Genomic DNA, 71,693 nt, shown 5'->3' with positions numbered 1-71,693 from the left:
CCTTCCCCTATCAGTCAAATATAGGCCACAACACGTTATTAGCATGCTTCTACCATTGCGCTTAGGAATTTGACGTGAAAGTTTTTTGCATCAAACCAGTTCACCAATATCATCCCACAATTAGTTTCTTTCAAAACAACGGCTTTTATCTCAATATTTTTGTAGGCTTGATAGCATGAACATTCACCATAATGCATGACCCAACTTTACGTTTTTTCGAATTTTAGATTCTACATAAATTGTGTATGCATTATATCCATAATTGTTGAATTATGTGAATTTGATATTGTCATGAATTGCATCAAATATATGTCTATGCATTAAATTATTTATATGAATATGCATTGAATTAATCTGAAATTGAAAAAAAAAATTTAAAATATGGATTAGGGTTTCGTTCTAAACCCCTCCATCGTGTGAGTCGTGGCTGCAAGCTACAAAGCCGTCGAGCCAATAGCCCTAGGCTTGCAACCTGTGTGGCTGAGCCGAGCCGTAAAAACCACGAAGCCGGAGTTATGGGCTCCTGGTTTGAAATCCAACGCCTTCCATGGCGTATTCTCCCTTATAGGTGGGCATGCAGCCGAATCCTGACCTTCAGTCCTCGTCCCAACGACCTGAAGATCGTCCCTCGATAGGTTTTTGACTGAGATTCGTTCGAATCTAACCAGTTTTTCTTCGAAATTCCGAGTTAATTTTTCTAGGTTTTCTAAACACATTGAGAGTCTTTACTCTCCGTTTACCTCTATGGATCACTATCGAACCCACGATTTTTTTTGCCATGATTGTTGCACCATGACACGATCGCCTGAAGCGATGGCGTTGGTCTCCTTCTTCGACGAGTTCACCCAACTAGCGCCGGGGTGTTTGGTTCAAACCCCAAGCCCACTTGGGCTTAGCCCATTCTTAGTGAGCACCAGCCCTTTGAGCTTTGAAGCTCTTCTCGGCCCAACACTGGCCCTCTTTGGCCATGTGTTCCCTTGTCTTGCACCATGGAGGATCATAGCCCGCGTGGCTATTATGGCTTCCATGTACCGCGACACACAAGATTGCATCCCCTTGGGTGTATATGTCCACGAAGCACCAGATCAGAGCTCGTTTGGGCCTCTGTCTTTGGGCTTACACCTGCAACCTATTTTTTGTGATGCTGTGCCTGCCTACATGCTAGGCTTATGCTTAGCCCAGCCCAGTTTTGGGCCTGGACCTCAAGGCACCAATTCACTCAGCTCATTCGTGGCCATGTTCCAAATTTTTGGGCCCCAATGTTAATTGCCTTTTTTTTTAGGTACTTTTGAGTTTTATAATTTTTCATCAACACTTTAAATTTGCCTCGAAGTCCAAATAATTAATTCAATTATAATTATAGACTTGAAGTTCTATTTGCATATTTTATTGTTGCATATTTCTGTATATATATTTGTGTTTGTGTGTAGGAACATATGAACCTGAAGTTCATAATTATTTCAAAACCTGAAGTTTCTAGAAACATGTCTTCTTTGAAAACCTAAAATTTTCCTTAAAAATATCACCCATGAAACCTGAAACTTTTTCATGTGGATTTAAACAAATACATGTCTATTAGAACCTAAATGTTCTACTCCTATGTGAATGGATTGATTTTTTTTTTTCTCCATTACATTAATCACATCTTGTCCATTTATTTTGTGATGGGAACATGTCGAATTTGAACAAACTCGACTTTACCACTTTGGAGGTCTCTAGAAAAAACTACATCAAGTAGATCCAAGAAGTTCCACCTCAATGCAAAGTATTTGCGTCCCGCCATTGAAGATGAGACGGATAACCCAATTGGCGAAGCTGAGGAAGTAACTACCATGATCTTCATCCAAAGACATATTCATGATGCACTGCAAACCGAGTACCTTGCTGAGAAGGATCCACGAGCACTCTGGGTCACTTTGGCTAATCGCTTTGATCACCAAAATGACATCTTCTTGCATGAAACAAGACATGACTAGTAGCATTTGCGCTTCTAAGATTTTAAGTCCGTGAATGAATATAATTCTGAAGTTTGTCGAATCTGATTACTTCTCAAGTTCTATAACGAGACCTTGACCAAAAAGGATCTACTGGAGAAGACCTATTCGACATTCTCTACTACTAATATTGTCATGTAGTAACAATATAAGGCTTAGAAGTTCACTAAGTTTTCGAATTTGATATCTATTTAATTTCTCGCTGAAAAGTAGAATCAGTTGTTGATGAAACATCATCAAGCTCGACCTACTGGGCGACTGATATGCCTGAATCACATTATAGCACAAATAAACGCCCAAAATGCCAAAATAGGCGTGGTAGGGGCAGCTAGAAGCCACCCCGTCAAGGTCAACATAGCCAAGGCCCATCTAAGGGAAGAAACCGACCCCAAAAGCGCCCTAACCTCTCTCCAAAGGCCCCAAACTTTAAGAATAAAGGCAAAACACCTGAAACCATGGATGCAGACGTGTTATCGCTATGGTTCAAAGGACCAATGGTCTCGTATTTGCCGATCTCCCCATAAGGTTGTAACTGAATATCATTCTCGTCGTAAGAAGTTTGAATCAAACTTTGTGCAAGTGGATGAACCGAAGAGTACCAAGATGGAGGTTTCTGACTTTCAAGATGCTATTACCCCTATGAAAGATTACAATCTTAGACATAAACTATTTTCTAGTTGAAATTTAGATAATGGGGCCGAATTCCACCTAGTGGCCGAAACCCCCCTCCTTTGTTTTTAGTTTAATTTTTTGAACAATTTTCCTTTATGTTTGGATTATTTGTTGGTGATTTTTTTTGGATATTAAAATTTTAATTAATTACCATCCTTGAATACTTAAATTATCTTGAATGGATATTTGTTTTTAGAACTTTTATGCATGTGACCGATTCAAATTAATTTTTATTATACGTATGACTAGTGGGAAAATTAGTTGTCTGACAGATAGTGTAACTACGCACATCGTTTTAGTGAACACATCTATTTCAATAACTTCATACCTAAGAATGCACCTCTGACAACTCTCTCAAGCCCATCCAACCTGATTGAAAGGATACCATAAGGCACGTATAATGTTGTCCAATGGTACAATTTTGACCATTGATGAAGCACTCTATTCTCCATGTTCCGGAAGAACGTTGTTGAGTTTCAAAGACATTAGAGAAAATAATTACCACACTGAAACCTATGTAGAAAATGGAGTTGAATTTTTGTGCATAACTTCCTACGAATATGGCCAGAAAACGTATTCTAGAGAAGATGGAGCATATCCTAAGTGGTCTGTCTACTACGACCATACACTCTATAGAAAGCCATTATGTGGTGGACCCTACCTCTAGGACCACGCACAAAATTACACTTTCGCATGATCATTTGGGACACCTTGGATGAATAAAGATACACAGTATGTTAAAATCATCACACGGGCATTCACTAACCCGAAGTTTAGGTTTGATTCAAGGAATCGCACATCAAACGTGCTCCATAGGAAATCCTATTATTAAGCCTTCTTATGACAAGATTCGATCAAATCCCTTTATTTTTCTACAAATGATTCAGGGGGACATTTGTGGACTAATTCACCCTCCTTGCAGACCATTTAGATATTTTATGGTTTTGGTTGATGCTTCCACATGTTGGTCACACGTGTGTTTGTTCTCCACAATGAACGCTACATTTTCCAAACTGTTGGCTCAAGTTATCAAGCTCAAGGCTCACCACCCTTATTATCCGATCAAATCTATTTGATTGGATAATGCTGGAGAATTCACATTTAAAACCTTTAATGACTATTGCATGTCGGTTGGGTTGAAGTTGAGCATCCAGTACCCTATGTTCAAACCCAAAACGGCCTGGCAGAGGCATTCATTAAGCACTTACAAATGATTGTTGACATACCCTGACTCGGAATGTCCACCTGGACTCCGAATTGAGCTGTGCCGATTGACACTCGAAGGGTGATGAAGCCATACAATGTAGTGATGTGAAAAATGTGAATAAATTTAAACATAAAAGTGCCTAAATATAAGAGTGCGCTTGTAAGCGGGAATGAACTCATTTCACACGTGATGTCAGAGTATAAGTAAAGTACAATAAAGTAGGATGAAAATTATACCATCGAAGGTAACACCTATACCAAGATTTGCCAAGAATCCTCGTCGTCCACATGAAAGCTCAACGCTAAAACCTGGAGGGGCGAAAAACAATCGAATTAACAGTAAAAAATAAAAATAAAAATAAAAAACGAAATTATAGGTGAGATAAGCTGTAAAAATATTGACAAAAAGAAGTATGAAAATAGTGTGTAAATCACCAAATTACTTCTGTTAATTTTCTTAGGAAATTAATTAACGTACATATGTGAACGACAAAAGTAAAAACTGGAAGAAGAGTGAATTAAAGCAGATAAATGGGTGGCTTTGTGTTCAAACTCTTTGCTTTTAAAAATTTAGAATAGAAATATCGTTTGTATTCAAAAGTCGGGCAAGTCACATATTGTTTATAACTCAGTTAGTTAAGATTGTTTATCTTGCACTCGAGATCTTGTTTTCATTTTTTTTTTCACTACAATACAAAGGGGTTTTTATCACAAATAGTCCATGAAATTGACCCTCACCATCAAGATGGTCCCTGAAATTGAAAATCAATCAATGTAGTCTCTGAAAATAGGTGTCACAAATCAATGTGATCATTCTGTCACAATTTTATTAAAAACTCCGTTAAGTGCTGATGTGGCACATAAATGGGTCCCATAAATCTTTTTTGTCTCACAAATGGTCATTGAAATTGACTCGCGACATCAAAATGGTCCTTGAAATTGACCTATGACATCAAGTGGTCCCTGAAATTGAAAATCGCTCAATGTAGTCTTGCAAGTAAGTATCCTCAACGTAGTCATTCCGTCACAATTCTATCAAAAATTCTATTATGTGCTGATGTGACACATCAATGGGTCACACAAGTCTAATTAAATTTTAAAAATTACAAATTGGTTTAATAATTCAATAGTTAATAAAAAGTTGTGAACCCAAAAACCCAATCCTTTGATACCAATCCACATTCCTCTACCTCCTTTGCTGTCTATTATCCAAAAAAAAAAAAAAAATCCCAATACATTCATCTTTACACACTTCGATGCCCTTAACCGAATTGAACTTGGATCGAGATCACCTTTGGTGACGGCTTGGCTGATTGGCAATGACTTTTGGGACATCACTGTTAACATTTAGGCAATCAATATCCTCACAACCTTAATCTTGGAGAGCTTATTCGACGGCTTCCTTGGTGGTCTGGTGGCTCAAAGAATGGCGAGGTTTGCCTTGAGATAATGAAGTTATAATTGAGGTGCGTCTATTGTTGATTGAAAACTATTTCCAAACCCCATCTTAGGCCTTGGTTAAGCCTTGTGCTTTGAGAATTTATGGAATGGATCTCTCTTCGAAATAGGTCCTACCATAAGAAAAAAATTCCATTGTGCAAAAAGGTATTTAGACAACTTTTTAAATTAATTATTAAACCCACATCAACACATAACAATTTTTTTTTATTTTATAGAATTGTGGCGGAATGATCATATTAATTTGCAACACCTATTTTCAAAGACTACTTTCATCGATTTTCAATTTTATGGATCATCTTGATAATGTGGGTCAATTTCAAGGACTATCTTGATTGTGTGAGTCAATTTCAGGGATTATTTGTGATAAAAACCCTTAAATCTTGTGGGGCCTATTTATGTGCCACATCAGCACTTAAAGGAATTTTTAACAGAATTGTGACGGAATGACACATTGATTTGTGACACCTATTTTCACTTCAGAAACTACATTTATTGATTTTCCATTTCAGAGATCATTTTGATGGTGAGAATCAATTTCATGAATCATTTGTGATAAAAATCCAGTAAAAAAAATGGCGCAACTCAAAAGCAAATAAAAAAATATTAGTTAAAATAGTCAATAAAAACTGTTCTAATCCTAGTTTCCCAAAAAAAAAAAAAAAAAAAGAAAAAGAAAAAGAAAGATAACTTGATATAGATCCAATTTTGTGAGCCATAAGTAGAATTAGTCCACTTCATTGAAATAGGTCCAATAATTGAGATTCCATGTATGTTTATTTGTGGTTTGTACCATATTTACCCTTTAAGCTTACGAATTGTAGTAAATACACAAAATTTCTTAATTATGAGATAATTTGTGGTTTAACTAATCCCTTAATTGTAGGATTAGTTATAGCCATATAATCACCTCAACCCCCAGTCCATTCATCCCTCCTTTTTTCCTTCTTCCAAACAATTCCCTTTATCAATCCTCATCTTTTTTTGTCTCTTCTTTTCATGGGTGATATTTTTGTGTTCTTCCCTCCAAATTCGTTCCTTTAATAGAGATATATTATATCATATTTATATTTTTATGTTCTGCCATGTAGGTTCCCAACATTTTTCTTCCAATACAATAGGTAATTTATTTTTGTTTTGCAGGTAGATTATATCTGCTTTGTAGGTATAAAGCATTTTCTTCCTATACAATGGGTTGGTAGTTACTAGATTATATCGGTTTTGTTTTCTTCATAAATAGTAGGTAGTTACTAGATAATATTTTAGTTTGAGTATTTAAATATTCAAAACTTAAAAACTAAATAAATACTAAAAAATTAAAAAATTTAAATATTTTTATCTGAAAGGGCAAAATTGATATCAAAATATGTAATTGGATAACTGAACTTGGTTCCAAAAACTACCTAAGTTTTTGAACCTAGATCCAAAAGCCCAAAAAAAAAAAAAAAAAAAATCTGTGCTAATCCCGGATTTAGGGTTTAGAGACGTGGCCACGTATTTAACGATAATTGCGGAGTGAAGCTTTTGACGGTGGCAAAGTACCACGCACGCACCTCACAGTTGATCAGATCGGTTTTGACTAGAGAAAAAATACCGCTGGGCACGACTCCTTGTTCCTCGTATCTTTTGTTGAAAAATGCTACAAAGATTTTAAAGTATGATTTTTTTATGAATTCTTAATCATTTTAAGTTTTTAGTACAATTTTTATGTCAATATTATAAAATATTATGTTAAAATCGTGAGATAGGAAGAGTTCACGAAAAATATCACTATAAAAAGTCTCCGTGGCATTTTTTTTGTTTTGGCTGCCGGCCTCTCCCTGGAGAAATTTTTCCAAGTACCGGGTACACATGACACCTGGTGTTCCCTCACCTATTAGCATTTAGTTTTATTTATGTATTGAAAAATAAGATTGAAGGATATCCAAGATGTCAAATGCTAATAGGTGGGGAACACCAGGTGTCATGTGTACCCGGCACTTGGAAAAATTTCTCCTCTCCCTGACTAGTGAGGATGTACAGCAATGGTGGCCACGTTCGACTACTTGATTAGCCTTAATGTCGCGTACATCCCGTGATCTTATCCAAACAAATTAATGTTAGAGCAAATCATAATTATGATGTTCTACCACAAATTCAGTTCAAGTAACTCATGTACTTGTGTAGTAAAAATCGGTTCAAATTAGGATGTTATCAGTTAATTCTTCTCCTTCTTCTTCTTCTTCTTCTTTTTTCTTTTTTTTTTCTTTATTCTTTTTTTTTTCTTTTTTTTTTTTGATTTGTTTGGTGTGTGGAGCTTGTCATTTGGTATGCTACTCTATTTGTTTTTTTTTTTACATGCAATCTTTTATACTAACATCATCGATGGAGCTATAGGAAGAGAAATTTGAATTTGAGTGTAAAAATATAATTGCATTGCTCTAGTTAATTTTGCAAAGCTTAAATTTGCGTTATTCTACTTGTTTATATTCTCGTCTTGGGATTTTATTTACTAGTAGAGCTTTGATCTTTGTAGTCACAAGAGTACGCAATAATCCCACACCCAATAATTTTCACATAATTTTGCTCACGAATCATGTGTTTCATTTTATAATTTAATAAATTTATGTCCACTGTGAAAGTTCATTTTTCAAGGTAATTTGATAACCATTTCATATTCAGTTTTTAGCTTGTAAATATCTTCTTCTTTTTTAAAATGAAAGTTTATTTGATAACTACTTTCAATTTTTGTATTTAAAAAATAAAAACTGAAAACAAAAAAAAATAAAAAAGTGAAAAATCAATGTCAAACTTTGAAAAGTCAATGAAGTAGTTTCAGTTTCATTTTTTTTACAATAATTTAATCAAATTGCATTTTTATTAAACCTTTATCCATCTTTAATTTGTGGTTCAATTTACTTAAGAATGGGTTCCAGACAAACAAACACAAGCTTTATTAATAATAATCATATTATTGAAAGTTGAGGAGTCACATCAATACATCATGCAATTTAGGAGCATGGAGATTGCAAAGAATGAGACACCAACACCAAGTACTAACCAATGCGCAACGGCGGAGAACTTTCACAATATATGCCAAATATAATGTGATCTTTGACACTATTAATTATAAATCTGTCGAAGTCAATTGGGCAAGAATTGATGGACATGGATCCTCTTTGGATTCATTGGTCATAATCCATCAAATCACATTATTTAGGCCATTAAAATTTAATCCAATGGTTACAAAGAGGGATTAATTTTAAAAGTTATAATAACTTTAGTTGTTGGATTAAATTTCAATAACCCGGATGATGTGACTTGGTGGATTAGGACCAATGGATCCGAAGAGGATCTATGTCCAGAATTGATGTCTTCTTACGACATAATAGTATTCCTCTTTATTTGTAAGTGAAATACCTTATGTTTGAATCTCTGGCGAATTTCAATACCAACTTAGGTTGCATATTGTGTGGCTTAACCAAACTTTCACTCCCCTTAGTGTAATAGTATATCGATGTACTAAAAAAACATGCATATTAGGTTTTACTTTAAACATTCAATCTAAGTTACCTAAGTAAGCTGGATTGAATTGAGCTCTTAAAAGGAATGAATATTGGATTCAAATACCCGAAATAGGGTTCTTTATATTTGAGCATTGCTTGTAAAGGAGATTTTTTTCTCACAAAACCAGTCACATAACGAAGATGTGTGAATAGTTAGTGTTCAACCAGTTGATATGTGTAAAGTTGGCTGACTTTTTTATTAAGTTGAAAGTCTTACTATGAGCCCAACAAATGCATGCAAGAAAATTACTTGTGATTATTTAACGAGATAATCTTATGTGCAGTTATATGATCTGAATGATGCATACTATGTTTTGTATACACTGTAATATATATTTGGTTACTATAGTACTTATTATCAAATTAGGAATCTAGACGACATAATATTAAGACAAGAATCAACATAATCAATCTTATAAAACAAGATATATCTCTCTATATATATTTTGTTCGATGTGATCAATATCCCGAACGTCTTCTTGCGTGATAGTTTTATGTTACTTGCACTAAACATTGAAGGTACTTCAAAAAATGGAACTTAGAGAAGGGATAAAACTCTCTCATGGTCAATAATCCAACAACTGCATGTATTTCTTGGAAATGATTAGTTTAACAATCTCTCTGTCGGTGGAGAAAAGACATTAGAGTGCACAAAAAGTAAATCGTACCAGTTGCACTTGCATTAGTGGGAAATGAGTGATCTCGTGTCTCTGCTGGTTTATTCACGGAAGAAAATTCTGGAGCTCTCGTACCCTGTTGGACCAATCATTCTCCTTCCACAAACACACCGACATTAAGGTGGGATACATCGTTCATATATTTCCGCGAATACTGAAGAGACTATCTATTTAAATTCAATTTTGTAAATCATATATTGTAATTATTGATGAGTGAATCATAATTTAAATGTTAATTAACATGTTTATTTTCTAGTGATAACTCATCACATGATTTATAAATTTTATCGATAAAATTGATATGTCTAGCATTATCAAGGTATCTCCTCTATTCTAACCATCTTTTACATTTTTTTTAACTTTATAATACTATTGTTTTTAATTTGTTATAGGAAAATTTTAGTATGTGTGGGATTATTCTTGCTCAATTATTCTATATTTGGTCAGGCCTGGCGGTGCAAAGGATGCTTTTGATTGAGCCACAAAAGCAAAGACAAAAATATTAGGTATTTTATGCCCTCATGCCTTGCTTTTTGGTGATTGGTGAGAGAAGGAAAAGAGTCAAAAAAAAAAAAGAAAAAAAAAAGTTTAAGGTATTCCTTTCACTTTCACTAACGCCCGTCCTTTGAAATTTGTACTTCTTTCCATGATGTGAGATTCATACTCTGAACAGGACCTCTCACGTGTAGCGAATTTTCAAGTCTTACATGTGGACACAAACGGGGTGACGTGAAGCATGTGTGGCCCTTGTGCTTCACACGTGAGACAACTTGCTTAATTTGATACCATGAAGAAAATTAAGGTTCCATCATAAAATAAATTAACAATATGAGAAGTAGTTAAACTACTTGTAAACGCATGTAAGTTACTTTTTTTATCAGATGTGAAATTTATACTCCCAACACATTTACTAAATCTTAAAACATTGATCCAAATACAATGAATGAAACGGTTGGAATATGATAGAGTAGAATGGAATTGTAAGCTTTTTACAAAGAGAATAACTCCACATTATATCACTGACAAAGATGGAACCCTTTGTTAGGGTAAAGATAAATTGAACAAGGCATATCCAAAAGCTAGATTGATTTGTTAGTTCTTTTTTTTTTTTTTTTTTTTTTTTTTTTTTGTGGTACAATGGAGGGCAAAGCCCGGCAACAAAACAAGGAAAATCAGGCAAGAACAGCCCTAGGAAGGGCCCTGCCAATAGAATCAGAAACTAGAACATTACTAACAGTGGTAGGAGGAGAAACAAAAACATGAAGGCCTAGGGATAGCCCATGACCCAAGTCAGCCATGTGATCGGCTGAGGCATTCATTTCTCTATATATATGAGTGACTTCACATCTCCAATTTTTTCCGATGGCTTCTTTGCAGTCAATAATGAGATTGAAGAGAGGGTGCGAATCCAGAATAGGTTTTTGGATCAAATTAACAGCATCCCAAGAATCACATTCAAGGATCACATCCCTGCATCCCTCATCCCAAGCTATAGAAAGGCCCATGAAAACACCCCAAAGCTCAGCTTCCATGATGGTTCCTCTGCCCAAATTAGCAGCAAATCCCTTAATCCAATCCCCTTCAGAATTGCGAATCAAACCTCCAGCACTTATGTGCCTAAATGGGTCATTACAACTCCCATCTGTATTGATTTTATATCTACCAATTGACGGGTGGATCCAATGGATTGAGATGATTTGTCTAGGAGGCTTACTAGAAGAACACTTGTTGGCATCATACCAATCCCTTGCAAATTGAAAAATGAACTTCTGGGGTGAGACAGGCGGTTGTTGACCATCGTTGAAGACAAGATTGTTCCTCCCTTTCCAGCAATACCAGAGAGTTGAAGCAAAGATAAGGTTCCAGGGTAAGCCATGTATGGTAGAACAGTGTGTCCTAAGGTTTATGGCCATCCAACTCTGGAAATCAAGAGCAAAGGAATGGGCAACTTCAGGAGGGATTCCAACACCATTCCAAAGGAAAGGGGACTGCCTACAAGACCTGAAAATATGATCCATTGACTCCTCAATATTAGGGCAGATTGGACAACACGGGTTATTAGTAAACCCTCTTCTAGCTCTCTGCACATTGGTGAGAATTTTCCCATGACCAATAGTCCAAAGAAAAGTCACTAATTTGGGTGGGAGCTTGAGTTTCCAAATGAAATTCCATTTCCAAGGAATGATATCATCATCGCCAAAGAGAGAGAGATAAGCAGTTTTCACTGAGAAGGTTCCAGAATTGGTGAGGCTCCAAATTACCTTATCTTCCCTATGATTCGCAATTCCAACATGTAAACTGAAAATATGTTCCACAATATCGGGGGGAAGGCAGGAGTATAACAATTCTACATTCCAACCATCATCAGTAAGGAAATCATCAACAGACCATTCAAGCATGTCAGCTGAAAGAGGGATGGTAGCAAAATTTTCGAGTACGCCACTCTCAAGCCAGTTGTCTTTCCAAAAATGGATTTGGCTTCCAGATCCGACTCTCCATCTCATACCATTAGGAAGGATTTGGGCACCAAAGAGGATTCCACGCCAAGTATGAGAACAATTAGTGAACTTAGCAGAGCAAGCACCCACCATGTCGTAGTGTTTGAGATATTTTCCCTTCAAAACTTGTGCCCAGAGGCCCGAGTTTCTTTGCATAAGTTTCCAACCAGTTTTAGCAAGGAGGGCTTGGTTCATAGCATGGGTATCTTTCAAGCCTAAGCCACCCATAAATTTAGGCGTGGATACTGTCTCCCACTTAACAAGGTGAACCTTGGAATTATCCTCAGTGTGACCCCATAAGAAATTCCTGTTCAACTTATCAATTTTATCACAAATGGAAACTGGGAGACGAGTAGATTGCATTGAGTAGATTGGAATAGCTGAGGCAACTGATTGTAGGTAGACAAGCCTACCTGCCATAGAGAGAGTATTGCTCTTCCAAGCAGAAAGTCGACGTTGAACTTTTTCCACAATGTATCCATACGTCTCTTTAGTGACTCTAGAATGCAGTAACGGAACACCCAAGTAGTGACCTAAATCAGAAGTGAGAGGAGAACCACAGATGTTGGCAATTTCAATAGCCTTACTTCGAGAGATATTAGGAGAGCAGTAGATACATGATTTATCAAAATTCACCTGTTGACCAGACACGGCACAAAAAATATCAAGGCAATCCTTCAATAATCTGGCTTGAGTTGAGGAGGCTTCCGCAAACAAAATAAGATCATCCGCAAAAAAGAGATGAGAGACAGGAGGCCAAAAACTACCAGTCTTTGCTCAATAATTTAAAAGATAAAGTCTCGTCCAGATAACATTGTTCTGTTGCGAAGAAAATACCCAGATTGCATGCCTACCACTATCAGCGGAGAATGTATGCCGGTCAAGTAGGAGAAAGTTTTGTTCTAGATCACGGCATGGATTAGTTTGACCAAGATATAGAGTACTGAGTGATTTGTATGTGGTCGGACGGTTACGTGGTTCAAATGTTTGGGCATAAGAATTTTCGTAAAAAATAAAAGAATGTGTTCATTAAGAATATAATATTTACATAAAATTTGTTAATTTGATTATTAGAATCGTTGATGTTTGTAATTTTTTTATTTTTTACATTAGAGATAGAAAGAAAGTATAAAGAAGAAAGAAGGAATTCAGAAGGATGACGAAAGGCGATTTAAGTTAAGGGAGCTAGGAGGGGCAAATGAAGGAAATGAAAAGGAAAACGAAAACAACCCTAAATTGTTCAATTTTTTTTTTATTTTTGACTAACATTTCGTATGTCATCCATGAGAGGAAATAAAGTCAGGCTAAAGTGGGCTATAACCCAGGACAAAGTTTGAAAAATTAAGAAATTAATATCAATTTGTAGACCTTCCAAACCATTTTACATAGATTGGCCCAGCCTACTAAGAAGAAATTAGCCTGCCCACCACTCAAGTTCTCCCCTAATTGAAGCCAGTCAGCCACCTCTCTATGCTTAATAAGTTGAAGCTTTCTTGTTAAAAAGGAAAGAAGGAAATTTACTTAGACCCTTGTAGGAAAAAAAAATATTAGCCCTCCCTTACAAAAATTTCTAGCTCTGCCTTGATCCTCCGGTGGAAATTACGTTCACGGCTTCATTTTCACATAGTATTCCTTTTTATTATACACTTAAAACGAAATGGTTATCCAACCAACGGTTGATTGGTTTTGTTTCTTAAATTTGTTCGTGGAACTCGCCTGCCATGCACATAAGCACCACATGTCTGTGTCATTTTTGCTTCTTGTTGTTATCGCATGGATTTAATCGATTCCCCCAGAATGTGTCTCCGAGTGTCACATGCCTAAAGTTCAACTTTTTTTTTTAAAGTCTTTATCTAGTTCTCCAAGATCACTTACTCCCTTATCCTCCAAATATTCGAAAGCAGCCAAATCCCCAATGCCCAATTCGCAGGGAAACATGCATATATGCTTGGGACCATATTCGCTTACATTATTCCTCAATTCATTGCCTGTAAGGCTGTCATACGGATAAGCATATAGCTTCGCGGATAGAGACTTGTTTGCCCTCATAAGTTGGATAGAGACTTATTTGCCCTCACATAAAGAATTTAACACTATGTTCGCCTATTTATAATATCACAGTTGCATAATTAAACGATTTTTTATTTGAGTTGATTCTATTGATCTTTTAATCATACTAGGGGTGCAAGTTGGAATAGGTTTCTGATTTCCAAGAGTAAAATTTCTGAATCCGAATACTTTCTGAAAAGTTGGAACAAAAATCGAAATGCATTTAGTAATTCTGATAATTCCATATTTCTGATCCAAATTTTTTCAAAGAGTTCCAAACTTTATTTAGAAAAATAAAACTATTCCAAAATATTCTAATTTCTTATAGTTATTTACTTAAATATTTAAGTTATCAACTTTTATATTTTATTGCTAGCTTTGAATATATTTTGTTAATTGTTTTATATTACACATACTTATGTATATTAAAACGGATAACCATATTAGTATAACACAAAATTACTTGTATCTATACATAAACATATACTAAATATTTAGAAAGAACAATAAATTACATGTACAAAAATACGAGAGTATTCAAAAACTTGTAAAATATGTGAATTTTTGAATTATGTTATGAAATTTCCTAGATTACTTCGACTCCCAAAATTCCAAATTAAAAAATTGTGTTCAAATCAGAAAATTGAAACGTGGTCGTAGCATGTAAGATGATCAGTTTCAATTATGAGAAATTTTGTTGAGTAAGGCCTAAATGAGTGGTTACGTCATACTATGTTACTAGTTAGTAAATGGTTAGTGTTTGAGCAGTCATGAGTACACCAAATTGTTGAATATTGAACAAATGCCATTATCTACCATCATCTACAATAAGTTAACATAAATATGCTACTATATGGCATTAACATCAATGCCAGAACCATACAGCTATACATGCACCACCGTCTCTATCAGCACCATATATCACCTTTCACAACTAGTTCCTCACCAATATTATCACTCTGTCATTAGGACCACCATGGCTAGCACCAGCACTCAACGACCACACTGGTGCCTACTTGCCTGCATCTTCCGCCACTAGTAACTGCCACCATTGTTGTCCTGGCCCTCTTCATAGCATCGTAGCAACTATCGTCGTAATTTCGTAGTTCACACCGTATCTACGTATCTGGTAACCTTCACTATACCACCATTTCTTGCATCATCATCAACTCACCGTTCGAGGTTTAACCTTTCATTTGTATCAAACAAAAATTTTACAAATATGATGGGGTTTCGTGATTTCATCCTCTTATTTTGTTTTGGGCCGTTAAAGGCCATCAACTATCATAATATATATATATATATATATATATATATATATATATATATTTTTTCTCGGATTTAACTTGTAGCTCACTTTTTTAAAGCATTCACTCAAGAGACTTGTAGGTTATACATACACCCCGAGCTCTCGAGTTTGATTTCACCCTCCCGAAGATCATTTGTGTTCATACTAGTTTGATTTCCCCCTCCCCAACATCATTTTCCAGGATTTAACTTTATAGTTCACTTGTTTAAAGCATTCACCCAAGAAACTTGTAGGTTATACATGCGCATGAAGTCTCGAGTTTGATCTCACCCTCCCGAACATCGTTTGTAACCATACTAGTTCGATTTCCCCCTCCCCAACATCATTTTCTTCTCGGATTTAACATATAGCTCACTTGTTTAAAGCATTCACCCAAAAGATTTGTAGGTTATACATGCACCTGAAGTCTCGAGTTTAATTTCACCCTCCCGAACATCATTTGTGTAATCCTCCCGAACATCATTTGTATCCAACATGAGTTCGATTTCCCCCTCCCCAACATCATTTGTATCCAACAAAAAGAAATATGTGTGGCACAAATTTAGAGGTGTTATAGTTCGGTACCTTAGTAAGTATGATCATGAATAAAGTAAAAAAAAATCCCACACCGATCATTTTACAAAGAAGGTTTTTGAATAAAGGCAGATGCCACCAATCTTGGCCTTATAAACTCCAAATATGCTGGTGGACAACATGAAGAAAACACAAACATCTCATCATACAAGCCAGCTTAAACAGCAGATGTCATTGCACAAGTGCTTATTAATGTAATAAAAACAATCAAACTATCAAGCGACAAGGTTCGAAGAACCTCCTGCAAGGGCCGTGATTGGGGCCGCTGTGATTTGGGCCTCGGCCACCTGGAGCAGGCCAGCTGCCACTCTCCTCGTCATATCCTCGACCGACACCTTCACTACATCCCTCCTCATGCCAATGTCAGCAGCATACCTACTAGCACAGTAGACTCCAATGGCAGTTGCGGCCATCCCATAAACATTGGTTGTGACAAGACGCAATGGCGTGGACAAAACAGCTGCAAGAGGTCCCCCTATGATGGATACTGCTTGGCCGCTTTGCCCGATTGTTCCTTGATCCAGAACAAGCAGTCCCGTTTTGCAGTAAATAGCAAAGTCTTCACAGTTGTTCTTGAACACGTTGTAGCAACCAAAGCCATTCTCAAACAGGTATTTTGCTCGATGGACCACAACATCGTCTGGGTCTGAGACTGCAAGGGTACAGGTTCCGCCGCGTGCTTTTGCAATAAAAAGAGCAGGGTTGACAGCATATTCAAAACGATACAAGATGCCACCTGCAAGAAAGCAGTTCAGGCATGAGGAGAGAACACCACTGCCCTCTTCCCGTGGAGTGCAAATTTGGCAGGGTTGTTGAGGTTGGGCTGGCCCTGAGCTAACCAAGAGAAGATCCAGCATTGTCCCCGTACCTACTTCTTGTCCACGTCTCGTAAAATGAATGACTGTGTCATTCCCAACATAGATGCCTGTCCTTTGCCATGCACAGGAAGGATATTTATCAAAAAACAGGTATAAAGAACACAGAACTAAGAAAACTGGTCATATTGTAACTGAGCGGTATCACAAAAAAGAGGCAATAGACGATTCCTAAACAGAACTATTTGGCTCCGAATGAGTCTCCCCCAGCCTTGAAAATGCAAATGGTACCTCTTCAGGATATTTACTTCTAAACGCACACAAAAGATTAACGAACCAACATATCATTGCTGCGAACAGAGAATAAGAGCGATGTCCTTGTTGTACAGAACCATTCATGACATTTCTTGAACTCAAATTAATTAACCAAGATTTAGGTCAATGTTATGAGGAACGATATCCCCTGGACATAAAACTCCAACAAGGAGAAACTAAGGATCGTCACTCATAATCAAGACAAAATTCTAGAGAGAGCACTATAACCTAAAATGCATAGCCTGCCGGCTCGCCCTCTTAGATAATTTATAACTTTACCCGCCTTTGATAACACCTTAAGAACACAAAAATTTTATTTCTTTATTTGTTCATTTTTTTGGGTTTGAAGCAACGCCATGCCAGTGCCATAGAGGCAGGTACTAAAATTTTGAGGTATTGAACACTATTAATGACTCTGGAGTAAAGAGATAAGAAAAGTATTGATGGTTGGAAAACATGTAGTTTAAAGTGGGTAATAATGCCACTCAAAAACAACCCTAACACAATTAGAGGGGCAGATAAAGATGCATAGCAATCGGGTCCGAGGGTGATAGACTGGAAGGAAACATTGTAAGGAGCTATAGACTCTAGTCACTAGAAAAAGAACTTGTTCAAAGACATCTCCACCTCCCACGGGGTAAACCACAGCTGCAATGTACCAAAGAAACCAAAGGCCACTGGGTTTATTAGGGCATGACTTAATAGCTCCCATGTAAACTACTACATAAGTCATCAGGCATGCACCTACTTCAGCCCATTAAGGAAAATCATATCGAGTAATAACATTCCTCATAATCGAGAAGCTGGTGGTTTCTTGGAAACGAAAGACAATACACGCTAGCTAACAATACGCTTGGCGCTACATCATAGCCATACTGGGGTAGATTATTGCAACCATATACGTATGAATCGAGGGCAATGAAGCACCGATTCCCGGGCTTTATTTATCGAATTACACTAAATAATTGTGGTTAGAACTCAAATGCCACATGATCAAATCATCATTTTCCAATAATCTTAATAAAAAAACTCATGGAGCTTAAAGTTCCCATCTTTGTCATAAAAACTTTAATCACATAAAAGTCCTTAAAATTTGGATAATCTTAATTCTTAATCCACCGATCATTGCCTCAGAAATCGAAAACAAGCAAGCTACTCTAACATCCAAACCATGTAATTTCCTAACCAAAAAGAGGAAATTTAAAACAAAAAATCAATGGAAAAAAAAATGGGAAGCGAGAGAACCGTGATGGGCATAGATATAAGCAGTCCTCCAAGAGTAGATGTGATCCCCTGGCTTCAAGCTCCCCTTATCCACCCTGCATCATTTCATTCCACAACACATACGCATTTCAATTCCCATTCCTTCAAATTTTCAAAACCCATAAAAAAAAAAATTAAAAAAAAAAATCCTGCTTTCCCAAAAAATAAAAAATAAAAAAGGAAGATCATACCTGTTGGAGAGCAGCCCCATTCTCTTCTGTTTGCTTTTTCTGTTCTTCTTCTTCTTCTTCCTTTGATTTCTGAGGAAAAGAGTTGAATTCTGGGGAATTTGATTCCTGGAGATTAAAGGGAAAAGTAAGGAGGGATAAAAAGCGACGGGGGTTCCTTCTCGTAAAAAGGAAACGGAAACGGAAGGGAATGCTTATTCATTAAGGTAATTGGGGGGTGGGGGGGGGAGGGGGACAGCTATGGCAGGATTTCCACGTGTCCGACGGGACAGCCTCCGCACAGTCTTCGTGTGCAATGCCGACAGAGGCCCGGATACTTGCCCTCGCTAGTGACTAGCCAGTGGCGATGGGCGAAGTTCATTGTTCGGCCCAAAAATCTTGTCTTTTTATCAACGGCCCAAAATCTTATTTGGTTAACACATTATCGTTTGATGCTTAGGAGAGCAAAGCTCGTTGTCTTATCAACAGCCCAAAATTGGTGAAACATCAATCTTTTTTTGTTCTCTAGACATCAGTTTTTTGACATTTACGTTGTTCCTGATCAAATTATACAATGTCATACAATCAGAAACTTTATTTGACATTATTTTACTAGATCGAGACGCAGGGTGATGCTAAATCCATTTTATACAAGTCCTTATAGATACAAAGACTATATTCTCCTACAGTTTCATTCTAAATGAGACTGATGGCAGTAGCTGAAACGGGTTAGCAGGTTGCGGATCATACTCATGGGCTACTCGTATAGTTCCAAGGGTAACTTGATACACTAAAACTCTCTCTTACATTGAGTTTGAAGCATGTAAGAGGGCTCCTCCAAGTTGGTTCTCAAAAAGGTTAGATATTTACTCTCTTGTTTTGGGCCGTTTAACCCTTTTATCTTAGGACCAATGTCATGTATTTCCTTAAGTTAGTCACATGGCCCAAAATCTCTCTCTAATTGGTTTACATGAAATGGATCCCTTTTTATAGTTCATTTAGATTACAAAACCAAGTTCTTTTAATTTAGAAATAGCGATACATGGATCCTTATATAAGGTAATCATTTTGACTCACTTATCAACACATTTTGACACACATATCAAATATCTAATTTTTCTTGATGGGGAAATTAGTATTTTCACATGGAAAAAATTGTAGCAATGATTCCTCAATTTTAACCCAATTGAAGCAATAGTATTTTAATTAAAAAATCGTGATTATTGATTCATTAACTCATCAAATTGTGTAACTATGGTCTTTTTCGTCAATTCCGTCAGAACTTCCGTCAAATGAGTCATGTTGGAACGATTATTGCTACAATTAGGTTAAAGTTGAGAGACCATTGCTCCAATTGAGTTAAGGTTGACGAACTTGTTCTCCAATTGGTTTAAAGTTGAGATGCTACAAATTTTCTCATTTCGTTTTCCATATTTGCCTCTTGACTCAGCCTCATGTGTGTAACACATGACTCATTTTAATGAAAGTTTTAACGGAGTTGACAAAAAAGACCATAACTGCACGTTTTGATGAGTTGAGGGACTGATGGTCACATATTCTTAGTTAAAGAAACATTACTTCAGTTAGGTTAAAGTTGAGAGACCACTACTACAATTGCCTCTCACACATAAGAAGCCAAATATATTGCATTTAAGAAAAGTTTCTTATTTTTTCCCCTTAACACTCGCCAATGAAACCCTAATTATTTTAAAAAGATTACATGGAAAAAAAATCGAAGTATGAACATATCATATGTTGGAAATTTTGAGTAGAATTTTATTGTCCCACATTGGTCACTACCAAAAGATTCACTCACTTTATAAGACTTTGTCCCTTATAGAAAGTGATTGGAGTGATGGACTATGGAGAATAAAATTGGGCTCAACTTTGGGTTTGGCCTTTGTGGTGTACTAATTAATTATCAAAAGATGGGCCTTGGGTCTTGGGGCTCTTGGGCTCGGGCTCTAATAATTATATTCTTTAATTAATTATTTTTAATTCATTTCAGATTTAATTAATTAATTATTTTTTACCAATAGACTCATCTTTTCAGATGAAGTCTGAAGTGTGGTGAAAGAACGCAGAGAGCAAATACCTCTCTAAGAAGATGTCTCCCAACAAATGCATCCCTTTTTCATACTTGTTGCGAACATGCATAATCCTATTATATATACATTCATATGCATGACATTTAGAATGCAAGAATACATAATTTTTCTTCTACAATCAAAAGCATTCTTACTGAGAGAACCATAAAGAAATTCGCCAGAAGTTAAGTTTTTCGATGTTGAAATTCTGACTTGATCGTTGAATCCTGGTAAAGCAAACGTCTGTAGAACTACAAACACTAAGTAGGGGCGAAATCTGTTTCAAGGACATTGTGGTACGCAAGCCTCGATCTTCAGTTTATCTGTTTAATATAATTTCGTTGTTCATACTCTATTAAGTTAGTTGTTTGCATTTATAATTCATTAGCATTTATAAATATATCATTGATTGTTGATATTTATCCAACAATCTTGAAACGGATAAATGGATCAACAATCTGTGAATATGAATGACACTATGTCGAAATACTCTGATAAGCCTGAGAAATTCAAGGGGCTAGATTTCAAGAGATGGCAACAAAAGATGATGTTTTTCCTGATAACCATGAATCTCGCTCATGTTGTCAAGGAAGAAGCTTCAAAGTCTAATGAGAATCCAATGACAAAAGTTTCTGTCATGGCAATTGAAGTTTGGAATCATTCTAAGTTTTGTTGCAGGAATTATATTCTAAGTAGTTTGAATGACAATCTCTATGATTATTCTCTATGCAAGACTGCAGAGGAGTTGTGGGAATCCCTGGAGAAAAAGTATAAGATTGATGATGCTCGTTCAAAGAAATTTGTTATTGGTAAGTTTCTCAAATACACTATGGTGGATTCAAAATCTATTGTCTCTCAGGTCAAAGTAATCCAAAAATTGATCTATGAACTACACTCCGAGGGATAGGAGATCAATGAGCATTTCCCAGTTAGGGCAATAATTGAGAAATTGCCAACTTCCTGGAATGACTTCAAAATTTATCTCAAGCACAAGTGTCGTGAGATGAATATGGAGGATTTGATTTTGAGGCTATGAGTGGAAGAAGACCACAAAAAGGCAGACCGTTCTAGTGGGTTTGCTGCCATTGAAGACAATGCGAATTATGTTGAGGGATGAAACGCCAAGGCCAAGAATAAGGCTCCGAAAACTAAGAAATTTGTACAATCTGCCCTTGCTCCTAAAGCGAAGAATCTGAAGAAGATTAAGGGCTCATGTTATGTGTATGGCAAATTTGGTCACAAGGCACGAGCTTATTATCATCACAAGGATGGAAATCATGCCAACGAAAACAACAACAACCATACTAATATGGCAATCACTGATGAAGAGTTGGCTGCTATTATGCCAAGGTTAACATGGTTTCGAATGTGAGTGAATGGCTGATGGATACTGGTGCTACCAAGCACATTTGCACTGACAGAAATTTGTTCACTGAATACCATCTTGTTGCTCCTAGAAAAAAACTGTATATGGGCAATTCTGCTTCATCTGCAGTGGAGGGGAAAAGCAAAGTGGTATTCAAATTCACATCTGGAAAGAGTCTCACCTTGCTGAATGTGTTGCATGTTCTTGAAATAAGGAGGAACTTGGTTTCTGGACCTATTATGATTGCTAGGGCTTTAAACTTGTATTTGAATCCAACAAATTTGTACTTACTAAGGGTGAGATGTTTGTTGGAAAGGGATATGTGGCTGATGGCCTCGTGAAACTCAATGTAATTGCCATTGATGATGCTAATAAAATAAATGCTTCTACTTATATTGTTGAGTCTTCTAATATTTGGCATGCTAAATTAGGACGCGTTAATTTTCGTTCCATGCAAAAAATGGTTAAATTAGAATTATTACCTAAATTCGAAATTGATTTTAATCATAAGTGTGAAACACGTATTGAATTGAAATTTGCTGGGAAGACTAGAAAGTCAATTTTGGAAAGATCAAATGAATTACTTGGTTTAATTCATAGTGATATTTGTGACTTTAAATCCACACCAACTCGTGGAGGAAAGAATATTATGTTACTTGTATTGATGATTGCAATAAGTATTGCTATCTTTATTTGATTCATAGCAAGGACGAAGCTTTGAATATGTTTAAGACATATAAAGCTGAAGTTGAAAATCAACTTGAGAGAAAAATCAAAGCACTTAGATCCGATAGAGGAGGTGAGTATGAGTCTACCTTCTCATATTTTTGTGCACAACATGGAATTATACATCAAACAACGGCTCCATACACACCACAACAAAATGGCGTTGTCGAAAGGAAAAATAGAACATTCAAGGATATGATTAATTCCATGTTAAATAGTTTGGGGCTTCCACACAGTTTGTGGGGTGAAACTTTACTTACTGCAAATACCTTTTTAAATAAGGTTCCTCAAAAGAAGATTGACGAGTCACCTTATGAACTATGGAAATGACATAAACCCACATATAAAACTCTCAAAGTGTGGGGTTGCTTAGCAAAAGTGCAAGTTCTGTTATCAAAAAGAACAAAACTAGGACCTATTGATTGTGCATTCATTGGATATGCAAACAATAGTGCTGCTTATAAGTTCCTTGTAGTAAAATCTTTGATTTTAGACATACATGGTAACACTATATTAGAATCGGCAGATAAAGAATTCTTTAAGGATCTATTTCCTTACAAAGAAAAGGACTTTGGTCCTAATAAAAGGAGGATTCATGATCTAAGTCATGATGAGGCCTCTTCTTCGAGTATCCAAGACAATCATGTGGAACCAAGAAGAGGAAAAAGAAACAAAGTTTCTAAAAACTTTGGACCAATTTCATTGCTTACTTGTCCGAGAATGAACCAGAACTTTTAAAGAAGCAATGTCTTATTCCAAGGCTCCTTTATGGAAGGAAGCAATTAAAAGTGAAATGGAATCCATTATGGAAAATAACACATGGGAATTGTTTGATTTACCTCCAATTGGTCATAAATGGATTTTCAAGAAGAAACTTAAGGCGGATGGAATCATGGACAAGTTCAAGGCACGCGTAGTTGCCAAAGGTTATCGCCAAAAGGAAGGGTTAGATTATTTCGACACTTATTTTCCAATTTCTTGCATAACGTCAATTAGGACGTTAATAACGATTGTGGCTGTGTACAACTTTGATATATATCAAATGGATGTAAAAACAACATTTTTAAATGGAGAACTTGATGAAGACATATACATGGAACAACCTAAAGGGTTCGTGCTTAAAGGACAAGAAAGCAAAGTGTGCAAATTAGTTAAGTCATTATATGAACTTAAACAAGCACCAAAACAATGGCATGAGAAATTTGATCATACTTTGTTGACACATGGGTTCAAAATAAATGAATTTGATAAATGTGTCTACATTAAGAGTAATGATAAAACTTGCATTATTGTCTACTTGTATGTGGATGATATGTTCATAATGAAAACTTATAAAGATGTAATAAACAAAACAAATAAAATGTCGAATTCAAGTTTTGACATGAAAGACTTAGGTCAAGCCGATGTCCTATTAGGAATTCAAATTAAGAGAAATAGTGAAGGGTATGTCTTTACACAATCCCATTATGTGGAAAAAATATTATGAAGGTTTGGTCAATTTGACTGCAAACCTGTTGCAACTCCTTTTGATGCTAGATGCAAGTTGGAGAAAAATAAAGGCAATGCTATATCTCAACTTGAATATTCTCAAGTAATTGGAAGTCTAATGTACTTGATGAATTCGACTAGGCCTGACTTAACTTATGCAGTATGTAGGCTTAGTAGATATACAAGTAATTCGGCACAAGAGCATTGTGATGCTTTAGTAAAAGTATTAAGGTATTTGAAAAATACACTTGACTACGAATTACTCTACACAAAGTATCCACCTATTGTACAAGGTTTCAGTGATGCTAATTGGATTTCTAACACTACATAATCCAAGTCGACAAGTGGATATGTTTTTACCATGAGAGGTGTAGCAATATCTTGGAAATCCTCTAAATGGAAATGTATAGCTCGTTCCACCATGGAGTCAGAGTTTATCACACTTGGCTAGAGAAGAAGTTGAGTGGTTCAAACATTTTTTGGAGGATATTCTGGTGTGGCCAAATCCTGTAACTGCTATATGTATACATTGTGACAGTATGGTCGCACAATCAAGGCCCAAAAGTCATGTATATAATGGAAAGTTACGACACATCAGGCGTCGACATAATACTCTTAAGAAGTTGCGCTCCAATAGAATAATATTCATTGATTATGTAAAGTCAAAGGAAAATATAGCTGATCTTTTGACAAAAGGCCTACCAAGAGAGCAAATATTATTTACATCGAGGGGAATGGGTCTCAAACCAATTCAATGGATCGAACTAGGCAGAAACCTAACCTAGCTGATTGGAGATCCCATGGTCTAGGTTGAATAGACAAACTAGTTGAGTTTGATTCAAAAATTGAACACACAACTTACCCATTCTTATGATAAAATGTGTGTTGTCTATTGAAGTTCGAGGGGTTATGTTTTATACATTTAATGACATTAATATCTTGTTATCAAGAGGAATATAGTAGACTATTCTTAATTAATGTCACCTATATAGGAGTAAATGGGGCCGCATTTATGAGAATTGAAATGGCTAAATTCTTTAAAGCTCCTACGAAATTCGGGATCTGCAGGGTCAAAATGAACACAACAATATGAATTGACGTGTGGCAGACATGATATGTGTGTAGCATATTGTCTCGGTTTACTACTGCGGTGAACAGTTCAAGATCTTCCACATCCACTGCGTCACCAAGTAAACCTGATATGTTTTCACTAGGGTAAGTTCAAGTCCAAAAGACACTTCACCCAACGCATATCATGTATATTCTTTCTCAGTTTTAGGCAACCTAGTCATACATTTGCATTCAAATGTGGGGTGTTATAAGTAAATTGGTGGTGTTTGAATGAAATTTCAACTCAAATGTGGGGTATTGTGGGAAATCTTGAGTAGAATTTCATTGTCCCACATTGATCACTACCAAAATGTTCTCTCATTTTATAAGGCTTTGTCCCTTATAGAAAGTGATTGGCGTGATAGACCATCGAGAATAAAATTGGGCTTAACTTTGGGTTTGGGTTTTGGGGTGTACTAATTAATTGATAATTAATATATAATTAATTATCAAAAGATGGGCCTTAGGTCTTGGAGCTTTTGGGCTCGGGCTCTAATAATTAAAGAGAACTTTAACAAAAAAAACTCCCGGTATTGTTCATTTTAACGAAAAATCATATTTTTATACTAAAAAGTCAATCGTGGTACTATTCATTTTACCCTGTATTTTGTCATTATCATTAAAACTCAAAGTTTTCAAGCCTTTTTCATTAGTTTTCCTTTAATTAAATTATTTAATTAATTTCGGATTTAATTAATTAATTAATTTTTACCAATAGACTCATCTTTTCAGATGAAGTCTGAACTGTAGTGAAAGAACATGGAGAGCAACACCCATATGAGAAAATGTCCCCCAATAGATGCATCCCTTTTTCAGACCTATTGCGAACAAGCATAATCATATTATATATACATCCATCTGCATGACATTTAGAACATAGAAAAACATAATTCTTCTTCTACAATCCAAAACATTTTTACTGAGAGAACCACAAAGAAATTCGCCAGAAGTTAAGTTTTCCGATGCTGGAATTCTGACTTGATCGTTGAATCCTGGTAAAGCAGACGTCTGTAGAACTAGAAGCACTGAGTAGGGATGAAATATTTGTTTCAAGGACATTGCAGTACGCAAGCCTCCATCTTCATTTTATCTATTTAATATTATTTCATTGTTTATACTCTATTAAGTTAGTTGTTTACCTTTATCATTTATTAGCATATATTAATATATAATTAATTGTTGATATTTATCCAACATCACAATCATAACCTCCTACCCCACCCTCCCTCACCCCACTTAGACTAATCCCCCAAGACTTTGAAACCCTAGAAACGTTACTTCCACCATCCTTAAAAGCTAAGAATTGTGATCCCTGTGAACCAATACATGCACTTAATTTGTCCAACACAAAATCGTAATCAAACATACATTGAACCCTACTAATACATAATACCATACACTTGGATCTCATAGTCTGTATGTATGAGTTGAAGTCGGCATTTAGGTCACCAAGTGATGAGGAGGTCCACAAGTGACGAAACATGTTACCAAAAGTATATATTCATAGACGATGACATGCACGGTGCAGAACACGGTAGACAAATAAAGGTGGGTTCACATTTACACCAACCCGCACGTCATATCTTGGCTGACACCAAACCACTCAAATTTTAATGTGATTTTCAACAGTTTCTAGGATGGACTAAGATGCTTCCTCATTGGTCAATTGACTTATCTTATCTGCAGTCCCAGAGAAAAATTCAAACTGTCTTTACGTAGAGATCCTGTCTGAGCCTGCCATGCAGTACACATTTGAAATCGTCAAAGCCACATGCAGTAAAAGGACGAAATATGCCGTAGCTTTCAATTGAACAATCAAGTTTACATTTCATTTCGTGTCCATTTAAAATCGTCAAAGCCACACGCTTTTTTTTTTTAAATTTTTTTTTACAAGCAACGATGAAGAAATTATATTAATACGAAGCTTAGGGCTGGTTTGGTATTGCTGTGCGTTAAAAAAAAGCTGCTGTAAGAATAAGCGGCTGTGCTGTGAGAATAAGCGGCTGTGAAATAAAGCAGCAAAGTGTTTGGTAAACTTTTTTGTAAAAGTGCTTTTGGAAAAAAAAAGCAGTATGATAGTGTTTGGTAAACTTTTTTGTAAAATAGCTGTGCCTGTGTGAAATGACCAAAAAGGGTATATTACTAGATGTGCTATTAATTTAATTTTCTTAACAAATAAAAGTGAATTATACAAAGCAAGTAATATTTTCCTGACAATTGAAAATTTGTTTTGTATTGTAATAATTATACAAAGCAAGTATGTAAAATGTTGTAATAAAAGTATGAAGATTACCATTTGGAGGGTTAGAAAAATTTAAATTTGGATTCCGCAGCACGGATAGAAAAACCCTTGTATCATGTGCAGTGCCTTCCCATCCGGCATAGTGAGAAGTTAGCTGTGGCATTCGGTCTTCTCAATACACTGTGTAACGCCTCCATACGCGCATCTAAGTATATACGTATATGCAGCAAAGGAGCTTTCTGGTTGTTTTAATATGTAAAATTACAAGAATTCAGAAAGCCACAACAAAGAGTTTATAACTATGCAATTGTGTGATCCAAATCAAGAACCAGAGATCGTTCATAACGCCAGAACCACGAACAATCCCAATGCCAATACTCGAAGAGCTAAAATTGTGTTACATTATTCATTCTCAATGGGAATCAAGGACGGAACTTAAGTAAACAACATCAAAATGGTATCAAGTGCAGAAATCGAAAAATTCAAGCGTTCCTCCCATGATTAAAATTTATACAGCCCAGCAAACAGGCATTGTCACCAGCAATAAACAGGAGAGAATACAAGAAAAAAGACTTCAATTCAAATCTGGAATCCAGAGTACCTAGAAGCATATGCCGATGGATGGTTTACTCATTTGCTTCTGAACCAATAGAGGTGACTTTAGCCTCATCCAACTTTGGTTGGTTTGTAGTAAGTCCTTCCAGCGTTTTGTAAAACTCCTCAGGAAGAGGACCAGGTCGGTGCAGAGGAACATGTTTGGGAACTGGAGCATCGTTCTCGATCACCTCACATTCGTAATCATCAGGAACACCCCATGGATCCCACTCTGCAATGCAAGTCAATACAGAATGCAAACTATTACAAACAATCCATTGTATATTGTATCTCAAAATGTCAGCTCAAAAAAGAACTTCATACAAAGGCAACAGAAAGGCATCAGTTTGATCATCAGAATGATAAAACTCTGAGACGGAAGAACCAAAAAATCAGCATTAACTGAAGCATGCAAGTACACAATGGCTAGTAAAAACCATAGTTCACAGTTCACACAAACAAAGATTCCTACTTTGGACATTGAACGAGAGTTTGAAATGCTTCAAAGTGAAGAAAACAGATTTGCTTATTATATGTTCCACTTGAACTTGGATTCAATTGTGTCCATTAACCGCAACCACCACCCGCCCCCTGCCACCCTCTTTTTTCTTCTTTAACCACCTCATATGATATGCATTACCAACATTCTGGGGCAATCATAGTTTCTTCGGAACTGATAAAATCAAGTACCCACCTTTCGTTTCATGACGTAGTAAACAAAAAACCCGACTGCTAAAAAATTTATGAACTTCGCTCACTTTTCCCCTAATTTCCACTACTAGAAATGAACAACTTATTAAGTTACCATCACAAAACAAAACTACACAGCCAATTTGATTACTTTTCAATTTCTCATCAACCAAACTAAGAAAAAATGTCGAAATCACAAACAAGCACTCAATTTCCCAAAATAAAACCACATTTCTGAGCTAAATTCCAATTTTCATGGCCAATGTCAATCCCAAAACACAAATAATCATTTTCAATTTCATTTCTTTCAAAAACGAGAAAAAACTAAATAAATCAATTACCAAAACCAGCAATAAAAATAACATATTATACTGACCGATCATCTTGCCGATGAGAGTGAGCTCGTCGCGCGCCTCCTCGATGAGCTCCTCGACCTGGCCGCAGCCGAGCTTCCTCCACAAACCCTAATTTTTCCCCAATTAATTATTTCCCAATTAATTTTTTTCCACAAACCATATCACCTTCCCCAATTAATTTTTCCCCACCCTCCATCCCCAATTGTTTTTCCCGACACCAATACCCTCATCCCTTTGCTCTTCCCACCCCTCTTTCCCTAATCTTCCCATCCCTAATTTGAAAAATCCAAACAAATAAATAACAAATTTTTACAAGAGAAGCTTACCTGGAGAAACCTGGAGAACGAGAGAACGAGAGAGATCGCTCTGGTTCGGGTTATGTGCGAGAGCTCTGAAAGGTGAAGAGCGTGCGAGAGCTCTGAAAGGTGAGAGCGTAGGTGAAGAGAAATGAGGGCAGTTTTGGGTTATTCAATATTTCATTAAACGTACACTGTTCACCCGTGTGTTTTCAAAATAAGCTGTTTTTGGAAGCTGCTATTTGCAGCTTCTTGTCATCTTCAGGTTTTGGGCTTTTTTTCACCCCAAACTTTGAAACAAAGCTGCTTTTCAAAGTTTACCAAACACCAAAAATTCTCATAGTTTTTTTTCATAGTAGCTTTTTTTTTTAATCACCTCAATCCCAAACTGCACCTTAATAACCTATTTCAGCTTTTTTGTTATAAATTTTGCTAAAAGTGATTTTGATTTTTGATTTTTTGATTTTTATGAATTCTTTAACAATGAGGGTTCGACTTCATATTGTAATGCTGCAATATTAATGTATTTATATTTTGATGAAATGGCATTTGCTTGTTCACATTTCTCATATATTTAGGAAGGGTAATCAAGCTGCTGATTGTTTGTCTAGTTGGGTGTTGATCATCCCATTGCTTGTTGGTCGACGCTAGGCGCTAGTCAGGCAACGGAACTGGGGCCTAGTGCCTAGGCGGATTTAAGTAACTTTATTATATATTGTACAAATAAGTACCTATTTATACTTAAAAAATATATATTTGTATTGGAATACATAAATTGAAAAATAGAATAACTTATAGATTAGAAAGTTTTAGAACATATTGAAAAACACGGGGAACTAGAATATAATGAGTGTTCATCTAAGTACTTAACAAGTCTCTTACAATTTATTAAAAAAAAATGCAAATGAAAATTATCTATTTTCTATGTAAGTGAGAGATACGACCTAAGCGAGTGCATATGCGTGTCTAAGCGGGCTAGCTACGCGTCTAAGAAGGTTAAGGAGACATTTCTTAATTTTCAAATGTCTAAAGATTAATCGGGCGGTAGCTAGCTACCTAGCATTTAGAATAATGCCTTCTTGTTATATATTTCTCAGCTTTCTTGTTATATGTTTTGCTAAAAGTGATTTTGACGTGTTTTTTATGAATTCTGTAACAGCCAAAGTTTGGCTTCATGTCTTGTTTAACATATTGTATCTATATAAGTCATTTTCTATGATAATAATGCTTTATTTTGCTGTTTTATAAAAATATAACATCTGCAATATTATGCAATATTTGACATGTCTATACGTCATGAGCTGAAATTCATCTTCCCACTAAATATTGTTTTTTCTTTGAGCTGAAATAACTATATGCCATTGCCATCAACCATGTGCTTACTATGAGTTGGCATTGTTTATTCAGAAATCAATATTTCTTAGAAGTGCTTCGGTTAAAGTGTTTTGACTAGAGGTGCTAGAACGCATTTGATGCAAGTGATTCACAAAGAAGCACTTTTCGACAGTCCTTCAATCGTGCTTTTAACTAGTTCGAATACCGTCCAAACATTGCCTTAAAATTTCCCACGCAGGAATCGACATCCCGCCCTACTCTCATGTCAGAACAGAGACGGAAACGGCGGGACAAGAAATTAAGCCACCGAAGCAAATGTTCCCCCAATCAATTCCCGTCACGTCCTCCTTATCAACATTCATACACGAATCACAGTGCACACAAATCTCAGCCGTCAATCACCAGGCTCCAGCATATTCTTCGCTCCAGAATATTCTCATCGCGAACCGAACCCAGCCAATTACACCTCGCCATGTCATCCCATCACGTGCCCTATTTCCACGTCACCATCCCTAAACCGCATCGTTACATGCGAATATCCGACTTGGAAAGTACACGTGCAACAGCAAGGTTGCAGAAACAGAGCGCCCCGAAAATACCAACCGTTAAATTCTCAGCCCACCCATAACTCGTCTCTGTTTGTTTCCTTATATCTGCAAGCTTCCCGAATTCCGATTCGGAACTCTAGAAAATTCAATTGGTTTGCTCTCAGTCGAAACCCTAGCTTCTACGCCATGGGAAGCGAAGGCCAAGCTTCGACCTCCTCCAACGCCTTCTCCTTCATATCGAAAGGGTGGAGGGAAGTGAAGGACTCGGCCGACGCGGATCTCCAGTTGATGAAGCACCGGGCCAATGAGTTCAGGAACCTCGCGACGTCGTTCGACCGCGAGCTCGAGAACCTGTTCAAGTTCAACTCCGCGTCGTCGGCGGGGATTCGGTCGTCTTCGGCGTCTCCGCCGGCGGAGATAGACTTCGTCAAGAAGCTGCAGCCGAAGCTGTCGGAGTTTCGGAGGGTGTATTCGTCGCCGGGATTCAGCAAGAAGGTTCTGGACAAGTGGAGCCACAGGTCGAGGATCCGGATCGATTTGTCGGCGATAAAGAATGCGCTGGTGTCGGAGGTGGAGGACAGGGATGGGGTTATGGAATTTAATAGGGGTATTAGGGGAAGGCCATTGAAGTTCAGTGAGTTTTGGGGCGAGTGGAAAGGGGAGGGTAAGGGGGAGGATGAGGAGAGACAGTCTAACAAGGACTGGGAGCCAATTCGGGCGTTGAAGACGAGATTGAAAGAGTTTGAAAAGCGGGAATTTCTTGGTGGATTTAAGAACAGTGAGTTTGTGGAGAAATTCAAGTCCAGCTTGGTATGTTCTCTCTACCTTCATTTCGTATTTTGTTGCTTTCAGTTCCGAGTTTCCGAAGCAATTAAATTTGTTAACTTTGTATCTTAATTCCAATCGATTTTTTTTTTATTTTTCGGGTTCTTCTTAGATTTTGATTGGCTATATGCATCAAAAATAAAAATTGAATCTTGACTGTAGTTTGTATTGGAATGACATGGTACAATTCAGGTGGAAGTTGGTATTAGTGATACATATAGGTGGCTATTGTGTTTTGGTTAATGAAAACTAAACAGATGTAAACCGAACTATGAAACTTTAAATTTGATAGCTGTGTGCTTATTTTTGTTATCGATATCTTTGTGAGTTTATTGGGTTGCCTACATTAAGTCGGGGTAGGGGACACTGAGAGACTATTGTGTTGAAATGTGATTGGATCCTTGGGGAATAAGATAGAACTTATGGGAAGCTAGTTACTAAGGTCTCCTGCACTAAATATGAATAAACAAGTTTAGAGTTGAAAATACGAAATATTTCATATTTGTTTGGTCACAAGAAGGTATAGAAGAAAAATCCTTCAGCTAAGGTTCTGAAATCATTGGAGAGAGTTTTGCAGTCAACAGTAAAGGGGTTTTTGATCAACTACTTTGAACCATGCGATGCCAAACAGTGTAGGCTTATGGTAGTTCTTTGTTATGCATAGATGTTGGGAGCCCAATATCATTCAGAACCACAACCTGTGCACCAATTGGAATATTATTAGATCAGTTAAAACTTAAAACTTGATATGTGTCAATGCCTATGCACTATGTCGTTGGGTATAAACGCTTCAGTCTGAGCGTCTAGTGTGTGACAATCCTTCTATCTAACTAACAAGCGAGTTGTTATTTTATTCAGAATGTATTTCTCTACACAATTTCATGAGGTGCATAGTGATGCCAAACAAATTATATGATGTTTGTCCTCTGAAAGGAGCATTCTTTTTGGTGTATCGCAGTTGTTTTTTCTGCAGTTTACATTTTAAATTTCCCAGTCTTTGTTATCCATGATCATTGTTTATTTCTTGATATGTGGTAATAAAGAGGTGCTTGCATATTCTTACAATTATTTTTTTCCCTCCTGTTTTCAGAAATCAATTTACAAGGAGCCTGAGGAGTCAAAGGTTGGTATACATTCTGCATATTTTGCTTTTGTTTCCTTGTGTTTTTTTTATTGGAAATTTTTGTATTGTCCTTTTTGTTGGAATGTTTTGCTGTAACGTGTTACTGTGCAGAACTCATTTTTGGCATATTTATGTACATTATCTAATCTTTCACTGTCATAAGCCTCCAGAGGAATTTGCTTTCTTGGTATACGCTGGGTAAATAAAAGAAGCATTTGGCAATATCTGTAAATTTTGTGTATGTTTATTCAACACATAATTTATACATAAAATTCTGTACATGTGTAAAAGAAATCATAATATAGCCTTGATGCCCAAGCCCTCCTAGTCCTCATCTTTCTCTTTGTGCTGTCCTTTTTGTTTCATTGAACTCACGACAAAGCTTTTTAATTTCTGTAACACAGTTGTAACTGTAGCCAAATAAGAGAAAAAGACGGGTTAGTAGTAGTACAGTTCCAACAAAGAATGGCTTAATATCCAAAACTTAACCAGAAAAAGATGAGAAGCTAGGATTTGTTGTTCTTGCAAACTGTGGTGTCCGTATTCCATACACTGTACATATTGGGCAAGAGTTTCTAATCTTGGTAGCAAGAGAATACTAGACTTTGATTGGGTCTTAAATATTCTAAGACTCCAAAACCACGGGCCTGGATTTTGATGATGCTCCTTATGAACTGGTTTTGCTGTGCCTGTTTCATTTCATAATATTTGAATAATTAGATGGACATAACATAAAACCAGTTTAACTATAATTAAGTAGGTAATGTGCTATTGTAATTTTCTCTTTTGTATACATGATATAGGCAGTACCTCCTTTGGATGTGACAGAACTTTTGGCATGTTTGGTTAGGCAATCTGAGCCTTTTCTGGATCAACTTGGCGTTAAGAGAAGTAAGTGATTCTTTAAGTTCTGTTTCAAGCTGTTACTGTATAAATTCTTGGGTCTATTTTGTGTCGTTTCTTCTGCTGGTGTGGGGAGACTTTCATGCTTTTGTGAGGTAATTAGATGAGTAGTGAGGCTTCAAGTTCTTTTTTAATATATATATATATATATATGTACATATGTATATATATGTGTATGTTTTATATTAAATTTGATACGTATTTTATTTGAAAAATATCAGGTAAGTTATGGAATTTATAGTTCGAACTTTGTTGGACTATTTCCAAGTGTAAACATATGATATCAATCATGGTATAAACGGTGTTCTAAACTCATAGTGTCGACATCCTGATCATGAACATGAATCTATCTTAAAGAAGGATTCACCTGGGTATTAACTTATTGAGTAGCACCAGGATCATATCACTCTTAAACAACAATACGCACAAAAGGAAAAAAAAGTAAAGGAATATAATTTCACATCTCTTTATCTTGGATTCTATTTGCCAAGACTGAACTTGTACGGTATTGAAAATGATTGCAGATGTGTGTGAGAAAATAGTGGAAAGCTTGTGCAGCAAACACAAGAACCAAGTACTGCACTCACATTCTTCTGGAGAGTCATCTGTTCTAGACAGTGAGAACATAAATGATGAATTAGATTTAAGGATAGCCAGCGTCATCCAAAGCACAGGGCATTCTTATGATGGTGGGTTTTGGACAGACCATGCAAAGCATGACCCCTCAGATGAGAAAAGACATGTTGCTATTGTCACAACTGCTAGTCTTCCTTGGATGACAGGAACAGCAGTGAATCCACTGTTTCGTGCTGCATATCTTGCAGAATCTGCAAAACAGAATGTTACATTATTAGTTCCATGGCTTTGTAAATCAGATCAAGAACTTGTATATCCTAGCAACATCACTTTTACTTCACCAGAAGAGCAGGAAATTTATATCCGTAACTGGCTTGAGGAAAGGATTGGCTTTAAAGCTGACTTTAAGATATCATTTTATCCAGGAAAGGTAATTTATCTGGTGACCCTGACTATGCAAATGACTTTTTATTTATATCATATCATGGTTGCTAATTGATATTTGGTCCTATATATTAGTTTTCAAAAGAAAGGCGAAGCATTTTACCAGCTGGGGACACTTCTCAGTTTATTCCGTCCAAGGATGCTGACATTGCTATTCTGGAAGAACCGGAACACTTGAATTGGTATCATCATGGTAAGCGTTGGACTGATAAATTTAACCATGTTGTTGGTGTTGTCCACACAAATTACTTGGAATATATCAAAAGGGAGAAGAATGGTGCTCTCCAAGCCTTCTTTGTGAAGCACATAAACAATTGGGTTACAAGAGCATACTGCGACAAGGTATTAGTGAATCCATTGAATATCTGATGATCATGTGCAATTTCTTTATGAATGTGTTGTATCACGGTTTCTGCTAACGTTATTAGGGACAGATGGGTTCAGAAAGATATGATAGACTTAGGTATGCTTTTCTTGATCTGATAACTAAATTGTTAATGATTTTTCTCCAGGTTCTTCGCCTTTCCTCAGCCACACAGGATTTACCGAAGTCTGTGATTTGCAACGTCCACGGCGTGAATCCCAAGTTCTTGAGAATTGGAGAAAAGGTGGCTGCAGAAAGGGAACTTGGACAGGAAGCGTTCTCAAAAGGGGCATATTTCTTAGGGAAGATGGTCTGGGCAAAGGGATACCGTGAGCTCATAGATTTGTTGGCAAAGCACAAGAGTGACCTTGATGGCTTCAAGTTGGACGTGTATGGAAACGGAGAGGATGCCAATGAAGTTCAGAGTACAGCTAAAAGCTTGGACTTAAATCTCAACTTTCTTAAAGGAAGAGACCATGCAGATGATTCTCTTCACGGGTAAGGATCTTTTAGGAACTCTCCGTGCAAAAGCATATTAGCTCCTGTGCAGATCGTCACTTAGAAATAACATTCGATGAATGAATGATTAAACCGTTCAATCTTACAATTTTCTTTCTTTCTTGCCCCTCTTCATTTCTCCTGTTAATGATATTCTCTCTTTTGCTTGAAGGTACAAAGTCTTCATAAATCCCAGTGTTAGCGATGTGCTGTGCACGGCTACTGCTGAGGCGCTTGCCATGGGAAAGTTTGTAATTTGTGCGGATCATCCATCAAATGAGTTTTTCAGATCATTTCCTAATTGCTTGACCTACGAAACATCTGAGGAATTTGTTGCCAAAGTGAAGGAAGCAATGGAAAACGAACCTCAGCCCCTCACTCCCGAGCAACGATACCATCTTTCATGGGAAGCCGCAACCCAGAGGTTCATGGAGTATTCTGAGCTTGACAAAGTCTTGAACAAAGACAACAATGGTGCGAAATCAACCATGGGGAACCGAAAGAGGATCCCAAAATCAGCATCAATGCCTAGCTTGACGGGTATGGTTGACGGAGGATTGGCATTTGCCCACTACTGTCTCACCGGTAATGAATTCCTTAGACTATGCACTGGAGCAATTCCGGGAACCCGATACTACGACAAGCAACACTGTAAAGACCTTCGTCTCTTGCCTCCCCATGTAGAAAATCCAATATATGGGTGGTAACTAGATTACCCGTCCAACTGTGTATAATACTAACTCATGGTATTTTAGGAGCCTGCAAGCAATGATTTAGGTAGAAAAAGATCTGTTGCTGTAAATGTATGCATTAATGGAGCATATATTTTGGTAGATATCCAGATCCAAGTTTTGCTTTCTTCTCTCGTATTTATCTGTAGAAAATTATTGACAGTATATAGCCAAGCCATGACACTGTATTACGTTCAAACAACATAATTTATTTCTTCAAATATTTCTTTCATAGGTGTAAAATTACTTACTTTGTTCAATAATTGTGGTATGTCGGATTTGAACTTAGGACCTTCTCTAATATAGTGGAGTTTGAAAGTCTACGATGGTGTAAAATTACTCTGGTAGACGTCATTAACATCCCATCTTACTCTCCCATTTTCATTGATATTCGGATTATCGAATTTAGATCTGATTTGAATTATTAGATTGTGCGTTTTCAGTTCATATCCTGTTAATTATATCAAATCTAATTGGATCCAGTTTAAATATCGATCCCCCTTGGAGATGCAAACTGAGTTTTCCTTTCCATTTTCTGAGATGGCAAGACAAATCGGCATTGCCTCTTGTTTGCCTTATTAGCATATGGAAGGAGTGAGGTATCATCTTGAGGTAACTTTGTATTTTGACAACTTAGGTGACATACTTATGCATTCCACTTATCAAATTTTAACCTACTCCAAAGGTTGAGGTTGGATATTTTATAGACCATTTATGGTGCGATCCTAATTTGTTCAAATGATGAGGAAAGTACATTAATACTTTTAAAAATTGCGTGTTTTCACGGAGCTTCATACGGGTTTCAAATTGTTTTTACAATACTCTTTCGGTTAAAAGAATGCTGATGTCATTAAAAGGTTTCTTTAATAACAAATTTACCCTCAAAGATTAAATTTCAAATACATCGCCTAAGCTTTATTCGTATTTTCGCATGATCCCTTCGTAAAGAAGAAAACATTATGACAGTTCAAAAATGTAAGAAAACCGACATCGTTTATAGTATGTATATGGGGATACTCTTTACTAGAAATATTGTTTTTGCTTCGTGAATTACTGTTAAATAATGTCGCTTCATTTTATGTTTAGAGGTTATATGAAAGCATATTAGCGGGTCTTATTGTAAGGTTTAAAACCTTTAGGGGGTTATATGAAAAAACAATTAACCTAAGGGGTTGAAAACACGATAAATCTCCGTGGCCGTGTAATTGTCTAGAAAAGTAAATTTGTCATTTATAAGAATTTTTTTAATGGAATCGCCAAATTTTGGATGAATTATAGGATTTTGAAACATGATATGAACTTATACATCTTTTTAAATTTGTAATATGAACTATATAAAATATCAAGCAGTTTATCATATCAATCCTAAATCATTAATTTGTTATCTTATCCTAACACCGTTAAATTTTTCATCCAAAATACTTGTACATGACTTATATTTAGAGTTATTTCAAACGTTTGACCTCATTTTCAATTCATTTCATTTGTTTGCCATAATCAATAACTTTGTAAAAACAATGTAAGTTTAATATTTATCATTGTTTTAAAGAACAACTATCTGCAAGAACATGTGATATATATTTTGAGGACTATACTGCTGGAGAGAAACTCGATTAGAATTAAGTTTCATTTTTTATTCAAAAAAAAAAAAATATGCCATTGTGTAATCATTTTCATTTTTTGGTTTGTAGAAATCCTAGATTTTTATTTTATCTTAAGTAAGTTTTTAGAAGGGGAGTGGAGAATTAAAATGTCCTAAATAAGTTAATAACCCTAAACACAAGTCATGAGCAAGGCACACGACATATTTTGGAAAAAAAAAACCTAACGGAGTTAAGGGCATATGACAAATTAATGATTTTAGAAATTTGATATGATAAATCGATTAAAATTTTAGTTCATAAGAAAAATTCATAAAAGTGCGCAAGTTCATATGACATTTTAAAAAATTTCCCATGAACCAAAGGGTTTCATGAAAACATTTAGAAACCTCTGTGGATGTTTGTGTAATTTTTGAAACCTTGTGGGAATTCTGGAAACATGAAAAACCTCAAGGGGGATAGTTTTGATAACTCCAAGTAAAAACATGTAGAATCACTAAATTAAATTTTTTTGCAAAAGTTGTGTGGTTTCTAACTTTGCAAACAAGGTATGGTCGTCTAATGTGAAGGATGATGTAGGTTTACTTTGTTAGATGTACCTTTCTTATAAGGTATAGTTGTCGTGAAAGATAATGTAAGTTAGATGTACCTTTTTGTATGTAAATCTTTCTCTTGTAAGTCTTTCTTCTTTTAAAAGCAATATTGATAAGATGTGGTAAAATTGTTTGATACCTATTTAATTGGAGATGCTCTTAATGTGCCATGTTTAAACATTTGGTTTCATGTAATAACATAACAATCTCTGATTTATAGTCTATCAGGCTATATTACCGGTTAATAGTGGCTGTATATACTTTGTGTTTTAACTTCTGCGTGGGTTCCCTATGCAGCTTAATTATTAAAATGTACACTAACGTGAATTGAACTTGCGTTTGAAATGTCCAAATTAAATTAAAGTCTTTTCTTCATGTGATCGCCATTTCCTGACGCTATAAATAACGACTCATGACAGGAGGAACAGCTTAGAATTTATTCAAATACAACGATTAAACTACTATAATATTCTAGGGAATTTTGGGACCTCTATTTTGTTAGTAATTAAGAATATTTCTATAGAGATATACATATATATATATATATATATGTATATATGTATGTACAGCCCAAACAATAAAGCCATTTCAATCTTCGGTTTCGGTTAGATAGGGTTTCAGACGTTGAAACTCTAATATACTCTTATTTATCATTCTATATATACTCTAATGCACTTTTATTCATCATTCTATTCACTAACTTTAGTGATTTAAAATGTCGTTATCAATTTTCATTCTTGGTGTTATATCTTTTTTATATTGAATTTGTAATATCGTATGGGGATATGATGTATTTTGAACCAAACTCAAACATGATATGTGGTCAAAATTGTACGTGGGTTTTTCATGACCAAAGTGTATTCTTGTCCACAACATATGGTGGCAGCTTGAAGATCATCATGCTTCAAACCCTTTTTCTAATAGTGCAAAAGGACTCCATCATGCGTTGTTGGTTCTATGAATCTGACCTATTTCCGTGGTCGTATTAGTTTAAGTAAATTAATTTAATCTGATGACACTACTGTTGTGTGCCATCTTTCCAAACTTCGGTGTGGGTTTGAGCTAATGGGATTGCAGTCGGTCAGTCGGTTAGCCCGTGTCTTTCAAGAATTTTAAAAGTTTTCAGTATTGTTTATTTTAATGAAAAATCATATTTTTACATTAAAAAATCTATTTACTTTATCCTTTATTTTGACCTTATCGTTAAAATTCAAAGTTTTCAAACTTTTTTTTAATTAGTTTTCTTGTGCTTTTCTTATGCAATTTAAAATTTTATATGTAAATTAAATGGGACAATGAAGAAGAACCGTTATTTTGACTTTATCTTTAAAATTCAAAGTTTTTAAAATTTTTTTTTAATTAGTTTTCTTGTGCTTTTCTTATGCAATTTAAAATTTTATATGTAAATTAAATGGGACAATGAAGAAGAACCGTGTTTTCTTAAATAAAAAAAATAAAAAAAATAAAAAAAATAAAAAAAAGAGAGGAGAAGAACCGTTTGATTTCATATTTAACTCTCTCTCTCTCTGATCTGAACGCCGCTGACCATGATGTGTGTGGAATGTTCAGGTTTCTTAATGTGGCCTTTTAGCTTGGGGACTGCAGCCACTTCAGCACTGCCTCCTCTGTTCAACCATCTACAGCTACCGAGATAATGTATCAGAAAGATTTTTTTTCTTTTTTTTATCTCTCTTTTCTTCTTTCTTCTCTTATTAAACGATTATGATTAAATCACGTTAATATTTTGTATTAATTTTTTTATAAATAAAAAAAGATAAAAAGAAAACTATGAAAGGAGGGGAGAGAAGAGAAGAGAATGAGAAAAGAAGATGAGAGAATTCTATGAGCAAAGAAAGAGAGAATTTTACTCCGTAATATATATATATATTGTTGGTGTGAGTCAACCATTTAGTTTAGGAATGTAATCTTATAATTTATTCCTTGTATAATTGGGATTCTTATTTCCTGTTATGTGAGATATTGTACAACTATATATTTACCTCCTAAAGAGGAGAATAAACACACAATTCAAACCCTAAACACCTTTATCTTGGTATCAGAGCAGGTTTCGACCTCTCTAAACCCTTACTCTTGTTGTTGACTTGGAGTTCTCATTGGCTGGAAAAACAACCACCTGTAGTAAAACCAAAGGTGATCTCAAAACAAGAGAATCACCTTGAACCTAATCCTAGGAAGGTAACCCAATATCCACACCACCGTTTCTTTTTTCAATGGCTGAAAGCCATGCAATATTGGGTTCAACCCCTAGGCTTGCTGTGTTAACATCCACAATGGTTGTTTTTGGGCTTGCCGAGCCTGGAGCCCACATTCTAAGTGGACTGGAGGCAGGTTCCCATGCCATTGTCGGCAACAGATTGGGCAATGCATGCGCCCGGGTTCATCAATTAGTAATGGTGGCATTGGTAGCAGACTGGGCATAGGCCCGCAACTTTCATTATTGAATTTGATTTTGTCCCAAGAACAATTCGATGATCCAAGTAAAATTGGCATTGCATTCACAACATCCACTAAACGAGATTCTGGTTGGATGGCTACGAATCATATGGTATATGATGAATCCCTGTTTCACCACTTAACCATGCCACCCAAGGAGAATGTTATCATAGCAAACGGTGAAATCGCTCTAGTTACAGGAGCAGGTTCCGTCGCATTTACTCCTTCTTTATCTCTGCATAACACTCTTCTTGTTCCTTCATTGTCGAATCATTAACTTTCTGTTGGTTAAGTTACGGAACAATTAGATTGTGTTGTACTCATGTTTCCCACTTTTTGCCTACTATAGGATATCCAGACACAGGCGATCATTGGGTGTGGTACTAAGATGAGAGGGTTATATTATGTGGATGATGTGGTACTGGGCCGAGTCAACCAAGTGAGCAGTGGTCACAACAACAAGGTTAAGAGAATTTGGTTATGGCATCATTGAGTAGGACGTGCATCTTTTGGTTATTTAAGAAAATTACTTTCGTTTTTATTTAATGGCGTTTCAGACTCTGATTTTCAATGCCAGGATTGCATTCTAGCAAAAAGTCATCGTACTTTTTACCACTTGAGTCCAATAAAAGATTAGTGCCCTTTGAGTTAATTCACTCTGATGTATGGGGTCCCTCACCAATAGCGACGCGCCATGGTATTCGATGGTTTGTTACCCTTGTAGATGATTGCACCAAAATGACTTGGCTCTATACCATGAAATAGAAGAATGACGTTGGGCAAATTTTCCAAGAGTTTTATTGAACGATTGGAAATCAATTTTCTCTTTCTATCAAAGTCCTGAGATCCGATAATGGTGGAGAATATCTTAATTCTGAACTATCACAATTTTTTGCAGAGCATTGCATACTTCACGAGACTACTTGTCCTCAAACTCCTCAACAAAATGGTGTGCTAGAACGTAAAAACAGACATATCTTGGAAACTACACGGGCTCTTCTAATTGGGGCTCATGCTCTTCATGCCTATTGGGTGGATGTAGTTACGTATTCCGTTTATCTTCTTAATTGAATGCCCTCTCAAGTTCACAACTTCCAAACTCCCATGGAAGTCTTGACGGATTATGTCAGTTTACCATCTTCTCTTCAATTATCACCTCCCATATTTGGATGTGTGGCTTATGTGCATCTTCACAAGAATCAATGGAGTAAATTGGATATGTGTGCTGTTCGTTGTGTATTTCTAGAATTTAATAGCCAACAAAAGGCATATCGATGTTACCATCCACCTACTAAGCATTTCTATGTCACTATGGATGTCACCTTTTCCGAAACCGAGATGTTTTTCATCTCTGATCAAAGCCACGGTACTCTTCAGGGGGAGTTGAATAGTAAAGACGAAGACTACAGTTGGTTTGATGTTCTACATGAATGAGACAGTTGGCATGGTCCCAGTGGTACAGACGGGACCGAGATTGAATACTTAGGTGTTATGAGTAACCTACTTGACCGTGCCTTACCAGAGGGTCGCGGCACATCAATTCAAAGCCCAACAGTAGGCGACGACATAGCATTTCAGAGCTTGGTAGTGGCTAATGACACAATAAGCCAAAGCCCAGTGGATCTTGACCGTGAAACCCCTGATCGAGAGATAGCTCATGCAACGTCAAATAATAGGCTTACACTATTTATGGATTTAATAGAAGGTAATGGGTCCACGAGTGATATTGAAACTGTGCAAACAGAAAATAACCTTCATTCTCCTCCACTAGTACACGCTCATGTTCCCGTGGATATCCAAGAGGTACGTTCTTATACTCTAGATATTGTTGAAAATTCCTATATTTTACCTCCTAGGCAAAACCGCGGGAAACCACCCGACATGTTATCTTCAGAAGGAAAAGTGAGATATGTAATTGCAAAGTATGTGTCCACTCATCAACTATCCCCCAAGTACCAAGCCATGGTGAATCAAATGGCTGGGATTAAAATTCCAACAAAAGTGGAAGAGGCTTTGCGAGATCCCCGTTGGGTAAAAGCCATGGGAGTAAAGATGGAAGCCTTACAAAGAAACGGAACGTGGAATGTAGTGTCACTACCACAAGGGAAGAGACTAGTGGGATGTAATTGGGTGTTCACCATAAAGCACAAGGCGGATGGATCCATTGACAGATATATGGCAAGATTGGTAACTAAAGGGTACACACAGACATTTGGAGTTGACTACCAAGAAACGTTTGCTCCAGTCGTAAAAATGAATACTATTCGAGTCCTTTTATCTTTAGCAGCTAACCTGGACTGGCCTTTGAAATAGTTTGATGTGAAGAATTATTTCTTACATGGAGATCTGGAAGAACAAGTATACATGGATTTTCCACCAGGATATGAAACACCGAATGAAGCAGGGAAAGTATGTAGACTCCGAAAGGCTCTCTACGGACTCAAAAAATCACCCAAAGCATGGTTTGGAAGGTTCACTGAAGCAATGAAAAAGTACGGCTATAGACAGGGAAATGCGGACCACACCCTGTTCATCAAACGCATGGGGGGTAAAGTTACTTTGTTGATTATCTATGTGGATGATATGGTAGTTACTGGTGATGACACAGAAGAGATAAAAAGACTGCAGGGGTATCTTTCATCAGAATTTGAGATGAAGGATCTAGGAGGCTTGAAATACTTCTTGGGCATTAAAGTTGCTCATTCTCGTGATGGTATTTACTTGCATCAGCGGAAGTATGTTCTTGATATTCTCTCTGAAATTAGAATGTTAGCTTGTAAACCAGTTGAAACTCCCATTGTGCAGAATCATCACCTAGCGATATACTAGGATCAATTCCTACCAATAAAGAAAGATATCAGAGACTGGTAGGACGCTTGATTTACCTATCACTTACAAGTCCGGATATTGCGTATACAATTAGTGTTGTAAGTCAATTCATGCATGCTCCTAGTGAGGATCATATGACAGCAGTGATGCGTATATTGAGTTATCTGATAGGTGCATCGGGTAGAGGACTGATCTTCAGGAAGCATGGACATATGGAGGTAAAGGGGTATATTGATGCTGATTGGGCGAGAAACATTACCAATTGTCGCTCCATATCAGGCTACTTCACATTCATAGCAGGAAATCTGGTAACTTGGAGAAGCAAGAAGCAAAATGTAGTGGCTAGATCCACGGCTGAGGCAGAGTATAGAGGGATGGCACATGGAATTTGTGAATTTTTATGGCTCATGATTCTTCTCACTAAGATTGGGTTCAAGCCTTAGGGTCTATGTTATTATACTACGACAATCAAGCTGTGAGATAAATAGCCAATAATCCCGTTCAGCATGATCATACAAAGCATGTGGAGGTAGATAGAAACTTCATCAAAGAGAAGTTAGATGTCGAAATGATTGATATTCCATACGTGAGGTCTGAAGAACAATTAGCAGATGTGTTAACTCATGCGGTTTTAACAAGGGTGTTTCAAGACTTACTTGACAAGTTGGGCTTAGGAGATATTTATGCATCAACTTGAGGGGGAGTGTTGGCGTGAGTCAACCATTTAGTTTAGGAATGTAATCCTATAATTTATTCCTGTATAATTGAGATTCTTATTTCCTATTATGTGGGATATTGTACAACTATATATTTACTTCCTAGAGAGAAGAATAAACACACAATTCAAACCCTACACACTTTTATCTTATATATATATATATGTATGTATATATATATATATATATATTTATGTATGCATGTATATGTATTGAGGAAATCAATCACAAGCTGGAAATGTACCACGCTCTATGTATTTTACTATATATACATCATTAGGTTTAGGTATGTATCTCTAATTATATACGGTTAGGTTGCCAATAAAGACTTTCTTGATGAGGAATTAAGCATGATGTTGGTAAGCGGTGGAGCTTTACATTTTTAGCTAAATACGTACCACACAAATTGTCTGGATTCGTATTAAAAATTAAGCAAGTTGCATGAGGTAAAGGAATACAACAAAATAAATAATGATATAGTTAAGGTCATATGAACTAGTCCATATAAGGCATCTTTTGGTAGTGAGTGAAGCACATGAAATGGAAAATAATTATGAATCATATTGTTTGGGCAAAGATTTCTCTGGAGAAGGATCCTCGGACCTCAGCACAGCTCCCCAAGGGATTGGCACTTTTGGATGTGTAGTCGGGTTCTTGCTTGTTGAAGGGCTACAAGAAGAGAACAAAGTTAGTTTTGAAAGGTGCCTTTGTGGGTCTTAGGTGTAGGCCTTGAGGCTCGCAATCAAAACTAAGTAAGTGCTAGGCGTGCCATTGCTATCTCAGTATAACAGATGTTGAATAAATGTGTTTTAAGTTGATTACTTGCGCCCTAAGTTATTCAAACTTCTTGTTATCAAAGGATTGTCAAAGGATTGTATGTTTGAATGAAGGGAGTCCAGAGCCTCTTAAGTCATTTGCTGATTCTAAACTGTTCTTAATGAAAACATATCTTATTAAGCTAACTAGATCCAGATGCAAATAAGACTCTTAAAATAGAGAAATAGGTGGGAATAACTTGAATACATGTCGAAGAATGCATTAAGTAATAGATCTACTAATGTAGGAAACAAACTAAGACCTTTGGACAAGATTTCACCTTGTCTGGCAAGGTTGAACTTCTTGCAGTCACTTCTTTTTGAATTTACAGGGTTTATATGCTAAAAAGGGATGGATGGTAAACAAGTTTACACGAGAGAATCGATACTACAACACTAAAGGAAGTAGCAGAGTTTTTATACTAGACAAGAGATAGTTTGTTAGAGAACTATCACTAAACAAGACTGAATGTTGGTTGATTTCAGCTTTTGGATGCAAATCTGGCTTGATAGCAGAGTTTGTATGTTTGTTTGTTTGATTGATTGAGCGTCCTTGGCTCTGGGGCCTCTTTTTCCTTTTATAGGCAGTTTGGTCTAGCTGATGTAACTTTTGCTCTTACCCGAAAACACTTGGAGGGTAGCGAGTCATCAACTTTTTATTTGTAATGCCACTAGAAAGTGTTCTTTGGTTGATAGTAGGTTAGTCTCTATCACTTGTCATTTCACTCATAGACATGTGACTTGTATCTTGGCTGAGAAGACTTCAATTTGCTCTGGGCTTGAGGTTGGGCTTCGGGCAAGTCTCCCTTTAATTTAGCATCCTTGGACTTCTCTTTGTGAACTCAATATTTAAATATTAACTTAAACACATATGTACCTGTTTCACATGCATATTTATATATTGATCCAACATCAACTTCGTTTTGTGGTGGTGATCGATTCCAATGCCAACTAATATTAATTAGTTACATAAAGCAGAAGGTTCTCTTGAATGTTTGTTGAATGGAAAAGAGAAGGAAGAGGGTGCGTAGAGAAGGAATTAATGTACCATGATTAAACTTGAATAAAACGTTATGGTCTATTTAAAGGAAAAGAATATAACAAGGAGAAATTAGGTTCTTATCCCCCTTTTTGCTACTCCATTGATTAAAACTCATTTTTATTTTTTGATCAAGGTCCTTAGGTGTTAATAAACGACATTAATTATTTCAATAATAACATATTTTTTATTTCTTAATATATTCATTTCGTGTTACAAATGTTGCATTTGGTATCTTAATATTTAGCCATGCTAAATTTTTTATCGTATATTTTTATTTTTAGTTTGTACCTATTTTTTATTTGCAACCCTTTTTTTTAATTTGTACCAATTTTCTTTTCAATTTTAATTTGTACCCATATATTAATTTCTTTTTGTGCCCATATATTTTAAAGTTTTATTTGTATTTGTACCCATAATTTTAATTTATTTGTACCCATTTTTAATTTTGTTAAATGTACCCATGCTAATTATATATATTTATTTTGTGTTTTAAAATAAATCAGTAGTTATTTTTTAAAATATGTTAATAATTATGTGGGTTGGGTACATTATTGTGATAGCCCGTCCCAGATTTTTCGTACCGTAGAGGTGAAATGACAGTTTTGCCCCTAGTGTGTTGTTTCGTTGTGTGGTCATTTTGAGGTTTTGGTTGGCTAATTTTGGACCACACACACACCCACACTCATTTTCCTCTGCTTTCCCTGTCCCTTATCACTGTCTCTCCCACCCTTTCCTTTCTTCCTTGTACGGATAAGGTCAAACCACTCACTAACGTGGTAGATTGAGGAAACGAATTACATATTTGTGCTCATGAGGTTCTTAGGAGTTCAACCATATCCATTTCAGGTAAGGATACCTTCGTTTTCACGTCGGACCCGAGATGCTCAAATCGGGGTACTGTTCATGCACACGTTAATTCATGTGTTTTTGAGAATTTCAAGTTTGTAGGAAGCTTGGTGATGTCCTTAGGAAGCTCGGGTTGGTTCGTTTGAAGGTGTTGGACGTCGGGATCGTGAGTTGTAGGTTTGGCCGGATTTGGTGGAGTTTTTCCAGCGAGATTCCGTGGGTTTTAGTGCTTGAAAATGGTAAGGATTTGTTCCTCCAGTTGTAAGCTTCATTTCGGTACCAATTTCGTGGAATTTGGGTGAAAAACAAGTGAGATATTAAGTTTAGAAATTTTCCTGGTTTTCTGACGAGGGCGACGGCGCCGGAGTTTGGTCGGAGAAGACAACGGAATATTCCGTCAGTTTGGATGGAATATTCCTAATGGCGTTAACAAAATTCGCCAGAGTTAACGGAATATTCCTGACGGCGCTAACTGACACCGTCAGTGTGCCAGGCACTTGCCTGTGCCTTGACCGACACGTGGGGGCGCGTGCGGTGTCAGAAAATTATTTTAAAAATATGGGGATGTTCGTGAGGTTGAGTAGATCACGTTGGTGTATTCATACACCCTATTTGAGCATTGTATGAGAAGTTATTTTGTAATGTTGGTTATGTGCTTTAAAATTAACGTTTTTATAGTTGTTTCGCATATAGGTGAGACCTATCATGAGGACGAGCGCAGTCACTTGAGGCAATGGGGTTACGACCCTTCTACATACCAGTGAGTGAGCTTTTGGTTTTCTGTATATACCTATATACTTATGATTTTCCCAGAAAATGAAATGAAACGTTTATATGTTTTAAATGCCATGAATTGCAATTGCATATTTAATTATGCATTAGTAGTTGCATATATATATATATATATATATATATATGTTTAGTGCTGCGAACGCATAGGTAAGTGCCAGGTAAGTTATGGTTTATGTTTGGGTTTAGTAGTGATTGGAGATGCATAGAGAGCTCATAACTTGCACCCCGGTGTTAGTGCTCCCGCCTAGAGTGGGGAAGTCCTTCACATGATGTTCACCTCCCGCACCACACACTCATCTTGGATCTAAGTTAGGTGCACAGTCCTGTCGTACAGACCACTTTAGGTGGTTCTGACTCGTAGGTGACCCGCGATTATTCACCCAGTCTTCACGTGATCGTAGCACTTGAGCGCATTTATTTACACCCAGTCCTGTCGTACATACCACTTTAGGTGGTTCCGACTCGTGTGCAGGTATAGTTAGTGAGTTGTGGATTTGAGCTCTAGATTCAGCCGTACAGATCACGTTATGTGACTTTGGCTGACAGATTATATGGCATTGATTGACATTACCTGAGTACTTACATTTTATTCAGAGGCATTCGACATGGCACATTTTTGAGCATGTTTTCTATATATGTGTATATATTCTAATTTTTTCTGGGAAGTATACAAGTTTTATGGCGAAGGGTTAGAACTTTGTTATTGAAATGATTTTGAAAAGCTTTGTTTTTGCCCACTCACGCTTTCTGTTTTGCGCCCCTCCAGGTTCTAGTTTGGATAGCACTTTTGGTGGCTCCCCAGAGAATTTCTCGGCATATCTGACAGATTATCACTAGTGTAGGACCACCTTTGGGTGTGTTTATTTAGTGTTTGTTCCCCTGGACTGCACTAGGTCTTTTATGCTCTGAACTTTATGTATCTCACTTACGCTTGCACATGTATGATCTACTTAGTGTATAGCTTGGTTTTTATTTATTCGTACTTTTATTATTATTTCTTAGCTTCCGCACTATGCACATGGTTACGTCACTTCCACGTGATGGCCAGCATGCCCTGATCTCGGTCGGGGTGTGTCAGTTTGGTATTAGAGCCTAGGTTTGGCAGTCCTGTACTTTTGTGAGTATTATAATTGTTTTGGTGTCTTCTATCAGAATTATGCCTCCTCGTAGGAACCACGTTGCTCTGCTGAGCTTAGTTTCCTTGATGTGGCTCAACTAGGGGAAGCTATCGCTACAACTATTCAGTCGGCGCTCCGCCCTCCCCAGAGGACTCCTCTAGAAACTATGTACAATCTGAAGCTGGATAAGTTCGAAGGCCACGAGGGTTTTGAAGGAGCGTAGCGATGACTAGAACATATTGAGAAGACTTTTCGTGTTTTGCATAATCCAGGGAATCTCCTTGTTGAGAAGTGGGTTAAGATGACATCTTGGTTTTTGGGTAAGGATTCGGCATCCTGGTGGGAGCATGAGGTTCGTCGTTTGTCCCCAGATGAGAGGACTGATTGAGAGGTATTCAGAGAGTTGTTCAGGAGAAGGTTTGTGCCTTCTGAGTATATTGACCACAAAAAGCAGGAATTCACTAAGTTAAGGCAGGGGAAATTGACGGTGAACGAGTATTACCAGAGGTTTACTGATTTGTCCCGTTATCATTTGGATGTTGCTGCCAATCCGGCAGAGATGCTTCGTCATTTCCGTCTGGGTACTAAGAAGAAGTGGACTTTTATGACGACCACCACCCCTTGTGACACCTACCACGAGTTCTATGAGATTCTGTTGAGGATTAACGATTCTGAGAACATGCCCAGTGAGAGTGAGGAGGAAGAAAAAAGATGGTAACTAGAGGAAAGATGACAAGGGTAAGGGTCAGGCGTCGCTCGGACCTCGCAAGACCCAGAGCTTCAAGCGGGGTGGAACCAGTTCTAGTTCTTCTAGTGGTGGTTTTAGTGCCACTCGTCAGGGTCGTGGTGGTAGATTTTCTGGTGGTGTTAGAGGCCAGAGGCAGAGTGATGCTGGTAGAGGAAGAGCTCCGGTTTGCCGTAGGTGTAATAATCGACATTTTGGAGAGTACAAGAGATGCAGCGGTGGTTGCTTCACTTGTGGGCAGATGGGACATCTGGCTGCAAATTGTCCCCAGAGTCAGCAGAGGCCCCAGCAGTCTTTCTTGCCACCACCTGCGCCGATCCAGCAGATTTCTGGCCCTGGTAGTTATGGACAGTCAGATCGTGATGGTCCCTATCATTATCAGGGTGATGCCATTCCGTATGCGCCAAGACCATATCCATATCCCCAGGATCCGTATTCTTAGAGTGGATATCCCCAGTATTCTAGTGGCTATATGCCGTATCCTCCAGTTCCAGCCAGTAGGTCTCAGTGGTACTAGGGATGACAGCTTCAGTAGGGGGAGATTGCTGCGAGTAGTGCGGGATCTTCGAGACAGTCTGGCCAGCCTAATCAGAGGCGTGGTGCACAGAGTTATGGTGGCCAGACGAGTAGAGGTCGTGGTAGACGGCAGCAGACCCAGGGGCGTATTCACAATATCTCTCTGCAGGATGCTTAGAATAATCCAGATCTGATCATGGGTACGTTACATATCCTTGGTTATTTTGCTAAAGTATTAATTGATTGTGGTGCTACACATTTCGTTATTTCTCATACATTTGCTCAAAGTGACGCAACCTCACCCTACACCTCTAGGGTATGATTTAGAGTTTGCTATGCCTAAAGGGGAGAGATGTATTGTTGATCGTGTGTACCCATGATGTCCAGTGATGGTGGAGGATATTGTTATGCCAGCTGATCTTATCCTTGGTTATTTTGCTAGAGTATTAATTGACTGTGGTGCTACACATTTCGTTATTTCTCATACATTTGCTCAAAGTGACGCAACCTCACCCTACACCTCTAGGGTATGATTTAGAGTTTGCTATGCCTAAAGGGGAGAGATGTATTGTTGATCGTATGTACCCATGATGTCCAGTGATGGTGGAGGATATTGTTATGCCAGCTGATCTTATCTCGTTGGATGTTGTTGACTTTGATGTGATTTTGGGCACATATTGGTTGCATTTCCATCGTCCAGGATTACCTGTGATTACTTTTGTGGGCGAGCATAGTGGGGTGAGAGATGACATTATTTCTGCTATGTGAGCAAAAATGTTGTTATTAAAAGGTTGCCAGGGATACTTAGCTCATGTGGTGTTGAACGATGCTGGTCCTAGTCGTGTGGAGGATGTAAGGGTAGTCAGGCATTTTCCTGATATTTTCTCTAAGGATTTACCTGGTTTGCCGCCAGATCGAGACGTGAAGTTCACCATTGATTTGCTTCCAGGTACTAATCCTATATCTTTGACTCCTTACCGTATGGCTCCTGCTGAGTTGAGGGAATTGAAAGTTCAGTTGCAGGAATTAGTGGATAAGGGTTTTATTCAGCCTAGTACTTCACCTTGGGGTGCTCCAGTGTTGTTTGTGAGGAAGAAAGACGGAACTTTGAGGCTTTGTATTGATTACCAGCAATTGAATCGGGTAACGATTAAAAACCGTTATCCATTGCTGTGTATTGATGATTTGTTTAATCAGCTTCGAGGTGCCTGTGTATTTTCCAAGATTGACTTGAGGTCTAGATATTATTAGTTGAAGATCAGTAGGGAGGATGTCTCTAAGACAGCTTTCAGGACTCGTTATGGTCATTAAGAGTTTCTGGTTATGCCATTTGGATTGACGAATGCACCAGCTGCTTTTATGGATTTGATGAACCGAGTATTCCAGCCGTATTTGGATAGGTTTGTCATTGTCTTCATTGACGATATTCTGGTGTACTCTAAGTTTAAATCAGAGCATGTTTGACATCTTACCTTGGTGTTGAAAAGGTTGAGGGAACACCAACTGTATGTTAAGTTTAGCAAGTGCCAGTTTGATGAACCGAGTATTCCAGCCTATTTGGATAGGTTTGTCATTGTCTTCATTGACGATATTCTGGTGTACTCTAAGTCTAAATCGGAGCATGTTTGACATCTTACCTTGGTGTTGAAAAGGTTGAAGGAACATTAACTGTATGCTAAGTTTAGCAAGTGCCAGTTTTGGTTAGACCAAGTTGCATTTTTGGGGCACGTCATTTCAGCTCAGGGTATCTTGGTGGATCCTCAAAAGGTGGCAGCTGTGGAGAAGTGGGAGCAACCGCGAACCGTCACTGATGTGAGGAGTTTCCTTGGTTTGGCAGGGTATTATCGACGGTTTGTGAAGGATTTTTCAATGATTGCTTTACCACTGACGAGGTTAACGAGGAAAGATGTTAAATTTGAGTGGGATGATAATTGTGAGCAGAGTTTCCAGTAGTTGAAACATTGTCTCACTCATGCACCTGTTTTGGCACTCCCGGACGATAGTGGTGATTTTGAGGTTTATAGTGACGCTTCCTTGAATGGTCTGGGATGTGTGTTGATGCAGCATGCTAGGGTAATTGCTTATGCTTCACGACAATTGAAACCTCATAAGTTGAATTACCCTACGCATGATTTGGAGTTAGCTGCCATTATTTTTGCGTTGAAGTTATGGAGACATTATCTTTATGGAGAAAAATGTAAGATCTTCACTAATCATAAGAGTCTTCAGTATCTTTTCACGCAAATGGATCTTAATCTTTGTCAGCGGAGGTGGTTGGAACTGCTTAGTGATTATGACTGCACGATTGATTACCACCCTGGTCGTGCAAATGTGGTAACTGATGCACTTAGCAGGAAGTCTCAGGGTTGTATCAATGCATTGTACGCTAGTCGCGTTCCTCTTCTGGCAGACTTAAGATTCATGGGAGTGAGGTTGGAGGCAGAAGATCAAAATGTGGCTTTACTTGCTAATTTTCAAGTTAGGCCAATTTTAATTGATTGTGTGCTTGAAGCTCAGGTAGCTAATGAGGAAACTCAATAACTAATCCAGGCAAGGAATCAGGGGAAGAGGAGAGACCTCAGAGTTCGTGAATTAGATAGCATGCTTATGCAGGAGGGTAGGATGTTTGTGCCTAATAATTTGGATTTAAAGAAAGCAATTCTCGATGAAGCATATATCTTGGCTTATGCTATGCATCCAGGAGCTACTAAAATGTATCATACCATTTGTCCATTTTATTATTGGCCGGGTATGAAGAGGGAGATAGCTGAGTACGTGAGTCGGTGTGCCGTGTGCCAGCAAGTTAAAGCTGAGAGGAAGAAGTCGTTTAGGTTATTGCAGCCGCTTCCCGTTCCAAAGTGGAAATGGGAAAACATTACTATGGATTTTGTGTACAAGCTTCCGCGTACACATAATGGTTTTGACGGCATTTGGGTGATTGTTAATCGGCTTACTAAGTCAGCACATTTCATTCCAGTGAGGGAAAGGTATTCTTTGGGCCGATTAGCTGAGTTGTTCATCTAGAAGATCGTGAAGTACCATGGTGTTCCTGTGAGTATTGTTTCGGATCATGACCCAAAATTTACTTCTAAATTTTGGGTGGCTTTCCAGGAAGCTTTGGGTACAAGATTACTTTATAGTACAACTTATCATCCTCAGACAGACGGACAGTTAGAGAGAACTATTTAGACGTTGGAGGATATGTTGAGATTTTCGGTGTTACAGTTTGGCGATCCTTGGCACAAACGGTTGGATTTAATGGAATTCACCTACAACAATAGTTTTCATTCGAGTATCAGCATGGCACCATTTGAGGTGTTGTATGGTAGATCTTGTTGTACACCCTTGTGTTGGTCAAAGGTCGGAGAAAGAGTTTTGGTGGGCCCGAAGATTGTTGAGGAGACTACTTAAAATGTTCAGGTAATCAAGTCTAACCTGAAGGCGGCCCAGGATCAATAGAAGAGCTTAGTAGACCTGCATGCTACAGACAGAGTGTATAAGGTTGGCGATTGGGTATTTCTGAAGCTTTCACCGTGGAGAGGTGTTGTACGGTTTGGAAAGAAAGGTAAACTGAGTCCTAGGTATATCGGACCGTACATGATGACTGAGCGAGTTGGTGAAGTGGCTTACAGGCTTGAGTTGCCTTATGAGCTGGCAAATGTGCATAATGTTTTCCACGTGTTTATGCTTCGACATTATGTCGCGGATCCGTCTCATATGATACCTCCTCAACCCTTGAAAATTAATCCGGATTTGACTTGTGATGAGGAACCAATAACGATTCTGGATTGGAAGGAAAAGGTTCTGAGGAACAAGACTGTAAATTTGGTGAAAGTTTTGTGGATGAATCATACTGCAGAGGAGGTTACTTGGGAGACTGAAGATCGGATGAGAGATTTGTATCCTCGTTTATTCTTTGATCGCTAGTGGTTGCTGTGAATAGTTGTTATGAATTTTGGAACAAAATTTTATTAAGGTGGGTAGGTTGTGACAGCCAGTCCAGGATTTTTCGTACCGTAGGGGTGAAATGATAGTTTTGCCCCTAGTGTGTTGTTTCATTGTGTGGTCATTTTGGGGTTTTGGTTGGATGATTTTGGACCACACACACACCCACACTCATTTTCCTCTGCTTTCTCTATCTTGTATCACTGTCTCTCTCTCCCTTTCCTTTCTTCCTTGTACGAACAAGGTCAAACCACTCACTAATGTGGTAGATCGAGGAAACAAATTACATATTTGTGCTCATGAGGTTCTTAGGAGTTCAACCATACCCATTTCAGGTAAGGATACCTTCGTTTTCATGTTGAACCCGAGATGCTCAAATCGGGGGTACTGTTCATGCACACGTTAATTCATGTGTTTTTGGGAATTTCAAGTTTGTAGGAAGCTTGGTGATGTCCTTAGGAAGCTCGGGGTGGTTCATTTAAAGGTGTTGGACGTCGGGATCGTGAGTTGCAGGTTTGGCCGAATTTGGTGGAGTTTTTCCGGAGAGATTCCGTGGGTTTTAGTGCTTGAAAGTGGTAAGGATTTGTTCCTCTAGTTGTAAGCTTCATTTTGGTACCAATTTCGTGGAATTTGGGTGAAAAACGAGTGAGATATTAAGTTTAGAAATTTTCCAGGTTTTCCAGCGATGGAGTTTGGTCGGAGAAGACGATGAAATATTCCATCAGTTTAGACGGAATATTCCTAACGGCGTTAACGGAATCCGTCAGAGTTAATGGAATATTCATGACGGCATTAACTAATGCCGTCAGTGTGCCAGGCACGCGCCTGCGCGTGTGGCCGTGCCTTGACCGGAGCGTGGGGGCGCCTGCGGTGTCAAAAAATTATTTTAAAAATATGGGGATGTTCATGAGGTTGAGTAGATCACGTTGGTGTATTCATACACCTTATTTGAGCATTGTATGAGAAGTTATTTCGTAATGTTAGTTATGTGCTTAAAAATTAACGTTTTTATAGTTGTTTCGCATATAGGTGAGACCTATCATGAGGACGAGCGCAATCACTCGAGGCAAGGGGGTTACAACCCTTCTACATACCAGTGAATGGGCTTTTGGTTTTCCGTATATACCTATATACTTATGATTTTCCCAGAAAATGAAATGAAACATTTATATGTTTTAAATGCCATGAATTGCAATTGCATATTTAATTATGCATTAGTAGTTGCATATATATATATATATATATATATATATATATATGTTTAGTGCTGCGGACGCACAGGTAAGTGTCAGGTAAGTTATGGTTTATGTTTGGGTTTAGTAGTGATTGGAGATGCATAGAGAGCTCATAACCTGCACCCCCGGTGTTAGTGCTCCCGCCCAGAGTTGGGCACAGTCCTTCATATGATGTTCACCTCCCGCACCATACGCTCATCTTGGATCCAAGTTAGGTGCACAGTCCTGTCGTACAAACCACTTTAAGTGGTTCCGACTCATAGGTGACCCGCGATTATTCGCCCAGTCTTCACGTGATCGTAGCACTTGAACGTATTTATTTACACCCAGTCCTGTCGTACAGACCACTTTAGGTGGTTCCGACTTGTGTACAGGTATAGTTAGTGAGTTGTGGATTTGAGCTCTAGATTCAGCCGTACAGGTCACGTTAGGTGACTCCGGCTGACATATTACATGGCATTGATTGACATTACCTGAGTACTTGCATTTTATTCAGAGGCATTCGACATGGTACATTTTTGAGCATGTTTTCTATATATGTATATATATTATATTTTTTTTCTGGGAAGTATACAGGTTTTACGGCGAGGGGTTAGAACTTTGTTATTGAAATGATTTTGAAAAGCTTTGTTTTTGCCCACTCACGCTTTCTGTTTTGCGCCCCTCCAGGTTCTAGTTTAGATAGCACTTTTGGTGGCTTCCCAGAGGATTTCTCGCCATATCTGACAGATTATCACCAGTGTAGGACCACCTTTGGGTGTGTTTATTTAGTGTTTGTTCCCCTGAACTGCACTAGGTCTTTTATGCTCTGAACTTTATGTATCACACTTACGCTTGCACATGTATGATCTACTTAGTGTATAGCTTGGTTTTTATTTATTCGTACTTTTATTATTATTTCTTAGTTTCTGCACTGTGCACATGGTTACGTCACTTCCACGTGATGGCCAGCATGCCCTGATCTCGGTCGGGGTGTGTCAATTATTTTCTTGCTGTAATTTTGTCAAGAACAATATTACTCTAATATTTATTTTAAAGTATTTATTATATTTAAAAAAAATATTATTTGAATTTGTTTAAATTTCTTAATTTGTGGGACATTAAATGCATAAATGTATGAATTAAATCTCTTATATAATATTAAGGATATCGATCAAAATATTTAAATAAATAAGATTTCAGTCCAACAATTAAGTTGATTAGAGACCGGAACCAAAATAACCCATATAACAATGATGAAATAGAGAAGGCTAAAGTAAGCCAATTCAAGTTGATCTTTTGTTTTGTTTGATATTGCGGAGGTCCATTTCATTGTATAATTGTCATATGGGTTTATACAAAAGCCAACAGTTTATCTTTTTTATATTGTATGACACTCCTTTTTTTATTTTTTATTTTTTTTAACCAGCTGTTCTCTCTGTTAAAGCGCTATGATCCTGTTAATGAAATTTTCATGGCCTATTGGCTATTAGCAATGCATGTTGTTTTAATTCCTGTGTGCTCGATATACAATATAATAATTTTAACCATATTTTACTTTTTAAAACATAAAAAAACATATATAATGCTGGTATATGCTAAGCCTTCTAGGACCTCAGTCGTCACTTCTCACGAGAACATGTTCAAATAAAATCAAGATGCGTGCCTTTGGTCACAAACTAGGGCAACAAAAAAACTAACGAAGAGGCCACTGAGCCCACAATACGATATGTTAATGCTACAGAGCATAAAGTTGTTAATATAGTTTTCACTTGAGAATATTGCTCAATTTACCTTCTATCTGATCGGCCAATCAATCGACCAATTACGCTATTCTTATCTTTCAACCAACTCCTTAGATTCGGTTTTTGTAGCAAAATATAATCTCGGTCTCTTACCTTGACAACTATAACTTCATTTTTTTAGGGTAATGGAAAGAGTACTTTTGATTCTTTATAGGGAAATAAAGTTTTTGTTTCTTCTCCTCCCTCTCACCACCTTCGTCTCTCCTTTTTCCATATAACTTTCCTAGATCTCAAGCACAAAAAATGAAGAAAAAAAAATAGTTATCAAACGCGCCTTAAGTTTTTCAATTCAAAGGAGAACACCAGATACATAGCCCAAGGGAAGAGAAACATATTTTCTTCTTTCGCCTCTACTAGGTATATAGTGGGAGGCTCTTATTGTAAAAGTTTGAATGTGAAAAATGGGGAAATATTGCTAATATGTCTTTCCCCTAAGAATCTCATTACTTCTTTGTGAAATTAGAACATGATCGAATTGATCATCTTACTCAACAAAATACAGTATACAAGTTGAGTATTTTAAACCAGATTACTTCTTAGATTGACAAATGGTTACGCTTCCTCCCTTGGTTTTGGTCCTTTTGGTGCCTGAGGATTAATCTCATTTTCTTGGGAACCAATGTTTGTTTCACCTACGGTGATTATAACATGGGCATCTTCACCATCCAAAAGTACAGGGTTAACGCTTCCCCTGTGCAGCAATAGTGGCTTCTCTTGTGATACAGTGCACTCCACAGCTTTTTTGAAGTGTGCTAGTTCAGAAAGCTCATGAACTGATTTAGAAATTTTTTCTACCCCTTTGACAATCTCAACTAGTATTGAAGCAACTGTTGCAGCTGGTACAATTGCAAGTATGTCTGCCGTTTCTAGTGATGCAGCTTTGAGTGCAATTTTGAGGTCTTTGACTGCAGTCTTGGAGTTCTTCAAATGTTCACGAGCATCTTTTGGTTCTTCCATGGTTTTGATTGCTACGGCTAATGCTTTTAGCGCTTTTCCAGACTCAATACTCATAGTTTTGCAGGAGTCTTGAATTATCTGTAAAAATTCTGGTGGTACCTGCAAGGATGATGCAATCAATTAATTAGTCAATCAAACTACCAAGGCAGATCAATTACACATTATATAAATACATGTAAATGGTCATTTTCCTTTTGTTAAATATTTTAATTAAATTATGGACCCTTGAAGAGTATGATGGTTTGATATATACTTGTACATCTGAGTTGATGTGACCGTTTAAAGTTTCAATCTGGTAGGCACACTGCCTGGCAAGGGCACCCATCTTCAAGTACTGCTTCCAAGGATGGCGAAATTTAAAACGGCCATGTCCTGGTTCCCATCTTGCAAAATTTGCCTATACAAATATACAATGTGAGTACACCATACCTGGCAAGTACAAGTTGTACCCATAAAGATGGCTAGCTAAAGATATTAGTGGTTTCCATGCCATGGTAAAATTTAGTGGCAGCAGGGAAGGAGCAAAAAGATGCTTAAGCACTCACCAAGGATTCTTCACTGCTTTTTGAGTTGAGGATACTCTTATATCCTTCAAGAAATGATTCCTTACTTTTGGAGACAATGCCTGCTGACTTTCCATCCTTAGGTAGTGGAAAATATTCACCACCAAAACCTGTAATTAATTAGTTAAATAGATTGTTTATTCTTAGTTGATCTTTAAACATGTTGAGGAAAACTTAATGGAGCTAGAGCCAATGAGTTAATATATAATTTAGTTTACCTTCTAGGTAGTTTGCAAGATTTTCTATATTGGAAGATATCAGCTTGTGCAGATCTTCACCAGCCCATACTGGACAAACAAAAGCTGATATGATCATGCAGGTTCCTCCACCTATTGCAATTGTTAAGAGTCTCTCATTTGACATCTCCAAGATCCCTTCAACATGATACCCCGAGACGGTTACCATGCTAAATGTTAATATGAATATCAACACCCCATAGTCATATCTCGCCTTTATCCGTGGGAAGAACCGTGAGAATGTAGATGCTGCAGCTGCAACCATAAAAAACACTTGCATGCATTAGTATAAGCAATAGTCTTTTATATAGAGACAGCCTAGCTATAATAAGAGAAAACTTCTTGCCGGATCATTTGTCATGTTCATTACGTCAGAGATAGTGAATTAGGGCCGTTAATTTAAGTGGGTCCATATTGGTCATGTCAGATATCCGGCAAAGAGAACATTAACTCGACGCACTATTTTCTTATGTACAAATATACCTAGTAGGAAGACAAAGATCCCAAGCACAATGGGTTCTCCTTTCACTCCAAAAAGACTAGCTATGTGAGTAGCTCCAAGGCCAAGAGCACCAGCAATGAATGTTGCAAAACCTCTATTTAAACCTTTGCTGAGGGTTGCACCTACACAGAAAATGAAATAAGCACTTGATTTATTTGAACATGATAAGTTGAATGAAACTTTAAGGTATGTACACTATTTTCACTTACCTACAGTGAATTCAAACACTACTACCACGGTTATCACCGCCCAGATTCCTGCAATCCCAATACCATCGAAAAGGACTCTCCAGTAGTACAATATGGACACCAATGTAAGAGCCAAAGCCACTTTTAGAGAGTGAGTTACTCTCCTTGGGTCATCTTGTCCTAGCTTTATAATGCTCTTTACAACTTTGACAACCTTGGTACTCAACTTTCCGAGCAAGGTCTTGAGCCATCTGCACAGCCGCGAGAAAAACCTGACCTTCTCTTCCCCTGCAGTTTCTAACTCGGTGATCTCCATGTCTTCAGTTCGGCGACAAACTGGATTAAAAGGTCTGAAAGGTTTGAAGAAAGATGGTTTTCCTTTCCTAACAAGTTATGTCCTATATATTAAGAAAAATTAAGCTAATTAAAGCCTCTAGGAAGATGGTTTTCCTTTTGTAGCTTCTAAGACTTTAGAAAGGGGGAAGGGTGTGGAAGAGAGAGATGGTTGGGCAAGAAAGTGGAAGCAACTTTGATGGGTTGAATTCTCTCACAATTGGCCCTAATTTATAAGGCAAAGAGTTTGGTGTGAAGGAAGAATATTTTATGGAGAGACAGATTTTTCTTGCAATTGAGAGGAGGAGGGTTTTGAAAAGCGTGGTTTTTACTTGGATCTGAGCTAATATTTAATAAAACCCACAAACGTCAGAGTATGATGTTAATTTAGGATAAGGATTGTCTGCGCTTCCACTTCCGGTGTCCTCTTATTTGTGTGGTCATGGTTAAGCCACGTCAACATTTTATATTATTATTCATTTTTGTCTTATTATATCTATAAAAAAACAATATAAATGTTAACATGGCTTAACTGTGATCACACAAAATAGGAGGGCACGAAAAGACACCGAAAGTGGGAGGGCAGACAATCCTTGTCCGTTAATTTATCCCACTTGTCAGACTAGAGGAATCAAGAGTTCTTCAACCCACTAATCACTCACAACTCTACTTTCACCACTACTATGAGGTTAAAAGTTTAAAACCTTCAGCTAGCTTGGGTAATTAAATGTGTATTTTAGTTTCCATGAAAACTCTCTCTGTCTCACACACAGGCATACACCATCTTTGAAACCCTAAATTTCCGTACGTAAAACATAGTGTGATCACAGTTAAGTCTCTGTGACTTGCACTGTGTTCCACTGTTGCGAGAGAGAGCGAGAGAGAAGATGGACCAGTTGGCTAACTCAGTTTTGAAGTTAATAAGCAGAACTGGTATGCATTGACTTTGAGCAGATTATGCTTTCACCACGCCATGCACTAACCCCACCTGCTTTATTTAATTTAGGTAAAGTTTCATCATATTCTACAATTATTTACTAGGAAAGTAGAGTGGCAGGGCCGTAAATTCTGTTAAGGAGGGTCAACCTTAAGTGCCCATAAATTATGATAAATTGAGCTTATAAATAAAAATTACTTAAGAAATGATCATTAGTATCAACTTATTTAGCATAATTTTTTTTTTTTTTTTTAAGTTTCCAACCTTGATATCGTTAGGGGTGGAAAAAATTCCCAAAAATCCCGAACCGAACCGAAAAAATCCCGATCCCAAACCAAAAATTTCCCAAACCGAAATTCCCGAAATTTTCGGGATGCTATCCCGAATCGATCCCAAAATTTCGGTATGGGATTCGGGATTAGCTTCTCAATATTTCGGGAATCCCATACCGAACCGAAAATATATAATGTTAATTATTATATATATATTTATACATATATATATTATTCTTTTATAATTGATGCTAGTAGTTTCTAATTCATGCTCTGCAACCTGGAATGCCCTACACCTTGCATATTTTTCATGTTCTGTTTGATATTCATGTGGATTTTATTATTGCTATTGTTATGGCTGATGATTTCAGAAGACTTGATTCTTTTGTCTCTCAACAGATTGCAAAAAGGGTTTAATTAATTTGAATTTTGACTATGATAAAAACAGTCAGGCATGCCAGTGTTCAATTAAATGGTAGTGTGGATGAAATGAAATTCCTAGTTCATGAATGTGTTCTTGAATTATATATTTGAAGAACAATTCATAATTTCATATTTCAATTTGGGATTCCCGATTTGTCCCAAAATCCCGAAAATATTTCGGGATTCCCGAAAATTTGGTTTGGGATTGGTCTTCAAATTCCCGTCCCAAAAAATTTTGGTTTGGGATTCGGGATACTAGTTTTGGTATGGTATCCCATACTGAACCACCCCTAGATATCGTTGTGATTGAATTAATTACATTATAGCAAATGACGATTTATAACAATGACGAAAAACAATTATACCTAAGCACCTTGATGTGAACTCGTAAAAGTAGTTGGATATGAATATGAAGATATGAAATTAAATATCTTTTATATTAAGAGGCAAAGAATTTAATTATGAAATTAAGTGTTGGACCCTCAACTATGAACAAATTATATTTGTAGGAGGGTAAATTATAAATATAAAAGCCAAACTACATCAATATGGCACATATAAATACAACATTTCCAAATGTGAGAAGGGTCATATGACCCTCCTAGGCTTTAATGCCATCTCCAACGAACCTAGCCAAAGGGCCATAGGCCAAAAATTAGGGAACTAACCAAAGGGTTGGCCAAGAGCAGTTAGGCCTATAGCTTCAGCCCAAACACATGCTACCTGACGTTACTGTTGGATTTGACTTTTTTTTTTTTTTTAAAGACAAAATTTAAAAATATATATATAATTTTTTTTTTCCTATAATTACCTAAGCCATTTCTCACATCATTTTCACTATTCCATACAATCTTACCTCATTTTATTTCAATTCTTCACCAATTTTTCACATCCTTTTCATTATATAAAGATAAGAAATTCAGAGGCTTATTAATATAGCGACAAGTGGCATTCAAAATATATCTGAAAACCTTATTTTAATATGGTAGTTTAATTCAATTAAAATAATAAATTATTGAGGAGGCTAAAAAATAGTCCCCTTCAGTTAGAGATGGATTTTTAGTCAAAGGGCTATATTTTGGCTTATGGCCTTTCAGTCCCCTCAGTTGAAGATCGTATAAAATATGGTTTGACATTATTCATTGAAAAAGGAGATTATATGAAATATGGTCTGACATTGTTTTAAAATATGGTATAAAAAATAGCTTTTTAGCCCTCTTTCGATTGGAGATGGTCTAAATGACTCGCTCGGCCATTAAAAGTAGTAAAAGATTGATGAAGCTATATATATTCTGTGGTTTTAAACTATAGTTAATCAAAGAATCCACAGAACCAATGGCATTCACAAATAAACCAGTAAAAATTAAGTTTATATATATGCTGTGCAGGTCAGAACCATATAAGATGAAAAGGTGTGCAAAGGGACGCAGTATTGTAACGTAGTACACTGTATATGTAACTCAAAAAGAAAAGTTTGTATACTGTGTACTGATTGGAAGACTTTTCCCATTTGGTTATTTCACTTTTGACTTTTTTTTTAACTGAAAATATGATTTTAACCCTTAAAATTTAATTTTTTCTACATAAAACCCGACATAAATTTTTTCTTGAATAAAACTCATTGACTAGATTCCACTTCAGCAAATTTATTAATTATATTTGACTTCACACATTAAAAAAAATTTAGATGCCTAAAATACCCCTATTTGAATTTTTATTTTATTTTTATAAACCCTATTTGAATGTTTGATGTACATAATTAATGCCATGCGGATGGATACTAAGGGAGAATTAATGATTTTACAAAAAAAAAAAATATTAATGTTATAAATTCATTGCCTAATATATAATAACATAAAACATGTCTAATATATGTTATTATACATGCTTAATTAAGTCCATAAAATTATATTTTACATACTAATGTAGGTAAATTATTTCTCACACACAAACACACACACACGCACACGCACACACACAAACACAAACACATACACACACTGTCACATCCCGGTCCAGGGCGGATCACTTACCGGGCCCGCTCCACCACCGTAGCATGATATTGTCCTCTTTGGGCTTACCATTCCCTCACGGATTTGTTTTTGGGAACTCACGAGCAACTTCCCAGTGGGTCACCCATCATGGGATTGCTCTAGCCCTCTTCTCGCTTAACTTCGGAGTTCCTACGGAATCCGAAGCCAGTGAGTTCCCAAAAGGCCTTGTGCTAGGTAAGGATGAGAATATAAATATAAGGATCACTCCCCTAGGCAATGTGGGATGTCACAATTCACCCCCCTTAGGGGCCCGACGTCCTCGTCGGTACACCACGACCAGGGTTAGGCTCTGATACCAAATGTCACATCCCGGCCCCGGGGGGACCACTTCCCGGGCCCGCTTCACCACCGTAGCACGATATTGTTCGCTTTGGGTCCCGACCACGCCCTCACGGTTTTGTTTCTGGGAACTCACACGAGAACTTCCCAGTGGGTCACCCATCATGGGAGTGCTCTCGCGCGCTACTCGCTTAACTTTGGAGTTCCCATGGAACCTGAAGCCAGTGAGCTCCCAAAAGGCCTCGTGCTAGGTAGGGATGGGAATATACATATAAGGATATGTGAACACGAAAAATTCCTGAAACAAGAAACAAGAATACGTGTACAAAAATAATATTTTTGTGTTTAATGATTTTGGGGTTACGATCTCTCTCAAATTTGGTCATCTGATTTTATCTTCGTAGGGTGTAGGTTTGTGGATGAGTTGTTGATCCAAAGGGCCGTTGGGGCTTGATCTAAGGATGAACAGTTGATGAATGGATCTTCAAGGGGCGTTGGGCTTAATCTTGAAGAATGGGTGTATGGATTTCTTCAAGGGCTTTTGGGCTTGATCTTGAAGGTTGATGGATGAGCAGATCTTCAAGGGCTTTTGGGCTTAGTCTTGAAGAACGATTGGATGTGTGGATTTGTTGAGGTTGTTGATCCAAAGGGCCGTCGGGGCTTAATCTTAGGATGAACGGATGATGAATGATGAACACTTTCTTCAAGGGGCCGTCGGGGCTTGATCTTGAGTTGGTGGGAGTTCTTCAAGGGCCGTTGGGGCTTGATCTTGAAGGAGGATTTGACGAAGAACGAAGAGTGCTTTCTTGATCCTTCGAGATTTTCTTGAGAGCTTTAGAACTTTAAGGCTTCAAGGTTTTGGTCCCCTGTGTGGGGAGTATTCTCTTCCATTTTGGGAGTAGAGAAATGTATTTGTGAATTGGTTTTCCATTCCTCTTTATGGAGAAGCCTATTTATAGGTTTTGAGAGTGAATCACCACCATTCATTTTTTTGGTGAAGTGAGTGGAGGTTGTAGGTGAAGTAAGTGGAGGTTGTAGGTGAAGTGAGTGGAGGTTGTAGGTGAAGTAAGTGAATGTTGTAGGTGAAGTAAGTGTGTGAGGTTGGTGAAGTAAATAAATGTTGTAATTTTAATACATTGGTTAACATTTATTTTACTGAAATTTCGATGTCTACAGGATCACTCCCCTGGGCAATGTGGGATGTCACACACACACACACACATATAAATGCCTGATATATGTAAAATTCATGCAAAATAATTTACCTACAAAAAAAAAAAAAAAAAAAAAACATTTGATCCAAATAGTGAACCTACTATTAAAATTTTAAAATGTTAGATTGCTTAAAAAAAGAAAAATAATATACCCTATATATGTAAAATATATGAAAAATAATTTACCTACATAATAACAAATCCATATATACAAAATACATGCAAACTAATTTACCTTATAAGTTCATTGTTTAATTTTTAAAAGAAACAATGTTTCTACTAGTTTTTTTTTCCTCCAAAAATAAAGTACCTATTATTTAATTTTTATGAAAATTGTGCACCTATTGTGTAATTAAAAAAAAATTACATATTGTTTTTTTTTTTATGAAAATAATGTAACTATTGTTTAGTTTTTACAAGAAACAATGCATCTATTAGTTTATTTTTACCTTTTTTTTTTTTTTTTTTTTAATTTCAAGTTAATGTATCTACTTTTTCAATAGAATGTATATTGAACTAATTAGATTTGGATTGGGCGATTTCACATAAAAGAAGAAAATAACTTCTTCTTTTTTAAATTAGAAGCAAACAAAATTTAAACTAATTGAATGTTGTTGACAAACAAAAGACAATAAATTAAAAGTCTAAAAAATGAAAAAAAATGAAAAAAAAAGGGTAATAGCCATATTAATGTTGGTGGCATGGTGTTGTAAATAAATTTAAATATATGGACATCTTTTTTTTTTTTTACATGGCATCAAATTCAAAAAATGAATTTTTTTAGATGTTTTAATATAGGTGGGTTTATGTCTTCTTTAGTTAAGTGTAACTTTTTATTATTTGTATTTTAATAAAACTTCTCTAGTATACATGCTGTCGAAGTTTCTTTTAAAAGTAACAGCCCATGATATATCTGTCGAGATTAATGAAGTATTTCAATATGTGCAAGTGCTTAGGCATTGGGGAAATTTGGGATGAAACGACAAAAGGTACCAATGAATATATTAATTAATGTGTTATCCAACAAAACTTAGTGTGTGCCTTCAGTTCATTACAAAGAGGAAATATTTTTAGGAGTATGATATTCACACATCCCATTTTATTTTTTATATATTTTTTTAATTTTCGGTCGTCAGATCGGATGAATTGAAGAAGATCGAAAGACAGAAATTATCAAAAGATGTATGAAAAGTAAAATAAAGTGTCTGGATATCACATCTTATATTTTTAATTCACCACTTCCGGTTGATGTAGCATCACGTTGGGTTCACAATGACAACATGATGACAAAGAAAAAGAAGGAGAAAAGCCAAAACAAGGGAAACTAGAAGTTAGAACGGAAGGCATCGATCGACCGGGTGTCATGTTTTGGAAGTTGATCAATTTTTTCTTTTCCTTTCTAATATGATACATACATACATACATATACATACATACATACATATATATATATATATATATACATATATATATATATATATATATGTGTGTGTGTGTGTGTGTAGTTGAGTTTCTAATTCACTTTGAAAATTTCTGTTTAGAAGTTAGTGATAGAGATACATTTTCAAAATCTCTCGAATCTCTTCTTTTTATACCACTGTCTTTCAAACCAGTACAACGTCAACGGACAAAACATATTGAAATTGAATTGATGTGCATTTTGTTCATCAGTTGCCAAGAACAAGCTTTTGGTGCAGTTTGTGTCCTCCAAGGAGCAGTTTGCTGACATTTTAACCAAAGGCCTCAGTGCCCCATCATTTCATATTCATTGTAACGATCTCATGTTAAGATCATCCAAACATGAGATTGAGGGAGGGTGATAGAGATATACTGTTTGTGACTAAGATACTGCCACTTGTATGAAGATTAGAGAGTTAGTTAGTTAGATATTGAGAAGTGTATAAATACTATTGTATGTACTTGCTTAACAACGAAGGAAATCAATATACTGAAAGTTTCTGTTTTTCTACTTTTCTCTCTAAGAATCTCTCGATTATCTTCTTTCTCTCACTACATTTTCTGAAGGTTAACAGTTAGAACCTAAGCCTGTTGATCTGTACATGCGTATGTCTCTATTTCTTATATATGTTGTACATGTTCTATATCTTACGTATATGGAGCATATAACTCTACAGGTATTATCCTGATTATTATTCTTCATCATCTTTAGAACTCAAAAAAATTGCTCAAGTATAAAACTAATAATGTCAGCAACCACTACAATTAGTAGAATCTGACTCCATCTATATTTGTATTTCTTTTTATCTACCTAACATTTGGAAAATAGAATGCCATATTTTTGATTTCCAAATGTGGACAAAAAAAAAAAAGGATGGCTGCTGTGTTGGCGTGAGTTTCCCTTATTTAGGAGATTTTATTTTATTGTTATTATAATTCTACTGTGATTAGGTTTTAAATTGTATTGTAAAATCTTCTTGTAAACAAGGTTCTAAAAGACGCTACATGCTAGTCGAAAAGGCGGCTGGAGTCTAGCGCCTAGGTGGACTAGACGGATTTAATAAAATCTATTATATTTCATGTAAATAAGTGTCTGCTTATACTTCAAATATATAAAATTTCATCATAAACTACAAAATAGAATGACATAAATATTATGAAGTATTGGAACATAATGAAAACATGCGGAACAAGGATGTAATGTGTGTTCATTTAAGTATGCAACAAGTCTCTTACAATTTATTAAAAAAAAAAATTGAAATGCAAATTGAAAGTTAGCTATTTCTATCTAAGTGAGTCGCAACCTAGACGGGTATAGGCGGGCTAGTTGCGTGCTTAGGCGATTTAGGCGGACGCCTCAGCAGGTTTGGGCGCCCTTTCATAATTTTCAAAAGCCTAGGCATTAATCGGGCCGATGGTTAGCTGCCTCATACCTAGGTGAGACCTAGGTGGAGTTAGGCATGAATTTTTAGAACAGTGCTTGTAAATCCCTTTAGATACCTCGACTTTGGAGATGATTAATATATAAACATTTGCATAAATGCTAGGCTTAATTTTAACATGGTATCAAAGCAGTCTATCCCTCTAACACATCTTAGTTCGATTTACTTGGCCTGAATTTGCTAAAGTTTCTATGAATTTACTACTAAGCATAACTGTTTGGGCGATGAAGGGACATCCGTCGTGCAAAGGTGAATATGCTTGCTGGAAACATTCGGTGGTGAAGAAGACGTCGCACAAATTCTATCATGCAAAGCTCGTGACATCAGACATTGTGCGTCGAAGGAAAGTGCTTCGTCACGCGAATTGAATGTTGTGCGACGGATTAGGTGGTCGTTACATAAAACACAGAACGATGAATGATTGTTCGTTGCGCGTGATACTCTGAGCAACAAAGTTCGACCCCCAAACCCTTGCGCGACAGACATAAGGCCGTCATAGTAGGATTTAATAAAAAAAAAAAAATATATATATATATATATATATATAGTTATATTTATTTTTTCCTTTTAAATGTTGATAATATTGTTTTATGTATAAATTAATTTAATGAAATTAAAAACAGAAAATGTAAAGAAGAATATTGAATTAAAAAATTATTGAAAATGTACATACTACAGAAAGAAATATTTTAAAATTGAAAACACTAGAATTGCTAGAGGTGGTTCCATGTTAAGGAACCGAATGCCAAAGATTTGAAGGGCGAGACAAATTTGGTTCATCAAACTACTTTGGGCCGCAAGCTGAGACTGTTGGGCGGCAATCTACTCCTTTAGGCCCGCCACTTCAGATGTCAACAATTCAACCTCTTCTGTTCTCTGCCTGGAGGATGAGGCAGACGGGTCCCAAAGGCAAGCTTTCCCAAGCCCCCGGTGAACATTTGCATGCCTACGACCGAGGGTCTGATCAAGTGTTTTCGTCATGATCTGAAAATCGGCATCCTTAAGGGGAAACACCTCCTCGATCAAGGTCTCTGGGGGAAGCTGGGAAGCCACCTTCTCCAGAACGGTCTGGCCCTTCTTCACCATGGTGGACTAGAAAAATGAAATAAACAAATTAGTTTTAATATACATGTAATTAATATTAATACTAATTGAATATTAAAAAATTGGAATAACTTACATGAAGCTCCTCCGTCATCTCATCCCTGGGCCAAACATACACCTTCTTGAACATGTCAATCTTAGAAAACTTTGACCCCCCTTGAAAAAAAAAATATATATATATTATCACGTAGATAATCAATTGTGTAATAGAGAGTAAAAGAATGAAAACTTAAAATAAATATACGGTTATCTTACGTTGCTCCTCCAACCTATAAGAGAAGCGTCGTAAGCCGAAGCGGTGAAGAAGTTTCTTCTTCGACCGATTGATCGAGTTTGCCTTAACTTTTTTCTGTTGAATTAAAAAAAAATGTATTAGTTTAGATATTTATAACAAACTAATAAAGAAATTAACATATTATTTAAAAATATAAAAATTTTGGGACAAATATTATTGAAATATATATTATACTTACGAGGTATTTTTCGTCTTGAAAATGGCCGCAGAGCCACTCCCATTCATGTCGGCGGTCCACTAACTCTATAGGGCACCCAACTACTAGAGCGACTTCCGGACCATCATATCTCTCATAATGCTTATGGAGGTATTTCTTCCATTGAGTGAACCTACCGGCGTAAAGGTCGTTGGATGTACTGGTTTTGATTGGCATCGAGGTTTGTGAGCTCATAGTGATGCTGCAAAACTCAACAAATAAATAGTACTTAAAATTCATAATAATTTGTATACTTTAATAAAAATTTAGTGTTTGAGGATCCCACGTAATTCATGAAGAACGGCTTCCTTGACTTTATGTGGGACAGCTTTCTATGACTCCCATAGAAGGGGGCAATGAATCCTAATAACCAAGCCAATGTCGGCCAACGCACTATGCTGCTCCTTTGTTGCAGCCGCACGATGTCAAGGATCCCACGTAATGGTGATCTTCTTGGTTGTGGTGTGAGTGGTCTGTGACCTCTTCAGAAGTCTGCATGGGCCTTTTTTTTTTTTTTTTTTTTTTTTTTGAACTACCAAATAAACAAAGTAAACATTAGACGAATTCTATTTTCTACCGAAAATTCGGCATAACCTCCCCTAAACTATAACATTTCCTAAAACCTGCAGACAATATAACAACAAAAACTACACATCCACCCAACAATTCAAACAATTTATACCAATTGGGGACTTTAAAACAAAATTTACAACTTGTATCAAGTGTTTTCACTTCTAATTGCATCATTGGCCGTGAATCTGTGAAGAAACTACACACATATTGGATTGCACATGTAATAATGTAAGTTGAGAACAATATCGATGTGAGTAGTCTCGTCTCTTTGAAGTTTTAACACACCATATTTGTAACTTAAAAAATATACTAAAGATTTTCACTAATACGAAAATAAAAGAATAAGAAATATAACTTTTTAAGAGTGTAACCGAACAATTTATCAACCAACTTTCTCTAAAGAAGATTGGGGAACTTTTTTTGTCATCCACCAACATATTTCAGTATCCTCCTTAATAGTATGTTGTAACTAATGACTTTTATGAACCTACCTGAAAAACCAAATAATTTAAAAGTTTGATTTTCACAACAACAAAAAAAACATTCAAAATTTTGATTATACTATGAGAAAGATGCATTACCTGTATAGGACCCTTTTTCATGGACAGAGGAAGCCTCACCAGACTGCTCAGCCTGCTCAAAACTCTGGGGCCGTCGATGAGTCTGCCGGGCGCTTGGTATAGGATGTGTCATCGAATAAGTCAATGACACAGGAGTCGTAGACACCGTTAGCCCCAAAGGCGTGACCAGAAGGACACCTGTCGTGCCCATATTAGGTGGGGATGTGGCAGCA

General features: G+C 36.9%; 3 protein-coding genes and 1 pseudogene across 4 annotated transcripts; 1 reads left to right on the top strand and 3 right to left on the bottom strand.

Annotated features, from left to right (window-relative positions):
- Window positions 1-15,973: 15,973 nt before the first annotated feature.
- On the bottom strand, window positions 15,974-18,756 carry LOC137712998 (NC domain-containing protein-like protein). Its single transcript, XM_068452224.2, has 3 exons — window positions 18,566-18,756; window positions 18,357-18,430; window positions 15,974-16,906 (listed from the first exon to the last, which is right to left on the bottom strand). Exons 1-3 carry the CDS (start codon window positions 18,583-18,585, stop codon window positions 16,197-16,199), a joined length of 804 nt encoding a protein of 267 aa, XP_068308325.1. The 5' UTR covers window positions 18,586-18,756; the 3' UTR covers window positions 15,974-16,196.
- A 9,269-nt stretch (window positions 18,757-28,025) lies between these two features.
- On the bottom strand, window positions 28,026-29,664 carry LOC148691436 (putative NADH dehydrogenase [ubiquinone] 1 alpha subcomplex subunit 5, mitochondrial pseudogene; annotated as a pseudogene). Its single transcript, XR_015955749.1, has 3 exons — window positions 29,527-29,664; window positions 29,221-29,308; window positions 28,026-28,386 (listed from the first exon to the last, which is right to left on the bottom strand). The product of XR_015955749.1 is annotated as a putative NADH dehydrogenase [ubiquinone] 1 alpha subcomplex subunit 5, mitochondrial pseudogene (transcript).
- A 1,716-nt stretch (window positions 29,665-31,380) lies between these two features.
- Window positions 31,381-37,086, top strand: LOC137713728 (digalactosyldiacylglycerol synthase 1, chloroplastic). Its single transcript, XM_068453071.2, has 7 exons — window positions 31,381-32,189; window positions 33,295-33,327; window positions 34,131-34,218; window positions 34,755-35,236; window positions 35,326-35,592; window positions 35,763-36,112; window positions 36,285-37,086. Exons 1-7 carry the CDS (start codon window positions 31,566-31,568, stop codon window positions 36,817-36,819), a joined length of 2,379 nt encoding a protein of 792 aa, XP_068309172.2. The 5' UTR covers window positions 31,381-31,565; the 3' UTR covers window positions 36,820-37,086.
- A 21,052-nt stretch (window positions 37,087-58,138) lies between these two features.
- LOC137713393 (aluminum-activated malate transporter 8-like) lies at window positions 58,139-60,859 on the bottom strand. The gene is made up of 6 exons (XM_068452683.2): window positions 60,342-60,859; window positions 60,114-60,254; window positions 59,613-59,885; window positions 59,377-59,504; window positions 59,085-59,228; window positions 58,139-58,930 (listed from the first exon to the last, which is right to left on the bottom strand). The coding sequence occupies exons 1-6, from the start codon at window positions 60,634-60,636 to the stop codon at window positions 58,427-58,429; spliced, it is 1,485 nt and encodes a 494-aa protein (XP_068308784.2). The 5' UTR covers window positions 60,637-60,859; the 3' UTR covers window positions 58,139-58,426.
- Window positions 60,860-71,693: the final 10,834 nt, after the last annotated feature.

This window comes from Pyrus communis, chromosome 14 (assembly GCF_041283825.1).
Source record: "Pyrus communis isolate YQ-2024b chromosome 14, ASM4128382v1, whole genome shotgun sequence".
Classification (NCBI taxonomy): Eukaryota; Viridiplantae; Streptophyta; class Magnoliopsida; order Rosales; family Rosaceae; genus Pyrus; species Pyrus communis.
This window is presented reverse-complemented; position numbering and strand designations above follow the sequence as displayed.

Bases quoted from the DNA above. Each gene is read 5' to 3' on its own strand.
- LOC137712998 (XM_068452224.2), bottom strand. From the start codon at position 18,585: ATGGGGCTGCTCTCCAACAG. The intron at 18,431-18,565 runs GTATGATCTTCC...GAAATGATGCAG, and splicing joins ATGGGGCTGCTCTCCAACAG to GGTGGATAAGGGGAGCTTGA. The intron at 16,907-18,356 runs GTTCTCTCGCTT...GGCAAAGGACAG, and splicing joins TTATATCTATGCCCATCACG to GCATCTATGTTGGGAATGAC.
- LOC137713393 (XM_068452683.2), bottom strand. From the start codon at position 60,636: ATGGAGATCACCGAGTTAGAAACTGCAGGGGAAGAGAAGGTCAGGTTT. The intron at 59,229-59,376 runs GTGAGTGCTTAA...ATATTTGTATAG, and splicing joins AAAGCAGTGAAGAATCCTTG to GCAAATTTTGCAAGATGGGA. The intron at 58,931-59,084 runs GTATATATCAAA...TCATCCTTGCAG, and splicing joins ACATCAACTCAGATGTACAA to GTACCACCAGAATTTTTACA.
- LOC137713728 (XM_068453071.2), top strand. From the start codon at position 31,566: ATGGGAAGCGAAGGCCAAGCTTCGACCTCCTCCAACGCCTTCTCCTTC. The intron at 32,190-33,294 runs GTATGTTCTCTC...TCCTGTTTTCAG, and splicing joins AGAAATTCAAGTCCAGCTTG to AAATCAATTTACAAGGAGCC. The intron at 33,328-34,130 runs GTTGGTATACAT...TACATGATATAG, and splicing joins AGGAGCCTGAGGAGTCAAAG to GCAGTACCTCCTTTGGATGT.